We start from the raw sequence: 72,089 nt of genomic DNA on the forward strand, positions 1-72,089 counted from the left end.
GCTGTGGCCCCTTTCTTTATTTTTTTATGAATTTCTGAAGATAACACTACAGGTAATACACTGGGACAGGTGGGTCATCTTCATGGCTCAATAGCATTTCAAATACAGCACCCACACTGCTGAAACCAAGTTTTTTACACACCAGACAGGCCCCCTAACTTTATATAACCTTGCTGTGGCTGTGGCCCCTTTCTTTAATTTTTTATGATTTTTTGAAGATAACACTACAGGTAATACACTGGGACAGGTGGGTCATCTTCATGGCTCAATAGCATTTCAAATACAGCACCCACACTGCTGAAACTAAGTGTTTTACACACCAGACAGCCCCCAGAACCTTATACAACCTTGCTGTGGTTGTGGCCCCTTTCTTTATTTTTTTATGAGTTTTTCAATATGGCACCATTAGACAGGCGGTACATGGGGATAGTACATCTTGCTCTTCACGAGTCAATAGCTCTTCAAGCACAACAGCCACAGTGCTGCAACCAGGTGTTTTACACACCAGACAGCTCCCCTAACCTTATACAACCTCGCTTTGAGTTGTTTAACATTTCTTTCAAATCACTTGGGTTCATCAATCATTTGATCATTTTTCAGCGTGGAATAAACCTATTACTTGTTCCTTGGAGATTACCATCTGCTGATAAGATATGATCGCTATATTGACCATATACAATTTCTTGCATAAGGAATTCATATTTTGCATACACCGATCCCCCCGGAGTCCCAAGTGATTCTGGTTTTGGAAAGCTAAAGAACAATGAGCTTCACGATACCAGGGGGACAGTGGGTGGTCAAGTCTCCCCTAAACAATGGATCTTGTCAGATTATGATGTCAGTGCATTTAATAATGTTGTTGAACTCTCTTTAGCCCAAATACAGAGGAGCCCAGACCCAGAATGTTACACATACTGACAGAGAGTGATCTCATTATGTGTGTTTGGATTTTAACAACTATTTTTATTGTTTGCTAGAACCAAAACAATCTATGTTAGACATTTTCATCTTCAGCCAAAAATACAAACCTGTGTACGTAGTGTGGTGCATGTTCTTGTCCCATCCTGCTCTTGGTCCAGGTTGGAGGGTTGCACCGATTCTGAGTCTTGTTAGCTGGTATGGATGGGTTTGGGGGTGTTGATACCAGAGTGGTCCAGGAGGGGGATTCAGGTGTCTCGGGGGCATTCTTGTTTTTCTATGAGTTCAGGATGATTCTGTTGGTTCTGTCATTAATCTCCCTCACGCAGGCAAGCGCTCCCGCATTCCCTCAAGCTCTCCCCATACCAAATGTGCACATGTCAATCAGTCCTCTACTTAAACCCTCATCTGTCCCCCGGTCATTGCTCACGATTGAGATTCTCTCCCGGAGCTTACCTACTAACTACACCTTTGCCTTACTATGACTTCTCCCCTGGACCTCGACCCCGCTTTTCCGACAACCGCTTTAGCCACTCGATTTTGTACCTTCGCCTATTTTACGCTTTCTCGGATCCTGACCCCAGCCTGTCTCTTCGTTTACGCCTCTGCCTACCGACGCAACTTCTACGCCTTCCGACCCCTGCCAGTCCCTCGACTACGCCTTCGCCTGTCGATTCTGTGCCTACGCCTGTACTACGCCTTCCCGGACTCGGGCCCCTGCCTGTTTACTCCGACTACGCCTGCGTCTCGCGGCAACCCTACCAAGGGCACCGCATTGGATCCCTATCCTCAGCAGTCAGCCCCTGCGTGACAGGTTCTGAGTGTCTTGGTTACATCCGTTTGTGTGTATAGATGAAAAAGCTATTGAAGAGCACCCCCACACCCCCCACCCATCTCGGTGGAAGTTGCCATGTTAAAAAAATCCTAAAAAGATAATTAAAGTTGCACACAACAAAGCATGACTGTGAAAGGTCAGGAGGCCTGCCTAGCGAGCACAACACTTGATTACAGTCAAAAAAAAACATTAAAAAATAAAGAAATGTTCCACAACTCAAAGCGAGGTTGTATAAGGTGAGGGGAAATGTTTGGTGTAAAACACCTGGTTGCAGCACTGTGGCTGTTGTGCTTGAAGAGCTATTGACTCATGAATAGCACCCCCCAATCCCCATGTACCGCCTGTCTAATGGTGCCATATTGAAAAACTAAAATTCTTATTAAAAAAATAAATAAAGGGGCCACAACCACAGAAAGGTTGTATAAAGTTAGGGGGCCTGTCTGGTGTGTAAAACACTTGGTTTCAGCAGTGTGGGTGCTGTATTTGAAATGCTATTGAGCCATGAAGTCGACCCACCTATGGCACTATATTACCTGTAGTGTTATCTTCAAAAAATCATAAAAAATATAAAGAAAGGTTCCACAACCCAAAACAAAGCTGGGGAAAGTCAGAGGACCTGCTTAGTGTGCAAAACACTTACTTGCAGCATTGTGGGTGCTGTGGTTTAAATGCTATTGGTTTGTGAACAGAATACCCCTATCCCAGTGCATTGTGCCACATTAAATAAAAGCATGAGAAAAAGAGATTCAGAACACAAAGCTGTGTCAGTGTTCTGTGTAAAACGTCGGTTTGAACATCATGGGAGCTGTTTTTAATAAGCTGCTGAGAAAAGAATATTTTAATCTTCCTGCTGTCAGTAGTATTGTGAATATAGTTGACCCTTACCTGAATGAAAACAGGATGTAAAGGAAGGGTTTCAGAAATCAAACAAAGCTTTATTCCCGTGCTTACAGTCTGGGTAATGGGAGACTGCGCTGTTCTGCTTCCTATGGCCATATACGGTTTTTTCGCACGAAGCCGTATTGAACAGTATTTCTCGCGTTGTGAACGTGTGCACACAGCGGTCCCCCGGGTTCCAGTTCGTGCGTAATTACGCATCGATGAAAAACTGGAGGTTTAAAAAAAGATAATTAGCTCACTGATAGTTTGATGTAAAGGCTGTGGAAATATCCACAAGTCGTGGTCTTTAAAATGCTTTTGGTTTGAAGGCGTTCTGTGCTTCCATTGCGGAGATATGGACAAAAGAATATTCGTGCATGGTCAAAAAAATTTCATAAAACCGAAAAAGTAAAGGCTGAGAAATCATCCACAATGTATTTTAAACACAAAGCTAGTGTTTTTGTAACTCTAAGAGATTTCGTGAAAGCGCTACAGGCGTGCCAAAATCGTTTTCGAACTTCAAGCTAACTTTACCCCGGTGCTCTCCCCTGCGCATAACAGGGATGCTGGCCGCCGGGACTAAAGAAAGTGTTCTTTAGCTCAGCTGGCAAGACCTGGGTTCGAAACAATGCAGTGAGGCACGAACTAGAGTGGGAGCAGCGAAGGTACAAATCCTAGAACCCGAATCCGTCACAATAATGAAGTGACAGACAATTAATTATGGGTTATTTTAAAGTTGCAAATGTGAGATATAAAGTCGGAGTTGTGAGTTACTAAGTCGCAATTCTGAGTTACTTAGTCGCAATTCTGCGATACCATAGCACGTTTTTTTGTAACTCCCTGGCGGAAACGGGCTTTCATACATTTCAATTAGTCTGATCAGTGCAGGACAAGTTAATGTAGAATCATTACTATGTTTGTCTCTTGTTTGTATATAAATGAATGACTTTGACAACTTAATGTTAGCTTTTAATTTAGTTTTACGATGTAGGTCATGCGTTAACATATACACGAGCATACGAAATGTCTCCCTCCTGATTCAGCTCATTCCCCCTGCTTCTCGTACAATCATATCAGAACAGAAGCCCGTGTCACCCAGCTCTGATTCAAGAGCGACTCGCATCTTCAGCCCTTTTTTTTGTTCGTGATCATTATTTTCTTTAGTTATGATCAATATTGAACTTTAAAAAAAATAAAACGACAAAAATGAAACGCAGGCAGATTTTGTAAAAGTGTTAGGAGTTGACAGGGTGCCCCTTTGGAATAGTTGTCAGAAAATGTGAGAAAAGGAAAGTTACGTAAGCTCTCACACACAGCATTAGAGATTGGAATCTGATTGTTAAAAAAACTACCCGTCTCCCCAGCATTTAACGGTGCTGTTGTTTTTATTTTACATATTGTTAGCATTTTAATGAATTGTTAAAAGATTGATACACAAATCGCAAAATACGAAACGTAAAAAACCCAACTGTAAGCAATTGACCATTCATATTCTTGAATTTTAAATCAGTGTTTATCTGTGTCCATGTGCCTGGTGCAGCTATTTTTAAAAGCAGAGTCTATGATTTATTGCGGAAGCGCATTGTTGCCACCAAGGAAAAAAATCCTGAATTCTCCTAATTAAGAAATACCAAATTATCATCTAATTACGAGATAGCAACGATATCATACGTCTGTATGAACAACCTGTTATATTTGCAGTGGCAGTACCTACAGACTATCGAAAGGTTTGCTGGCACTGTGGGTTTAGTGTTCCTGACAATGTGCACGCTGAGAAATGCGCACGGACTGACTTTCTTCTCGCAATGAAAATGTTACCGCTTGTACCTCATGTAAACATAGTTTTAACCATTAGCACATTCATATATATCCTGAATCAAGAACGAATGTGACCTGGAATCCATTGTACCGCTTCAAACTGAAAGTCAGATATTTAGTCTCAAAACTACATAACTCAGTGACTCCAAAAAGTGACTCCTGTTTAATTTTCTTTTCGCTTGCTCGATTTGTAGTACGCTCCTCAATCCTTACAACCGATAAACAAAACGGATTCATGTGCCACAGCATTCTGCTGCAGGTACGGTTTGCACCGTGTATTAGGCGAACCCGAATGAAATATTTCAAATATGTGAAGAATTTCATGAAACTTGAAAAAAGAAGATCACAGCCAATGTCAACAATTCGGAGCCTGTAGGTAGCTTCAACAGAACAAAACGATCTGAAGCCGCAATTCTTTCATAGAGTGTATTGTGACACTCTACGCTGTTGCTATTACTGTTACATCTGCTGCCGTTGCTTAAAACTCTACTCACCGGGCAAGTAAAGTTGTACAAGGAATAGGCTACTTTGAGCCGTCCAAATTCCATTATGTGAATTTAAGCTTTTTTTTTAATTAATAATAGCATTAGTAATACAATGCGTGCTCAGAAACCTTACTTATTAGCTTATGAAGCAACAGTGTTTCGACAATTTGCTTTCTTCAAAAGTATAAAAAAGTTTTTATACTTCCTTGTGAGCAGATCACCTTTGATTTAGAAAAGGAAAACTCACTCCCCTGTTGCTTTCATTGCAATATCTGAATCGAGACCCAAGCGCTAAGAAAGCTGAATAACGCAAAAGACATATTGTCGATTTTAATTGAGGTACACATTTTCTAATGCAGCTTTCATTACAAGACAGTCTATTTCTCGAAAGCGTGTTATGTAAAAAAGAGAAAAACGAAAATATATGGATGACAATATTTAAAAGATTAAGATTTTACTTTTGAGAGATTGTCATTTTATGTATCTAGACGCTTTTCAACCGCTGGTTTTAGAACTTTGCTGTGCTTCCTGAATCATTTTCAGTGTTATAAACTGGGTGTAGAGGGAGCGATCACTGTTGAACAGTTGATACTGTAGGTTGGAGCTGTTCAGACTACTGTTGTTATTCCTCAAATGCTTCCATAATTTTTCTTTCAGGCTAGGACGCGAGTGTATACATGTGTTTGGTTTTCGTTTCACTGATTCTCATTGAAGATTTGGGTTGTCCAAGATGGTAGTTTCTGCACAAAAAGACAGGAAGAAAGTCACAGCTGGGATGTGGAGCCAGGATCTCCAGTTAACGAGACAGGTACTTAAACCGACTCAGCCACAGTGCCGGCAGAATTCTCCTCTTTTACAGCAGCTTGGACACACCGCTCTGAGCCATTTGCGTTCAGTAAGCCCTGAGTCTGCCGGCTGAGCAAGCTGCCTCCTTTACACGGAACAGGAGCCCTGACCGTAAGAGAAATGGCTTTTATTGGGCACTTTTCATGTCCAATGCGCTTGACATCTCCCAAGGGCGACAGAGTTCATTTATGACACTTTTCCTTTCTTTCTTCTTTCTGTACTCTTTGATGAAACTAAATGAGAAATCATCTAAGGGAAAATGTATTTTTTCATGGAGAAAACATGCACCAGGAAATGTTGTGTTTAGAAGAAGTGAGTTAACATGAAAAGTTACCTAATTTACCAGAGCAAATGCTCACCTAGCAAGATAAGCTTTACTACTAGAGAGAAGTAGAGTGAAAGACGTGATCATTTCACGCCGTTGTGGAAGAAAACGCTTTTTTCTTGGAATTCTAAATCAATTAGAAATTCAGAGCGACACATAAAGGCTTTGTCTGCTTAAAAGTACTGATTTTTTAAAACTGATAAAAATGTAGAAAACACGGTTCTCACTTAGAAATTTAAGATGGGGGTGGGGTATTACTAGTAGCGGCGCTGAACTCACCATGGTGAAATTCATTTACGTGACGGGCTAGTGGTTTAATGGATAACGCGGCTGATTTCGGTTTATAAGATTGTCGATTCGACTTCTACAGGGGTTGTGTGATTTAAATCAGGCTCCTCAGAAATAGATGTCCGTTATGTAAATGAACCGCACCTGAAAGCAAACGTTGGGTCTGGGTTCCTTTCTTTCCTGCATGAAATAGCAAATCGTTACAAAAAAAAACACCAACTAATGTCCAATAGTCCAATAGTTAGTAATTTAAGTAAACATGAATATACTGTAAGGTCTTGGTACATGGGAGTGGATTTCAACCACAATTAAAAAAGGGCAAATTATAATTACAGGCTTCAGACACTTTTTCATACAAAAGTGACCAAACACTCCCTAACTTTCAGGTTTGCTTGAACCTGTTACAAAAAAAAACTTCCATTCTCTGATGTCACTGTCTCTAAAGTCAGACGTGATGTTTCGCGGACATGCAGTGTGCCTTTTCTCTTGTCGTGTTCAAGATGAAATGCTGCATAAGCTCCTGACTGGGTGTTCTGTACTGCTATGTTATTTTGTTCAGATTACCTAGGTGGTGTACAGCTAAAACCCAACTGCGTGGTGTAAATTCCGGGTTCAGCAAAAGCAACCACATCAGCTGACCTCGACATGATTTGAACACGCAACCTTTTGATCAGGAGTCAGATACGCTACCATTGTGCCACGAGGTCACTCATGGCTAGTGTTTTTAATTCACCCAAAGAGAAAAATCAGCGTCCCTGAAAAAGATTGTTTTCATTCTCTCCTGTGAGGAGCGCCGCTCTTCCAACGAGGGTCTCTTCTTCCCAGACCACAGATTATTCTTCCCGCCCGGCTCTCTCACGGAGAGCAGACAAACCGTCTCCACTAATGTGTTTACTACATCTACATACCCGACCACCACTGCATCACACAGCTGCCAGGGCACCTCACCGTGTCAGGCCACCACTGCGTCACACATACTGTATTTCAGCGCCATATATTTCATGGATATTATGGAATATAATGGATGGATATCTTAGTTATCTTTCTAGTTCACAGGTTTGCATGCATAATTTAATTTTGAAAGCCACTGAGACATCAGGTACTACTATTTATGAAAAAGAAACAAAACAAAAAACATACTAACAACTGTGCCATCCTACTCCTTAGTTAATACATTTTATTATTCATAAACAGTTAACATTGTTAGTAAAATATTTAGAATTCTATTTAACCCTATTTTTTCTTTAGTTTTGTATTTAACTTATTATATAATAGTCAGACTTAATGTATATTTGAACAATGAAAATATATTTTTACAAGATTTTACATTAAGCACTTAAAATTAATATGGTTAATAATAGTAAACTGTAACATGCTGTAACAAGATCGGTTAAACTGCGAAGAAAATGCTTTCAGAGAAAATGTTTCAGGTGTGAAGAACATAGATCTCCAATGCAATTTCAACCAAACCTGTTCCCACACACCCTGCCCCCACTACCATTAGAATATACACAAACATTTTAGGGTTTCATTCTGAGCAGATGACCCTCACACCTGAAGAGTGCTGGCTGTGATGAATTAAACCGGTTTTACAGGTTTCAATCACAGACCATGTGACATGGGACTCAGTAAACTAACAGTGCCACTGGATTTGATAATACCTAACCAAAATCCGCAATATGGAAACAGAACCTGTGTGATTGTTGATAGATGATGTACTCGTAACATTTTTTCAAGACGAACTACAACATTTAAAAAATGACTTGTATGTACTTGATATCTCTAATCAATCCACGGGTCCCAGCACAAAACGAAAGTAAAACGCATACCGTTTCGCGCTTCTTATTAGTTGCTCAGAAGAATTTGACCGTATGAAATGCATAATATAAACCTAGAAACATATACGTGAGCAGTACTTAAGCACTGTAGTATCGGTGTTAAGACATACCTCTCAAATACTGTAAATGAAGTTCAAAATATCTCAAGACCGATTCTGGTCGTAATGAAACCATGTTTCGTGTATGTTTTCTTTTTCATCTTGAAATAACTCATTTCTAAATACCTTTTTCACTGTTAACATCTTGCAGCAACTTTGCGACAAAATATACACTCTGACAGTTCATCCTGCTACCAACATTAAATAAAACAAATCTTAAGATTTCTATATTTATGTCTTTATTTAGTGGTTTCATTAGTGACAAAGGCTAAACTTTCTTGGAAAAATGTATTTTATGTGTTGCAGAAAAAACTGACTTGCTTTAACAAAATATGTTTACAAATCCTTTCACCTGGCATTTTCGTAGTTAGAAATTATGGAACGCTCTGTTAAAAGCAAGGGAGTTTTTATGTCCGTTGCAGTTCTTTTGCAACATGAATATAATTATATCGTTATTAATTTCTTGAGATATGCGATTCCATATTATATTCCCTTTTAATCAAATTCTAAAAGTATGCTTGTTGACTCCGGTATCGCGTTAGTTAAAGACTTCGAAGCTTACAATGTTTAGGGAGAAATGGAATACTGGTGTGTATTTTTTTCTTTAAAGTACCGAGACCAGCCATATACTGTATGTTTATGTTAAGATTTCCCTTCAGTGGTAAAATTAGATATGAATATTCAATACTTAAACGGGCACAGTTAAGACATTAAATATACATATACATATTGTATACAGTACAGTTTGCATACGGTAATATGTTTATGTTACGCGATTAAAAAATAAATAAATAAAACTGGAAGGTCCAGCACCAGCTGGATTCAAACACACAACCTGCCAGTTGGTAGTCACGCACCTAGACCAGTAGGCTTCAAGACAGCTCACATGAGCAGGCAGGCGAAACAGCCCTACATAGCCCTGCCGCAGTACACGGATATAATCATACCGTTATTAAATTCTTGAGATACGCGATTCCATATTATATTCCCTTTTAATCAAATTCTAAAAGTATGCTTGTTGACTCCGGTATCACGTTAGTTAAAGACTTCGAAGCTTACAATGTTTAGGGAGAAATGGAATACCGGTGTGTATTTTTCCTTGTGATATTTTAAGCTCTAGTTGAATGATAGGTGTCGCATTTTAAATCATTTTCGTAGCTAGAAATTATGAAACGCCCTGTTAAAAGCAAGGAAGTATTTATGCCCGTTGAAGTAAAACAAAATGCCTGACAAAGTATGGCTTGGACAGATTCCAAGTGCTTGTACAAATGTGCTAAAGAAATTATACTTTGAGTATACAGCTTGTCCAAAGTCATCCATTATTAATACTATTAGTAATATCTTCAGTAAAGGGTTTGATGCATAAATATTTCTGATAAAGGTAGGTTGTGTACTTTTGTCCAACTGAGCAATCTTACTTTCATAAAATATACCAACATTTTAATGACTGATGATTAACATGCTGTAATACACAGTTCAAAATTAAAGGCTCAAATGCTGTACATGAGAGGTTAAGCTCCCCCTGGCGGTTTTACAAGGCGACGCCGGATAGTTAGTCACGTGACACACGTGAACCGCGTGATACCCCGGTGGGCGTGTCGCGGTATGCCGCGAAATACCTCACCCATTTTGAATGGCTGCATCTGTATGTTTAAGTTCCAAAATTAATATCGTTTATGGACTTCACACGCGTTGCAGTATGCTCTTATTCTTTTTATGCTCAGGCACTAAGTAAAAGGAGATGCTTCATATTGCTTGACTAATTTTAAAAACTAAGTTAGAAATGCAGACGCTCCATCAGTGCGCTGCTCTGGTGCGCCGGCTCTTTCACAGTGCCTGTCTGCCGTAAGCGTTACAATATACATACCCAACACTGCTTGTACCCATCTGTCATGCAAATAAAACACCTTCAATTGAATTGAATTGAGGGGAGAGGGGGGGAATACTAAAGCCAATAATGGCTCAATACCCTCAATGGGCTTTGACATGCTAATGCGTTGGTTTAACAGTCCGGGTGTGGCAGGCTTCTAATGTCAACTGGACTCGATTGGAAGACAATGAACGTATTTTGTGATATTTAGAAATATTAATTTGTTTGGTGCGAGTGAGGTTTTATTTAATCTCTGACCAAGGGAAACGTTTCATTTTTTCAAAGAAATGTTTGTTAAAAAATAAAGTCATAGTTCCATGGGATTCAATCACAGACCATGTGACATGGGAGTCAGGAAACTAACACACAGCGCCACCAGATTTAATAACGCAATAAAAACGCTATAAAATAATATGACTAGGCACAGAAAAAGTTTACAGCACAGTACAATAATAAATGCTGACCATGACTTTAGAAGCATAAATTATCTTACACTCAATTTAAACACAAGCTGTCTTTCTGTTTTAACCTCTAAGCTGGTTCATACAGAAAATGTAGAAATGCATTAGCCTGATTATGATTAAAAAACACATAATTAAACACGCATTTGCGATTTAAATCAGAACACGATTTAAATCAATATAAATGTTTATATTGTAAAGCATACTGTCCAGCCTCCATTTCTCTATAAAAATTTACTCTGTTGCACACACACACAATAGAAGCAGGAACCGCTGTCAGAAGGGAAGATATGTTCAAAATATTGCAAATATCGATCATATTGCGATATTTTGAAATATAAAAGTCAATTGATTGTCCATAATATCGCTATTCTATTTTTTCGAAGAAATGTTTGTTAAAAGAAAAGTCCAGCACCACAGCCCTACACAGCCCTGTCGCAGTACACGGATATAATCATACCGTTATTAAATTCTTTAGATACGCGATTCCATATTATATTCCCTTTTAATCAAATTCTAAAAGTATGCTTGTTGACTCCGGTATCACGTTAGTTAAAGACTTCGATGCTTAAAATATTTAGGGAGAAATGGAATACTGGTGTGTATTTTTTTCTTTAAAGTACCAAGACCAGCTATATACTGTATGTTTATGTTCCAAAATTAATATCGTTTATGACCTTCAGATGCGTTATGCTCCTCTTCTTTTTATGCTCAGCTACTAAAATTTCCCTTTAGTGGTAAAATTCCATATAAATATTCAAAACTAAGCGGATTGAAATGTGCACAGTAAAGACATTAAATGATTAAATCTTTTCACTACCAACCAATGCACTACGAGTGCCCCTGTCGGTCATTTTGGCCAGCCAATCACTGTTATTCCTTTCAGATTACCTATGTGGTGTACAAATAAAACCCAACCGCATGGTGTAATTTCCAGGTTCGGCACCAGCAGCACCTGCAAACACATCAGCTGACCTCAACATGACTTGAACTCACAACTTTCTGATCTGGAGTCAGACATGCTACCATTGCACCACGAGGTCACACGTTAATTCCCCCAAAGAGAAAAATCAGCGTCCCTGAAAAATATTTTTTTCATTCTCTCCCGTGAGGAGCGCCGCTCTTCCAATGGGGGTCTCTTCTTCCCAGACCACAGATTATTCTTTCCGCCCGTCTCTCTCACAGAGAGCAGACACACTGTCTCCACTGATGTGTTTACTACATCTATAGATCTGACCCCCTACAGCCCCTTTATACAGCCCCGATATTCGATATTCCCCGATAAAGAACAAAAAATATTCCTGGATAGGATATTTACCACCAGCCTCGTGAACATCTCATCTTGACCTCTTCCAGGAGGAGCACAATTAACACAGAATCCTCTCTCCATTTAGCAAATAACACAAAACACTGTTTACCTGTCAAGACAGAAAACCAGGCTGCTCCAGGTGAGGCTTAAACTCACAACCTCGGCATGACTCCACTGATCATGTCATTTTACATGGCCTGAACCAGGAAAGAGTTTGGAAGTCAAGAAGTTATGGTGTTGTTTTAATTCTTGCCTACTCATTTAATTTTTCGGTCAAATCTTTTATTTGGGAGTACTTTCAATTGATGTTAATCCTTGTCCCGATGCACGATTCTGGGCCATGGTGCGTCTTGAATAATGTTCTTATAGGCTTCAGTTTGGAAAAGTGCGCTCTTCAGAAGCTACCGAAACCGGTAATTGTTTCGTAACACTTAATGCAAAAGCAACGTTCGGGTTTGAAAAAGAATATTACTTGCTATGAATACAAACACTGTTACAGGAGGCGTGATAGGGCTATTTTAACTTAGATCATCAATTCATCTTACATTTCTTCTCCATCAATATCAACAGCGTAATCGCTACTGAGCGCTAAAGGCAGGTCCTGGCAATACAGTCTTCTTTAGAAAACATTTTTAAAACTATTTCCACTACCATCTGTAAAGTAAAAGATACCGATTGCACACAACTAATAAAATATTTTTTCAAGGGACGTTGTAGCTAGATGCAAATTACAATCAAAAATGCATCAGCTTTAAAATTTTCTTTTGGATCCAGAGGACGATCAGCATGAGCCATCAAGGAGCCTGTAGCCACAAGAAGGTTAAAAGCACACAAGTGATCTGTCTTTGGTCAAAGGAATTGCTGGAGTAGTAGGACGCAGAGCAATATCTAGCAGCTGTAGACGATGTTCGGAGAAGAGATAATTCTGTTTTCAGCACAGGGAGTGAGAATGAGCTCAGTCCGGCCTCCAGGAGAATCCATTCTGGTTCGGTTACTGTCAGACTGTGCGTCTGAGGCTCTTTGGATCACAACGTGAAAAAAAACAAACAAAAACAATTGCTCACATCGTGTGATTTCCACTAGAGGAAGAGAAGATATCACCTTTAAAAGAATTAGAACTTAATATTTGGATCCGAGAGCACTTGGTGGTGGTGGAGGGGAGACCCCATTACCTGTAATGCGCTTTGAGTGGAGTGTCCAGAAAAGCGCTATATAAGTGTAAGCAATTATTATTATTATTATTATAAATTATTAAAATATCAGATTCTGTTTCTGTAACATTTCGTGCACAGTACGCCATATTTAACAAGAGAACAACAGTCTCAACGAGGCCTTTACACACAGTCTGGGGTATTTTCCCCCTTTATATTTTTGCCACTTTATATCGAACCTATTATACTCCCAAAAGTGCACAGTAGATTTTACTTTAAAAAATGCACAATCCACCGCTGGTATAAACAGATGTGTGCCATGTTTGCCTTTGTCAGCATTTGTTTCAAAAATAAGTTCACGATACGTTAAAAACACAAGAAGCACAAACCTAATAACACAACGATACAAAATCAAAACCAAATCATAAAGCCAATTAAGTACCTATCCTTTGAAAACAGAGAACACCTTTATATCTACAAAAAAACCGTGACATTTGTATCTACATTTGAATTACAAAGCAGACCAAGTAGTCGCTGAATTCAAAGTTCAGATCTTGGCCAAAACAAGAAAATCAGACGTGAGCTGAATTCGTAACAAAAGCCTCTGCTTCGCCGTTTACTGAGCTTTTGATCAACGTCTGAGTGAAAAAGCCACTCTCTGGCACATACTGCCCAATGTAGCCTAATGTTTCGGGTGATCTAAATCCCAGTTCGACATCAAGTTTCCAACTCGTTTCCTTAGTCTTGTTTACCCACGAACCAGGATTCTACTGTATGAACTTCCGGGAATATTACAAAATGTTTGATGGGGCATCAATCATTCCAGGCGGAAATTGACTCTTTTTTTTTTCTCGAGGGATCATATTAAACATTTCATTCATATCGAGAGGAGGATCACCATGAGACACAAAACAAACAGTTTAATTCTGTCTTTTTTAGAAAGTAGCGTTTGTGATACATTAATAATATTTTCATGGAAATATAGAAGTTGTAAATTTTTAAATTTATATTTGAATCGAAATGTGGTTTTGAGTCAAATATTAGCGTGTTCATTTAATTAGTTTGTGTTTGTCATTACTATATATATATATTGCCATGTTACTAGAATTTGTAACTAAAGTTTACTAGTTGTGTTTTTTTATGATGATTAGCCATTTGTTGATTACAATTTAAAAGGTATGGGTTTAATAGTCGTATATTCTACATCTTTTTCCCACTGGGATGTGCCGGTTTTAATTGAACAAAGCTAGATACACATTTTCTAATGCAGCCTTCATTACAAGACAGTTTATTTCTCGAAAGCGTGATATGTAAAAAAGAGAAAAACGAAAATATATGGATGACTATTTCAAAGATGAAGATATTACTTTTGAGAAATTGTCATTTTATGTATCAAGACGCTTTTCAACCACTGGTTTTAGACCTTCGCTATGCTTCCTGAATCATTTTCAGTGTTATAAACTGGGTGTGGAGGTAGCGATCACTTTGTAGAACAGTTGACAGGCTGGAGCTGTTCAGACTACTCTTGTTATTTCTCAAATGCTTCCATCTTTTTTCTTTCACGCTAGGACGCGAGTGTGTACATGTGTTTGGTTTTCATTTCACTGATTCTCATTGAAGATTTGGGAATTAACGACGAAAGAATCAGTTGCCTTGGAAAGCAGAAGCTTTGGTTCACAACGATCTTGAAGACACGCCCATGTAGTGCAGCGTGTGATATTTGTACTATAAAAGACCAAGTGCTCAAAGTGACGTCTGCGTTTACCGTTTAGACTTTTCATCTCGGGCGCACTTTTAGAAAGCAAAGATAGAGCAGTTGTGTTGAATCACGCTATGACAGCTGTCAGCAGAGTGGTGCAGCGGAAGCGTGCTGGGCTCATAACCCAGAGGTCGATGGATCGAAACCATCCTCTGCTATGCACACCGTCAGTTTAATGAAGTGAATTAAAACTGATTTTTTTCTCTCGTGTGTGTGCAAACTTCACACTTACTGTATTCGTTAATCTTTACCAATAGCAGATGCCCAAATGTATCTTTGGTTGTTCTGAGATCCTTGATAGTTTCCTCAAATCCTTCAAATGAACATCCATATCAAAGCACAGTGTACGAAGTTAATTTATTATATTTTTTACTATATTTATTATACACGTGTAAATTAATTACTTTTTCGCAGTAATTAATGTATTATATTTATTACTATATTTATTATACACGTGTAAATTAATTACTGCGAAAATAATTTACTCCGTACACTGTGCAGAGTGCCGTATACTCCTCGTTGCGGCACACACGATACATACAGTAAAAAGCCTCAGGCACTGTGTTAGATGTGTTTTCGACGTTATATATGCGTTTATTCATGTCGTCGATTTTACGGTTGCAATTCGATGTTGATTATACGTCGAGGCGACGTATATATACGTATAGCCGTATTTTCGCCGTAAATATACGTATATTCGACGAATCAATGCCCACAGCTTGGCATACAAGGGTTTTGCTGAGGGGGTTTTGCCACCTGCCTGAAAAAAAACAGTAAAACGTTTGAGTGCCTATAGAGTTTCTATTTTTATTTTCTTGACAAAAGTTGATACCATTTCCTGGACACCCCGTCCCCCATCAGTGCGCGGTGCCCGGGGAAAAAGCTGTAGGGGGGCGTCTGAAATTCTGAGGGTGGGGGTGATATTTCAGTTGAAACGGAGCTGTATGGTGCAGCTACCCAAATGAAATCTCGCAGCAAAATACAAATCTCACGGTTTGTATTGCCTGGAGCGAAAAAGTACCATAAGCGTTCATTTTTGCAGCTACATAGATGTTCTGAATCGTTAAGAAAAAAAATGTTGTAAAACCAACAGAAAGCACAGACTGCTATAACTAGTCCTAATTATATAACGATTTTAAGTATAATGATAAACTACTGCAAGGAATCGGTCCACCTGAGCAAACAGGATCGTAATGTTGACACTCAATAACGACACTGATATGTGCAGTTCCTGGATGGATAGCCCTCCTGCCCATCAAACAGACTGAGTGACTGTTCGTGTCATTTAGTGTTGTCTGACCATTGACAAAGTACAACTATTTTTTTAGGGCGCAAATTAAGTTAGGTAAATCTTTTTGCCCAAAACTGAAGGGGCGACATTCCTCCCTCCCCCCGTGATGCCAGGCCTGTCCCCATCCTTTTCCATAATGTCATTATATATAATACCATACAACAGTACGATCCTTACTAACTGTATGCGTTATAATTGCACATCAGCTCATAGCAGGGGGCACATAGCCGCGATGTATTATCAATGTTAAATTTCAACCATAATATCAACAACATTAATAAACGCATACGTTGAGAAAATATCGAACCCAGCATATTTTCCGGTTATATACCACAATGCATTGCTAGTATTCGTTGGTCACCATTTTGGACACGTTTTTCAAACGTAGAAGTATATCCGCAAATATCTCAGCAATCCTCTTTTGACGAGTAAGTATGAACAATAATAATACTATCTGAATACATACAGATCTTTCTTAATATTATTTTGATTAAAATAGTACGTGAATAAGCAAAAAATGGCACATAAAAATAGTGTGAATGGGGAAGATGACACAAAATCGTTTTGCCATTTCTCTATTCTTATTCTATGTTGTACTTTCAAACTTTGGGTACTCTTTAATTAGGACAGACTTTATTGCTCAACTGCTATGATGCAAGCCAAATTTTATACATTTATTTCAGCTTTGAGCTTAGTAAACCGTTCATTTTTTAGATTATACTGAAGAAAGATGTGAAGACGGGGGTTTGAATTTAATCTTTTCTGTAGACTTAGACTTCTAAGTCACAAGCTGGGGTTTATGGCAGGAAAGGGGGTTAACTGATAAGGATTGCAGATGCAAGCTAGGAACCCCCCTGGGTGTAATGTTAAACTGACCATTTGCCCAGAACATCGTAAACTGGCCAAATACCATGAACCCCCCTCTTTACCATCAGACCGAGTGACGTCAGAAACGGAGAAGAAAACACTATATAACCCAAAAGTTTGTAACAGTACGGGGAACAATACTTCGGTTTTGTTGTTTCTTGCGGGAAACAAGACTTCGGCTTTATTGTTCCTTGCATGCAATAAACTCATCTGTTTTACTTCATCTCGGGATCAAGAACCTTATTTCTTCTGTTACAACAATACTAAAGAAGATATTAATCATCATTTATTTGGGAAGTAATATTATATCATTTTCTCCTAGCTGCGGTGCTGAAGTCCCACCCTACATCAACAGAAAAAGAAATAAAGGAGCACGCAATGCGTTACTTGAAGAATGCATATGCAAGGCACGGGGCCAGGAGATCTGGACACTGAAAATGATAGGTTTTTGGTTCTAACTGTTAGGACAATTAGACAGGGTTTGCAAATAGTGGACAAAAATCGTCTTAACTTCCATTGTAATATTTTTTTTTTCTTGGAAATATAGAAGTTGTACATTTTAAAATGTATATTTGAATCAAAATGTGGTTTTGAGTTAGTGTGTTAATGTAATTAGTTTGTTTGTCATTACTTTACTGTATATTGCCATGTTACCAGAATTTGTAGCTGAAGTTTAAGACTAGTTGTGTTTTTTATGATTATTGCCCATATGTGGATTGTTGATTGATTGTATACAATGTATAATTTGAAATACATATGTTTCAGGTGTGAATGTGTATTTTCAGAATACATTTCTAAACCTACTCATTGGCTTGGTTTACTTGTTTCTACACCTATAAAACCTATCTTTGATGTATAATAGACCTCTAATGTTATCCGTATAATAGACCTCTAACCATATACGTATAATAGACCTCTAACCATATACGTATAATAGTCCTCTAAAGTTATCCGTATAATAGACCTCTAAAGTTATCCGGAACTCCAACCATATATGTATAATAGTCCTCTAAATTTATCCGTATAATAGAACTCCAACCATTTATGTATAATGAACGTCTAAACATAGACGTATAATTGACGTATAACTTTAGACGTATATTAGAATTTCATTCTAGACGAATTGCAGACCACATTTAGACGTCTAAGGTATGCATTTAACAGACGTATATTATACGTCTTTTGCCCACTGGGTCTGCTTCGTGGTTTATTAAGCTTTTGATCAACGTCTGAGTGAAAAAGATTTGCTATTTTATCTCTTTGATTAAAGTTCACAAAAAGCACATTCCTTCGAGCCGGAATCGAACCAGCAACCTAAGGATGCCTTACTATTTCCCCTACAGTCCTCCGCTATACCAACTGAGCTATCAAAGGGGTGTAGGGAGCATTGTTTCCCTTGAATTTAAGCCACGAAGCAGGTTTCTACAGTATGAACTTCCGGGGAAATTTCAAAATGTTTGATGGGGCATCAATCGTTCAAGGTGGATATCGACACTTTTTTTTTCTCGAGGGATCATATTAAACATTTCATCAGTATCGAGAGGAGGATCACCATGAGACACAGAACAGTTTAATTCTGTCTTTATTAGAAAGTAGTGTTTGTGCAACATTAAAAATATTTTCGTGGAAATATAGAAGTTGTGATTTTTAAAACTTATATTTGAATCGAAATGTGGTTTTGAGTTAAATATTAGCGTGTTAATGTAATTAGTTTGTGTTTGTCATTACTATATATATATATTCCCATGTTACTATAATTTGTAGCTGAAGTTTACTAGTTGCGTTTTTTATGATATATTGTAATAAACAATATTGTAATAAACATTATCATGTTTATTACAATATTGTATAAAATGCATAATTTGAACTACATATTTTTCAGGTGTGAATAATTGTATATTTTCAGAATAAATTTCTAAACCAAATCATTGGCTTGATTTACTTGTTTCTACACCTATAAGACCTATCTTTGATGTATAATAGACCTTTAACTATATAGGTATAATAGTCCTCTAAATGTATCCGTATAATAGAACTTCAACCATTTATGTATTTATGACTTATAACGATATACGTATATTAGAATTTAATTCTAGTCCCATTAAGGGACATTTTGAGCCAGTGCAGTCAGGCCAGTTCCACTTCAACTGCGCCCAACAACGGAGGTCGTTTTGAAAACAACGAGAGTAAAGGGACACTGCATGTCTGCAGAACATCACGTCCGAGTTTCAGGACAGTAACATCAGAGATTGGAAGCTAGGGAGTTTCAGGTCTGTTTTTTAGTATAGGTTCATGAAAGTCTAAATACCTTTGCAAGAAGTATTTCAGAATCCCAGTCAAATCCAGTACAATTGCTGCACAGATCTGCATTCTACAATAAGAAAACTGTCCGTTTAATCAAACACGCCTCATAAAGCATTTTTAAAACAGGAATGCATCTTTCTATAAAAATAAAATGACTTGAAGGGTGCTATAAGCTAAGGTGTGAAAGCCTGCTCTACAGAAGAAGTATATCCAGAGGTGCCAAAGAAGTCGAGGTTTCACCTCGTGAGAGAAAGCATCTCAGAAAACGAAGTTGCAGTCGCTTCCATGCGTCATAACACCACTAGATCAGACAACAAGAGCTGAAGAGCCGCTGTCGAGAGTAACGCGGCCGAGCGCTCTAAGGAGCTGGATTAAAGCTCCAGTCTCTTCGGGGGCATCTTTTGGGATTACACCACTGCTGCGTATCTCCTTGTTAAAAATCCCTATTTTTTGTTGTTGCTGCCTCCAGGCGATGTAAACAAGATTCAGAAAAAAATAATTTAACCACCCTTGAAGGTGTGGTGGCCAAGTGGTAAGGCGTTGGTCTCGTAAACCAAAGATTGTGGGTTCAAGCCCCACCTGTGCCTGTTTCATTTGTTACCACTTTCCTTTAGTTTCAAAGTCTTTAAAAAATTTGCAATGTAGGAGTTTCTATAGTAAGAAGAACATAACTGTCGCCAGTGATTATTGCTCTTGCATATCCTGCCCTGTTTTTTAGTCGACAAAGCCTGTCTCTCTTCACACTCATCTTCCGAATGATCGCCTCAGCATTGGGAAGGAACGTGCATTTGGTACAGCCCCCACTCCACAGTCTGATCACAAACAGATCGAGTGAGCTGTCAGTCTAGGTTGGAAGTAAGGTTCGAAAGCACTTAAAATCTGACTTAGGAACGAGAAGACCGTGTTTTTTTTTTAAACGAGTAAACGATAAAATTATATAAGTAGTGGGACAAAACATTGTCTGTCTGCAAGACTATGTCATGCTAAACGCCACAAATTGTCTTCTTCCAGTTGTGTCAATTGTCCTAAAGTTACGGAAAATCGGATGCAACCGGTGCATTCAGCATACATTTCTTCAGGATAGTCGATTGGTTTAAAATAACGATTTCATAGATTTGTGTCTTTTAAGCTTTGTGTTCAGCTCTCCAAATAGAGGCGCGGGTTCAAATCCCACTCCTGACAGTAAGCCGTTTTACCCCGTCTTACACTGTTCCAGTCTTGTTGTGCTCGCTGACAATCACAATAGGAGGAAAATGGAGAAACTGCTTCGCAAGAACATAACGGACAGAAAAAAGCTTCGTAAACACGTGAATGTGATTAGCAGCAGTAAGGTATGCATTCAAATGTTTAAGGCAGATTTATAAAAGCAGCAGAAGAAAGGTGCAGCACAAGGCAATTTGTGAGAATTCATGGGTTTTTATGTGGCTTGGACTTCTTTCAAGCCTATGAAGGTGACCCCCTTTTCATTTTCATTTTCAAACTTCAGAACCGAATAACAAAAAGGTTTCATGTAAGAACGTTGGATTGGTTTCATGATGTATTCGGTGAACCTGAATGAAATATTTTAGTGCGTGCTCAAATGCGAAGAATTAAAAAAAAACCTGGAAAATCAACTCTTGCAGTAAATGTCATAAATTTAAAGCGTGTAGTCTGCATGAACAGAGCAACGCAGCAGTCTGTAAAAACGAAGCCATAAGTCCTCTTTTATCTCGGGCAGTGCATTCCAATAAGATGGCTCTGCAGAAGACATGAGAAATGCCGAACTCATTGTTGCCATTATTGCTACTCTTGCTACTGTAGTTTTAAGCTCTAATCAGCGGGCATGTACAGTTGTACAGGAGGTAGACTATTTTGCGCCATCAAAATTCCATTATGTGAATTTAAGGTTTTATTAATAACAGCATTAACTATACAATGCCCGCTCAAAAACCGCTACCCATTAGCTTAAGAAGCAGCCGTGTTTTAACAAAGTGTGGTATTCGAACAGTAAATGCTGAAGTATTTAATACTTGTGAGCAGATCTTCCTCGAGTCAGACACACTCTTGCTCGCCCGATGCTTTCAGAGCAATATCTGAATCGAGGCTCAAAATGGAAAGAAAGCTGAATCAGGCAATGGTCATAAGGCACTCGGGGTCACTGTACCCTATAACGTCCTGCTTGCACTGTCCTACTAAAAGCTTAGAGGGATCAGAAAGGACACAAACAACCCTTGAATCCACAATCTTGAACTTAAGGGTCGCCAGCTCTACTGGCTGCGCCTCTTTTGCTGCTCTATTACAACAGTAATATAACTAGCGTTGATTCAACATAGTATAGTAGGCTGAGACTTTGAATGCAATGGGATGGTGGCCAAGAGCTAAGTTGTCGGTCTTCTAAACTTACTGTGCCTTCCTTATTCACCGCCATGTTATTTTATCTAGATTGTCAAGTAACTTGCAAAACGTCTCTACTTGTTACTCTGTCTCAAAATTGTAGAGAAAAGTTATCTGTTATAGCCTTAACAGAATGCAGAAACCAAATATATGGGATTTGTTAAGAACTTTATTGTCTTTTCACAAATTACTACAGAATAATACAAAGAAGACATTTTATAGTCTTATATTGAAACCATGAAACCTATGCACACATTCACAAGAGATTACAATAGAAAAACGCATTTGTTCCGGAAAATTAGATCACGTATGATGTTAAATAATTTCTTAAAATTACACTAAATTGCAATCTTGAAACCAAAATTAGAAATATTGAAAACAACCTTTGTTCCCCAGGAAGAAAAGCTGTATATTTGATTGTTAATATACTAATAACAAAATTATTGCACCATGTTCGAAAAATGTATATCAAGACTAGTAAGAAGACAAGATTTTACAGAAATATTAAAAAACGATGCAAGCATAAAAAGTAGATAAATTAAAATCAATTCAGTTTTTTTTTTTGTGTCACGATTATAGTCCCCCCTCCTTAAGGGTGCTCCAGCCCTTTCACTTTAGACTTAATTCTGTGCACCTGATCCCTTTTCCCAGCCCACCTTAAAAGCCAGGCGCCGACGCTCATCCTGGCTCTGCATCTGGTTTCCGCACCGTGCGAGTCCGGGACCTGGAAGCGCCTGGTCCCGTTAAGGTTTTAATCTCTGTTCCCGTTCCTTGTCCGCCGGTTCCGACCCGGTTCGTGTTTTTAATTCCTGTTTGGATGGATCACCTGGCTATGGACTTATTCTTGTGTTTTGGATTCCCTGTATGGATTACTTTTGGATTGTTTGCCTCGGCCACACCTTCCCCGTGCACCAGCGCACTTTGGACACGCCCCCCTGTTTTCAGCCACGTATTCCTGCATGACCTTTTCCTAGTGTTTCCCACTTCTTCGGATTGTGTCGTCCGCATAGGGTCCGGAAAGAACTGTTAGTTACATTTTGTTTTTGAGAAATGGGCGTGCACACATCGGAAGACAATAACGTTTATCTTCGTCAGAGTGTGTGTATAACAGTTTAACACAAAAGGTTTTTAATTGTGATTTTGTTTAAATTCAATAAATCATCTATCAAGAAATAAAGAAATTGTTTTATTTCGTAAACTATAAACCATGAAGAGATTTACAGGTCATGTCCTTCGCTTTGTAGGTAAACAATCAGTCTTTTAACTTAAGTGTTCAGCATTCAAGTGGATGGTTGTGTTTCTTGAATCTCTTGTGATCTTCAAAAGTCATTGTTTTGTCCTTCATGTTTTTGAATTGTACCATGGATATTTTACACGTTCTCTTTATCATTTTTCTTCCCATATGGAACACGTTCAAGGTGTTCTTGTCGCTGTGCTGCATGTAGATAATCTACACAAGAGCACATGTAACAGTACAGGACACGCAGTGAGGAGCTCACGCAGTTTTCAGCTCAGTGCGGAGTTCAGAGGGAGGACTCGCTTGCTGAACGAGCTCTCAAGAAATCCCGGCTGAGATTAAACAGGTGCTTCTTTAACAGCCAAGACAAATCGGAAGACCTTCTTGTGGATAATGGCTCTCACTGTGGTTCGCTGGAGTCCCAAAGCTTTAGAAATGGCTTTATAACCTTTTCCAGACTGATAAATCTCAATTACTCTGTTGCTCATTTGTTCCTGAATTTCTTTGGATCGCAGCATGATGTCTAGCTTTTGAGGATCTTTTGGTCTACTTCACTTTGTCAGGCAGGTCCTATTTAAGTGATTTCTTGATTGAGAACAGGTGTGGCAGTAATCATGCCTGGGTCTGGCTAGAGAAATTGAACTCAGCTTTCCAAAGATGTGATAAACCACAGTTGATTTATGTTTTAACAGGGGGCGGGGGCAATCACTTTTTCACACAGGGCCATGTAGGTTTGGATTTTTTTTTCCCTTAATAATAAAAACCTTCATTTAATAACTGCATTTTGTGTTTTCTTGTGTTATCTTTGTCTAATATTTCAATTTGTTTGATCTGAAACATTTCAGTGTGACAAACATGCAAAAAAATAAGAAATCAGGAAGGGGGCAAACACTTTTTCATACCACTGTATAGACAGTGGAAGACTCCCTTTTTTGAAGCATTTGATGGATGACGATGAATTTTTCTTGGGTATGTACATTCGTCTTATTGAAAGTGAAATTACAGCGTTGCTAGCGAGAGCGTGTCTCATGCATCCATATCGTTTCCATTACATGCAGCAGATATACACCTGACGCAGGCGACAGGCTCAACAGGGAATAAATCTGTGGTGTTGAGTCGTCAGAACTCTCCGGCATCAGTGGGTAAGAATTACAACCGTGTACATCTGTATTGTGGACAGTGTCAGAGTCTGGGTATAAGCCAATGGCTGTAGCGAACATAAATGGCGTTACAAGGGTCAGCTACAGAGAACTTAACACCATTGCTCAAGAGAGCATGTACCTATTAATTTCCATTAGATGCTTCTGTTACACAACTGCTGCAGGCAGCAGGCTCGACGGGGAATTAACGTGCGGAAGAGAAGCAGAGCATTTCTAAATAATCTTTGACAAATGGTGTGTATTACTTAAGAGATGTCTGTGATGCATTATAAAACACACTTTTATCAATCACATTTAAAGGGGAATTTAACTAATTTAAAAAATGTCCTGCTTACGTAAAGACACTGCTCCGGCTTCAAATAATGCTAGTGGAGCCCAAAACATAAGGCACAGCACAACCATGAAAAAAGGTTAGTATTATTTAGGCGGTGGCAAGTTGTATTTTAAAACACCTCTTTCATCAGTTACAATTAAAAGGTTACCCCAAAACAAACATGAACTTGGTTCCATATCACTTAAACAGTTACTTCTTTTGGAGGAATGTTAACATAATTAAAAGTTCCTAGTTAACTCAGTTTTCTGTTTTTAATATATTCAGCATTGCTGACTAATCCTTAATACCTATTTCTTAATCACACAGATGTGGCATTTTTGAGAGTGGAAAAAGATGTGGGAGAAATGGGGGAGCAGACGCTAGGCCCAGTGGAGAGCATTTCTTCATGGAAGGCCGTAGTTAACAAAACACTGTCCGGATTAAAAACGTGCCAGACCTTTGGATAGAACTAGTAGTGCGTTTAGAGAGTTGCCAAATGGTAATTTTTTAAAGTGTATGAGCTGCATAGCTCAGTTACTAGCTATGGTGAGCACTAATGAAATGGGTAAAAAGAGAGAATCTGAGCACCTAAAATCTGTTTATGCAGATGTACAACCGATCTACCAAAAAAAGTCCAGTCGTTTCCCACTTTCCTTTTTGACATAACTTCTACAGAGAATGCAGCTCTATAGGCAGCATTTCACGACCTGGCAATGGTGTTTTATGGTACAAATGCACTGAATGCTGATGGATGTAAATGACTAAACATGCGGTTTTAAAAGTGGTTTAAAGACCGACCCCTTACCAACATCAAGCGTCAGTATGTTAATAAAAGAATTTAGCTTGCAAAAGCATTTTTGTTGAGACACAAAGGATTCAAAGACACAACATTCCACATGACCAACCCGATCCACACAATGAGAATGCTGGGGCAGAAAATAATTTAATGGTCAGGTGTACTGTAGTAGAACCTGATAACGATAACTTTGAAAACCGAGAGCTGGTTATGATTAACAATGAGAATCAGGATAGTGGTGGTGGCAATGTGAATAGACACCCCTCACTTTTCCTGGAACTTGTGCGACATTATGATAGGACGTATAATTTAATAATAATTAGTAATTAATCATTTTAAAGCAACAGGGCACTATGAAGAATTTTGTTTTGTTAATCTTGACAGAATAGACTCATGTACAGGCTATAAATGCTGTGCATGGAACAGTCCAAAGAATATTGGATGAATGTTTGCCAAGTGTAGGTCCTTATGACTTTGTATGCATTTGTCTTCCGGCAGCTATAATAACCTGCTTTTCTCGCTCAGAAGGCAGCCCGGAGAATAAATGCTGCTGATTTTTTTTAATTACATCTCAGGCCTTTTACAGAGCCACACAGAAGTTCTTACAGATGACACAGTGGTCACAGTGGTATGGAATATGGAGGGCGGTGACCGCAGAAGGTTTAAATCCGTTTTGTACAGTAGGGTAATTGAATGGAAACAAGCACATCTTATCGCCTTACGTCATCTGGACAGGAATCTGTTTTGCAGGTTGTGCGTACGGCTTGGTGAATACTGGTAGTAGCAATAAGGAAAAGTTACAAGGGGCTGAGCAATTACACTGCAATTTGGGTTTTTCAGAGAATCAGAAAATTAGCTTGTCAGATGTTGCAGCTTTTGAAATGCATTTAAAGGTGCTCATTTAAATTTTGTACCATGATCAGGGCCAGTGGAAATATTTTACATAGGGTCCCACGCCGCTTAATCTAAAATACTTTTTGATAAATAAATAAATGAAAAGGTTGTCTTTATCTATTTTAATGACTTAGATGAAGATCTGATCACATTTTAGGTCAAATGTATGCAGAAATTCAGACATTTTAAAGGTTTCACAAACCTTCTAGTACCACTGTAGTTATTTTATTTTTATTTTGTTGTGTCCATTGTCCCCTGGCTCTTGACCTGTGAATGCACACAGGAGACTTTCAGGCAGGGGGCTTGTTCTGAGCCTCTGTGAAAGACCCACATGCTCTCATGAATAACTGCTCCAGTAGCACATCACCGTACAACTACAGCTTAAAGAGGACCTCCACCTCAGTGTCCTCTACAACTGAAGGGACATCACCACCTCAGAGACAATCTCAGTTTCTTCCATCTCCAGCTGGCTTCCACAGACTGCCAGAGGAGGAAGAGCCCCAGCTGACAGAGGACAGCAGCAGCATAAGAATTCTGCCTTAAGCCAGCTGTGCTGACAGTACTAGTGTCAGTAACCTGAGCCCCTGGGTCCCTATGCTGACAGGAGTGACCAATAATTTAGATGCAGAGGTGCACTGTGAGAGGCCTGTGTATTCAACAAACGAGAGCCCATTCAACATCCTGGCTACAGATGACGATGGGGTGAGCTGTGAGACACTGCAAGAGCAGGGCAACAGCTCTTAGGCCTGCTCTGTCATTTTAGAGTGTGCTACAGCAGGGACAGGTTTTCCTTGCATCAGAGCACCGCATATATGCCTCTTCAAGAATACACTTCTGTCTGCAGCACTGACAACCTGTCTGTCTCACCATATACACCGGTCTGCATCAGTGATGCAGACACATGCAGGGTTGCACAGCCTCTCCACTGAAGCTCTGCAAGGGAAAGCCAGGACTAGACTTCATCCCTGAACGATCCCCCTCACTGCAGCAGGAGCAGAGACTAAACACTGAATCCATCTTTTCTCCAGAAAGCAACGGCCTCACTGCCATTTCTCCCAATCCAAACAACAAGTTACAATAGCACCATTTTCAACTCATCTGGGAGTTCACACTGCAGTACCGACATGAGCAAGTGGATACCGATTTGGGCCAGAACAGCATCGCTCCTTGTAACCCAGTGCTGCTTCAGAAAACCAGGCCTGCTCTTGTGCTGGGCAGATCACAGTCACCTGTGGTGATTTGACTTCACATGAGGCCTGTTGAAAAGCACCAACCAGTGACTGGCTTGATACCCCAGAAAGAAAGAAACCGAACTGATCTCAGGTTCTGTTTTATGTGATTCCAATAGGAAAGATGTTACATACCAGTTCTTTTGTTATGTTTTAAAAGCTTCTATGTTTTCTTTTCTGTCATAACGTTATTGTTTTTGTTTTGCTTATAGTGTGATGTACTGCAGTTCTGTTGTTGTTGTTTTGTTTCAGTTTTAACATAGGAATTGTTTTATCATTTTTTTCATCTTCCATGTTCCAGTTGAACAGGTTTTCTTAAACCATTAGATCTCAGTTTTGGAATATTCCCGAATGCTGCACTATACAACACTAGCAGGAAAAAAAATAATCCAAAATAAAATTTACAGATAGGAGAATATTCTCACTCGTCCAAAAGTTCCCTTTGGACCCCACAATCCAGGTCTGAGTGTAAAAAATGTCTCAGTACAACCTTTTACAGATCATCATGGTGGTTCAGTGGTAAAATTCTTGCCTGTCATGGGGGAGGCCTGGGTTTGATTCTCAGCCAATTAAACATTTTTTGCAGCTACATTACCTTGCAACTCACAACTGAAAATGCACTGAAACTGTGCAGCTTTGAACCTGGTCAGTACCTGGATGGGGGAGACTTCCTGGGAAAAACTAAGTTTGCTGCTAGAAGTGGTGTAAAGAGACTCTTTGGATCTTCCAATGTCTAATAGCATTAGTTTCCTTCAAGGTTGTCCAAGAGTGTACCTTTCACTGATGCACAAATATTAATCATGGGGGTGTACCCTCAAGGTGCCTTACAACTGATCAGAGACGTATCATAGCGTATGATCATTTCCACACACTCCTTGTGTTGGAATAGTAGGATGAAGTAAAATACTGCTTTGACATGTAATGGCATTATATTCAACTGCAGGACTTCAGGGGTGTTTTTTTCATCTCATTTGTAAGAGCTTAAATCAAAGACAATTCCTTCATCTAAAACGCATAAAAAAGCTATTCAAACTGCAGTGTGGTGCAGCTTCTAAAATCCTTGTACACATTTCTCTGTTATTGATGTTTTTTTAACAAAGTTCCATTTTCATGTCCGAACTTGGAGACTTTATAATTCTAACTTTAAGTCACCCTTTAATCCTCTGAGGCCTATCTGTCTGCTAGCATGTATTTTGTATTTTTTTTTTGTTTTTAAACAGAGATCAAATATGAAAAAGGTTTCAGATGCCACCTTGCACTCCATGTTGGATTGTAGCAAGAATGCAGCGTTGGGAGTGGGGGCACTCTCTGTAGTTGTGGCAGAGTGGTTAAAATGATGCCTATGTGTTTGATAATTGTTTTTCCCAAAAAAAGTTCATTATTGATCATAATCTCCAGCAAACAAAAAAAGTGCCGAACATGCGAGTCATTCTTGAATCAGAGCCAGGCTACACGGGTATCTGTTCTGTGGTGGTCAGGATATATTTGTACGAGAAACAGGAGGAATTGCTCCACTCCTATTAAGCATAAATTGAAACAGGATAAGAAAGGGGCATTTTGTGTGTTTGTGCATATGTCAACGTATTATCTACATCATAGTGCCTTTCTCATTTGAACGATACTAGAAGGACCACAGAGCAAGCTTTGTCAAGAGTGGGATTCAAACCCGTACCTCTAGAGTGACACCAGTATTTAAAACTTTGAACAAATGTGTCAGCTTTTATAATCCATCTTATTTGTGGAGTGGATGTGTATCTAAGAGTAAAGCAAAGATGCTCACTAAGGTGGGGATGACAGGTTCTGCGGGAACTGCAAATCATATTGCTACGAGATTATCAGGAAATAATATTTAATTGCATTTTGTTTATGTGGTTGGTAAAGTGTATATATATATATATTGCTTGTCCTGTCCAGATTAAACAAAAAAAAAATAGTTGCATTGAAAAAAACAAAACTTACTTATAATTCCATATTTTTATGTTAATGCTGACAAAATAGATTTTCATATTAGGACAGATTCATACAATATCTCTTGATTCTTTATTATTTCCCCTTCAGTTCAGATATATTTATTGTATTTAATTTTTATCCTCTATGGGTATAAACACATTTTAGATTGTGCAACAAAGACTTTGAGGTTTTTGGTAGAATTTAATGAGATTTGTTTTTTTTTTCTCTTAAGTGTGATACTTTAGGATCCTATTCTGTTCTATACGTTTCATGCTTAAAAGTTGTTACACAATTACGAGCCTATCCAAAGAGAACAGTCTTAACTGTAAATTAAACAGGATTAAACTTAACATCCCAAGACAAAGAAATAAAGAATTAATTCAATTTAGACTTGATTCAATTTAAAATCGAATAAAACGAAAACTTATTTTATTATACACATAAATTGTACTGCATGACTAGAACTTGTTCTATTATACATATATTATGTTTTAGTTAGCCATAAGTAAGGGTACAAAATCAAAAGTGGATGACTACAAAGTGACTATGACTAATAGACATTTTAGGAACAAGTAAAGGTTTATTCCATGCTGAAAAGAGAAGAGAGGAAACATAATGTTTCGAATGTGAAGCCTTCTGAGGGTGTTACATGCTGACTCATCTACCTACTTGAACTAATAAGACATTTTAGACATAAGACATGATTAAATCAAAAACTGGTGACTAATTTGGTGTGTTTTTAAGTCAACTGACTGAATAAAATTCCTCCCAAAGTGACTGTAGCTAAATGATCTCTCTTCTGAATGACTGCACTGGTGGACTCTGAAGGTCTCTTGTGTGACTGTGCTGGTGGGCTCTTAAGTTACCTGAATCATTAAAACTCTTCCCACACTGACTGCAACTAAATGGCGGGCTGACTGGTCGCTCTCCTGTGTGAATGCGCTGGTGGTCTCTTAAGGTCCTTAAGTAACTAAAACTCTTCCCACACTGATTGCAGCTGAATGGTCTCTCTCCTGTGTGAATGCGCTGGTGAGCTCTTAAGGTCCTGGAATCACTAAATCTCTTCCCACATTGAATGCAGCTGAATGGTCTCTCTCCTGTGTGTATGTGCTGGTGTGCTCTTAAAGTATTTGACTGACTAAAACTCTTTCCACACTGACTGCATCTGAATGGTCTCTCTCCTGTGTGAATGTGCTGGTGGCATTTTAAGTTGGTTAACTGACTAAAACTTTTCCCACACTGACTGCAGCTGAAGGGTCTCTCTCCAGTGTGAGTGCGCTGGTGGGCTCTTAAGGAACTTGAATCTTTAAAACTCTTCTCACACTGACTGCAGCTGAATGGTCTCTCTCCTGTGTGAATGCGCTGGTGGGTTCTTAAGGTATTTGACCGACTAAAACTCTTTCCACACTGACTGCAGCTAAATGGTTTCTCTCCTGTGTGAATGTGCTGGTGTCTTTTTAAGTTGCTTAACTGACTAAAACTTTTCCCACACTGACTGCAGCTGAAGGGTCTCTCTCCTGTGTGAATGCGCTGGTGGGCTCTTAAGGCACTTGAGTCACTAAAACTCTTCCCACACTGAATGCAGCTGAATGGTCTCTCTCCTGTGTGAATACGCTGGTGGGTTCTGACATTAGATAAGGCTCTAAATCTCTTCCCACACTGACTGCAACTAAACGGTCTCTTTTCTGTGTGAATGTGCTGGTGTCTTTTTAAGAGACTTGACTGACTAAAACTCTTCCCACACTGACTGCAGCTGAAAGGTCTCTCTCCTGTGTGAAGGTGCTGATAGGGTTTTGAAATGCTAGACTGACAGAAATGCTATCTTTGCCGTAATGGCAGTTTGTCCACTCCTTCTGAGCAAGGCCTTGAATGATTCTTCCTCATCCTCTGATTGTGTTGTGTTCTCTTATTCTGCAAATGCTCCATGGAATGGTCTTGCTCTGTGTGCTGAAACTGAGATTTGTTTTCTCCATCGTGTCCCTCAGTGTGCTGCTCAGGAGTGTGAATCACCTGGGGCTCCTTCTCCAGCTCCCTAAGACTAAAAACAGCCAGTTCATTCAGTTGTTCGTCTCTGTGCCCAAGAACAGACACAGACTGCAGTTCATTAAATTCAATAATTTTCTTAGAAACCAGATTATTAAACCTGTGTGTAAAGTCATCAGATACAAAGGGATCATATGACTGTTTAAAATACCTCTGCAATGACAGTCTCTCCACTTTAACAGAACAAGGCCTAATTATTATCAAGCCCTGTTGGAGCGGTTGTTGTTCCTCCCTGTCCTGACTCTCCTCTCGGTGCTGTAACTCAGTACTGATCTCTTCACCAGGTACATCAGTCGTCTGCTCTGCAAGGTCAATCAACTGCGGCTCCATGTCCTGCTCTTTAATATTAACAACATCCAGTTCTTCACTGTACTCTTGTACAGAGACACAGCCCAGTTCATTACAACCTTGCGTAATATTGTTTGTGTCCGGATTGGTAAGCTTCTCTATAAAATCATCAGATAGTAGGAATCCAGGTGTCTCACTCTCAGGCTCTGTCTTCATCATGGGCACAGCAGAGTCCAGATCCTCCACACTCTGTCTACTCTCTGTGTGCTGCTCACTGAGTTTCTCTCTCCCTTCTGCAGCAGTGAGCTCTGTCTCCTGCCTCAGACTGGAGCCCAACTCCTCCTCACTGTGCTGCTGTTCAAGACGAGCCCTTTCCCCAGCATCAGGGAGAGCACTGGCCTCTGAGCCTGCAAATACAGGACAAAAGGACAAGACCTTTAATATGGGCTGACAGTAGAATTTAAAATGCAAATAACACCATGGAGATACAAGAAAACAAACTTTAAGATATAAGGATTTTTAGCATCTACACAGACCACCACAGAATACTAAAATATCCCAATGTTCACTTTATCCTTTTATAGTACACATTTAGTCGAAAGTGTTAATTTAGTTGACAAAAAATAGTATGAAAGGTTTTGTCAGCAACCCGTTTTTCATTTTAGTGAAAGAAAATTAAACACAAATATAATCCACAATGATAATGACAAAGACTTGATTGCTTTGTATTTCTATTTCAGTGCACTAAGATGAGACAAACTGGAGTAAAACTCATATTGAAATTAATTTTGCAACATGAGATTCACCATTTGTGTATTAACTTTGTGTCTGGCAAATAGCAGGCTGGCTGTAACGGGTACAATCCTTAATCTGAGGCTGTATGTGGACTGTGCGGTGCCTAATGGCTACGAATGTGTAAGAATCGCAGTTATCAGGATGTGCCATTTTCCATCTTCTTCTGTGTTCTAGCCGTCTCCCATTTTTGGATGGTCTTTTCAACACCTCATGTCATGAATTCTTATTATGTGTTAATTGACTGGTACAATGAGATGTATACACTCAGCTAACCAGATTAAAGAAAAAAAAGCTGCAGAGAAAAAAGACATGCTTGTGGTTCTCCATGCTTTCAGCTGGAAGAAAAAGATCTGGAGTCGGACAGTATTTCATTAATAATCAAAGAATTCTTGTACAACATTACTGAACTCAGCCACATTATGAGTTGAAATCTACAATAAATCTGAAGCGCCATCTGAGCTGCAGCACCCAGACACTGCATTAAGATACATTTACATTGCCGCTAGTCAACACATTAACTAGAAAGCTAAGCAGGAATAAACAGTTTTAAAGCTTGTATATTAGGAAATTACAATCTTCCTGTCTTGGATCGAGATTATTGTGCAAGAGATAAGTTACGCTTTTAAAATGTATGTCGAATGCGCTATATGTGCTGCATTTCAGCTTCATAATGGTGCTCTGTCAGAAATGTGATTTTTGGTCATATTTTATTTTCATAAGTTTACAGTGACAGTAAAATGTTTTTTGTGTACTGTACATTTCACAGCATGTAATAAAAAGTAGAAAAGAATGTTATTTAATCACATGTAGTTTGTGTATGTGGCTGGGTATTTAGCTAACGAGACAATATTTTGTAACAACATATTATAGCATGTGCACGCATTTTCTACTAATTTCTTAAGAAGAGTGTGTGTGGAGTATAATTGTGCTTGCCAACATTCAAGGTCAGAATTCTTCTATAAAGCCCTGGCCAAATATGAAGACGGTACATACCGTTAAAATTCAAACTGAATTAAAAACTACACATTCCTGTTAACGTGGCAGTGCATGTGATCCTTGCTTTTAGCCAATGAAACAGGGCAAAAAATCAGTACATGATGTTGGGGCTGAGTTTTGAAAACTTAACTTATCAGCAACAAAGCATAATTTACACGATAGGCTACCTTAAATTGTCAGTTACACAACTCTGTATGTCGCATAAGCCACTCCTATTTGGCTTTTTAGTAATGGAGTCAGGATGATGACTCCCCCCACCCCCTTAACTGTTCCGTGTCTGAATCGCAGAGGGTGAGAGAGAGTAGGGATAGACAGACAGAAAAAAGGGAATCACAACTACAATACAAATATATTTTTATGGTAAGGGGGAGCAAAACATCAGTATTTAGTACAAAATATATAGTTCACATCTGAGCCTAAATATAAAGTTAAAATCTCGACAAACAAAGCAATGTAGGAAATCCACAATTTTTCTGGAGAAGAAATACAAATAGAAAATAAATGCTTTTTGACATCTCAAATCGGTTTGATCAAAACGAACAAGAAAAATAGTATTTTCAGAGAGCAATTACTTTGTGTTTACATTTACATAGAAATTGGAGCAATCTAATCTAAAATTAAGATCACACCAGAGACAGCAGTAGCTCTGCTTGTCATAGACGTTCAGCAAAGGAATAAGCCATGTCAAGTGCAATAATTCAGTGCAGTAATCATAGTTTAAAATGTGCATAGAGTAATGTAAAAATGCTGGGAACTTCACAATTAAGAAGCTCAGTAGTACAAGAAACAAAAGGAGGATAAAACTTGAACTTTTTAAGGCTGAAACTATATTTCAGTCTAAAAAATTAAGGCAAATAAAAATTTAGAATGTTGGTGTTAGAGATGTAAATAAATGAAAAAATATAAAAATGTAAATGAGCAAAAGGCTTATAAATGGAACAGGTGTTACCTTGAAATAAGCAATCAGAAATAATTAGATATAATAAGAAGAGGGATGCAGGAACACTTGCAAAAGCTCAGGCATACAAATAAAAATAATAGAAAGCTGTGTGTTAGAAAAGAACATGTAAACCTGAAGCAGATTTGGCAGAAAGCGAGGACTTGAATACTCGGGTGCATGTTTGGCAGTATGAAGGTTTGATAGGCTAGAGAGCCAGAAAATCAGCTCACATGACAAACAGAGCACTTCGTCAGAGAGCCCTGTATGAATTAATAGCAAACATGGTTTCATGAAAGGCTTCTCAATCGGTTGGGCATTCAGGTAGATTGCCAGTGTAAAGGATTTATAAATATATTTTGTTAAAGCAAGTCAGTTTTTTTTTGCAACACATAAAACATTTTTCCAAGCAACACAAAGACATTTTTCCAAGAAAGTAATTTAGCTTTTGTCACTAATGGAACCACTAGATAAAGACATAAATATAGAAAACTAAAGATTTTTAATTCAATGCTGGTAGCAAGATAAACTTGGACTCAACAGCTGTCAGGTTGAGGTCAGTGTATATTTTATCGCTGAGATAGTGCAAGATGTTAACAGTGAAATCAGGTACTTAGAAGTGTCTCATTTCAGGAAGGAGATTTTCATAATAATTACAAATCTAGCAGGATAGAGAAAGCACAGGATAAAGGCAGTTAGATTAGTATCAGATTAGTATGCAAAGCCATTTAGCAAAGAGAGAAAAACCAGCATAGATTAGATCTTTATTTCTGAACCATGGAAAACCTGATCATGTTTCTCTATAATAATAAAGTTTTTTATTATTTTATATAGCACCTTTAAAATTAGCATCTCAAAGCAATACAATAGGTGTAAAAACAGTTATAAGGACCACAAATTACAAAGTACATACACTGAAAACAAAGGTTTTGAGTTTAAATTTAAATGCACTCAGGGTAGGTGATTCTGATATCACTAGGGATATAAATTCAGAGCTCTGAGGTGTAGCTAGAGAAGGCCCCGTTAACCACAGAATGTAGATAATCTTGAAGACCAGAGTCAGTTGAACAGGTTGCAAGGTGCGGAGTAGATGGATAATAAGCCAGATAGGTACTGAATGAGGATGAGAGTGTTGAAGTTGACTCAGAACCTCGTAGGAAGACAGTGCAAGGACTTGAAGACAGGTGTAAGGTGATTGCTTGCTAGCGACCCGGTCAGGATTCTGGGTGTAAAATGCTGAACAGATTTGGAGATAGCTCAGTGTGGATTTAATTACCCCAGTGAACAGGATGTGCACTCACTAATTCTAGGAGAAAAAAAAACTCTCAGTTTCTCTAGTGCCCTTTAAAGGCAAGGGAATCAGTGTGATATTCCACAATGCAGAGTGCTACATGGCCAGTATTTACATATGATATTTGTTAAACAAATTAATACAAGCAGTTTTTGAGGATTTAAGTATAGGCTGAGTCATTGCAGGATGCAAAACTAGAGACGTAGGTATGAAAAAGATAATTTTGGGAAAGCTGAAGAATGCACTGGTAACAAGAACACTTCCTAAAAGGGCTAGACATACATTTGACAAATTGACAGGAGATGTTGTAGACTGCACCAGTGGCCATATCACCCTGCAGCTCTCAACTAGTTATTCACTGAAGCTAAGCAGGATTGAGCCTGGACAGTACCTGGATGAGCGACTAACTGGGAAGCTAAGGTTGCCTCTGGAAGTGGTGTTAATGGGACCAGCAGGGGGTGCCCCACCCTGCAGTCTGTATGGGTCCTAAGTCCCACTGTAATGGCAGGGACACTGTATAATTGGCTTGCTCTTGCCCCGCAGTGGACTAGCGCTCCATCTAGGGTGTACCCTGCCTTGCCCTTGTTGCTTGCTGTTGCTAGGCTCCAGCTCTTCCCACAACCCTGAATGGAATAATGTGGTTAGGAGAATGGATAGATGGATGTTACAGACTGCAGAAGAAGATGATCAAATTAATGGACTGAATACTTACACAGCTACTGAAAAAACATACAAAAAGCATGCTAACACCTGTCTTCCTATTCCTTAGTTAATACATTTGATTTTTATAAACAGTTAACATTGATTATTCATTCACTCATAAGGAAGAACAATAAGCTTCTGCAAAAATAAATCTAAATGGTGAGAAATTAGGGACTTAGAAGACAAAGAAAATTTACACTGTTTAATTTTAAATACTAAGTTATAAATGCAGAACCAATGGGTGCCATTCACATCTTGCGCTATAGAACACTCATTCTGTATTGCTGAGCTCCGCACCTCCTCTCTCTGAGAGAGCGCAGAGGGCAGTGTGCTATTTTTCCAGCCTCCAATTGGGAAACAAAAACCTGATCTGCTTCACACCAGAGGAAGAAAGGAGAATGTGATTTTTCCTGTAAGAAATGTGTGTTGCATTTATGAAATTCAACTATTTAAAAGATTTACTTAAAAAGTAAAAAACCTACAGCAAACACAAATTTTCTAAGCTGTTCCTAAGAAAAATCGCCCACTTTTTGCGCTTACAAAGTGTTCTTTAACTAAACCCATTTTTTATAGCTTTTAAAGTCATGCAATGTTTAAGTTAGGCTGGAACACATCATTGTATCTTATTTATATTTAAAAAATCATTTGTACAGCTTTTTAAAAAGCACTGTGATAGACTGAAACACAGGCCTGTTATAATACTTATACTTAATATAATACTAGCAAAACATGATTAACACTATCACTACAGCAGTTTTTCAGATGAATTATTATGGCATCAAAAGACCTATTTATTAATAATATCAGTGAAATAAAGAACATTTATGTTACTTTTTCTGTTCTGTGGTAATAGTTTAAGTAATTCATGCAGTAATTACTCTATAGTTATTACAAATTCAGTATTGGTGGAAGCCTCTACTAAATAAACTGAAAATAATGTTGTTTTCAAACTTTGAAAACACTTCCTTTGAAAACATAATTTCAAAACAAAACATATAGAAAAGTACAGAATTATTAACAGTGCCAAAACAGATGTTCTTATTAGGAAAAATTCATACAATGTCCCTCTATAAGATTATTTATTATTAATCAAAAATAAATTATTTATTGTATTGATATTTGACATTTCGGGGGATCAAAACTCTTTAAACTGTGCAAGAAAAAATGTACTTTTTGACAATATCTTATAAAATGTTGTAAATATTTTCTAAGACATACATTTTATTATTTATTACAATATTTAGTATTTATGATACTTTTTATCATATTTTTTTAGTATTTATGATACATTTTATTATACAAATAAATTAAATACTTTAACTGTGACTAAAACTAATTTTGTTTTAATCAGTTTAATTAAGTTAATTAAGAATACATATGGTGAAAATTGAGTTGACTGGACTAAATTAAAAATGGATGACTAAATTAACACTGCAAACAACTTATCTAAACACACATTACATTTGTTGGTATCATATACCCCTAGTTACAGCAACAATCAACACTGACCAGCAAAGTCTTTTAATAACCATGTCAAGGATTAAATGTGAAAACAGTGTAGTGACTGGTCAAAGCCCAAGCACAGTCCTCAGTGTGCTGTTTAAGGTTGAACTCTAGAAGCCACGAATGGCTTAGACAGTGAATTCGGAGAGGGAGAGAGATGAACCAGGCAGGAAGGGAGACAGTCTGATACAGAACTGTTTAATTACAGAGAGGCTCCCAGCTGAAACAGAAAGAGGCAAGCTGGTGATCCAGAAAATAAACCAAAGAGGGGAAAAAAGGCAAAAAGGCACAGAGATAACCAGTGGGAGAAAATGAGACCGGAGATGATTTTCCACTGGGTTATCATTACTTATCATTACTTGATATGATAAGGGGGGGAAAGGGTTGTTCTGAATATACTTTACTGAAGATAACGCTAACACGAGTGAGTGACACTTATTAACAACAGCGGATTGAATCATAATAATAAATAGAAAACTTTATTTTATATAACACCTTTAAAAGGGGCTTCTCAAAGCTCTTTACAGAGGAAAAAAGCCACACAGTGGGAGGAGGCAGCAGAATTAAACAGGTACAGTGAGGGTTTGAAAGGGGCAATAAGGAGTTTGATTAAACTGATTGAGATCTAGATTGAGATTCTCATTGAAAAACGGGCAGTCTGAGTGAAAGGTGTCCCAATCTGTTTGGATGGCAGGGTAAGAATGTGAGAGCTCTCATGTTGCCCCTGGCAACCGTAGGACATGGGTCGGACCCAGTCCAGGCATGACAATACAAATTCGAGACCCCCCAAAAAAGCAAAGATCCAAACACACAAATGATCTGAACCTGATTCATTAGAAAGTGGAGGGCACAGATTCTAAAAAAACCACAAATATCAAATGTGATAAAATAATATTATGAGGTGAATCTAGATACAACAGGTAACTCCTGGTTATTGTCAACATTTCAAGCTTCACAGCAAAGGGGATGCTCGCTGGGACGTGGAAGCCCCAGATTCAGTGATCAAAGCAATTGTAATATTTACCTTGGTTTAAATTAGTTAATGAAATCCTTGGTAAATGATTAAGTGTTAATAAACAGTCCAGAAAGACAGCCTAAAAGAAAGGGACAGAGATAAGAACAGAAGAGACAAGAGAACATGAAGGCGAGAGCTCCTTGTCTCAGATCAACTGAAAGACCAGACTGTAGCTAAGTATTTGAACCTTGTTAAGATAGCCTGTTATTCTGTAATTTTTAGAGATCTCTGATTGCCAGAGTAAAGGATGCCTTGGTTAAAAACACCTTCTCCTTATTAGTGGGTGGATTTTGAGAATAAGCAGGTAAATATTGCCATTAATTTGGTAACATCAGGGTTAAGAGGGGAAGAGAGATTTAACTGCACGTAACATTGTTTTTAGTTTGGAAGGCAGTTGATCTCTTCTGCTGGTCTTTGTAGGAGCTATTTAAGAGTTGAATACTTAGCAACAGTCAGGTTTTTCTGGGTAAATAGGAGGTTGGCCTGTGGGTCACCTTATTTATAAATTGCATAACTTGCATTTTGTATGTTTATTGTGTGTGTAGTTTAGTGTGTGTATTGTCACTGTTAATAAATATTTGTTAGCCCAGTGTGTCTTACTTCTGACTCTTTTCTGTCGGAGCACAAAGAAATCAAGTGCTTGTCAATCTAATTATTTCTATATATGGGTGATATAGATATATAATTTAATTGTTGATTTACCCTCTGGGCCATTTCAGGCTGTTCCTCTAATTTCAAAACTCCCCATTTGTAATCATTGGTGTCAACAATATTCTCTGATGGTATCCTATGCATGGTGTATCCCAAACTGTGCCACTTGCATGCTGGGATAGGCTCCGACTCTACTGTGACCCTGTACTGGATAGAGTAGTGAATTCAACTGAGAGGAAACGACTCTCTCTAGAAGACTCATACACATTCTACTCTGTGCCTAATCCAAAGAGGTCAGGAAGAAAACAGTGCTGGTACTCAACTGATCAATAAAAGCAGACAACACTGGCCAGACATTGTAGCACAGAAACACAAAGAAAAAAACCCTGGGAACAGAGATTCCTCCAAAATCCAGGACACTCCTCCAAGATCAATGAATACAGCAGAATCCCCAAACTTAAAACACCCCAATATGCTGCAGCCCACCAGAGACAATCCAATATTCACTTGCTCCTGCACCTCAAACTCCTGACCCATAGAAAACATAAGATTGCATATATCTATCAACTGATTGACCATTTTTATCCTGTTTAAAATGTCACATTTACTTCCAGATTTTATTTGCTTTTGTAAAACCTAAATCACTGAAAAAACGTTTGGCCAAGATTATATTAAAAATAAGTTAAATACATAAAACACATATCAAACATAATTCCAAAGATAAAAAACACTAAACAAGCAAGATACCAATGTATTCTGAAACAATGATGTAAATGCAGTAGCTCATCATTTTTTACTCCAGTTACTGACTAATATAGGCTAAACAACGTCTAAACAATGTGTTCTCGGCCTTGTTACTGAAATACAGATGAGGGGATGAGGAGAATGAGGGGTTAATACAGACACAATAACTGCACACTCCAGTACATGAACACTGCACTGAGAGAGAGGGGGGTTAATACAGACACACTGACTGGACACTCCAGTACATTAACACTTCACTGAGAGAAAAAGGTTAATAAAAACACGAATATTCCGAATATTCCTGACAGAATATTCTAGAGGAATTACTACAGACAGACCCTGGTGGACTGGAATGTTAAACAAATATAAAAGCTAAACAAATACTGTATTTGTATTATAATAATTGTGTATACTGTATATATATTATATACTGTATATATATTTCCTAATAACATCGGATTACACACCGATTTAGAGAAACAGATGCTGAATCTGCTGAGATGCTGAGTTGTCTTTAGCATCATAACCGGATTATAACAATTTCAGTTTCCAGTAAAGCATCCTGTCGCTATATCACACAAGTCTTTCCACTTCACTTTGTATCTCTCCACTATATTCTCACCAGTGAGGAAGTTAAGGACACTGTTTTTAAACTCACACACACACTGACTTCATACAAGTCACCACACTGACCTGCCAGCTCCAGTTTCGTGTCCATTTCTTCTTTTATTTCTGCAGTGACTTCACAGAGAAGCGTGTGTCCAACGCGATCTGTCTGTTCCTGATCTCCTCCTGCTCCCGACTCCTTCTCCCTCAGCTGTAATCTCCACTTCAGGCTCTCGTTCTCCTTCTTCAGCTGCGCCATTTCACTCCCGACACTGTGCTCCACACACTGTGTGATTTTAAACACCGCCCGTCTAACCAGGATCTGGGAGACGCTGCGGAGTTTGTCTTGAAACTCGTCCTCAGAATCAGACATCCTGTTTCTGAAAACGTCTGAAACTTCATACACGATCGATTTGAGCAAAACCTGCATGAAAGAGTGAAGCTCAGTTTGCAGATTCAACAAACACTCCGCCATCCTTCTTCAGAGTCGGTCAGAAACAAAGGCTAAATTGTGGAGTTTAAACGCAAAAACGTTCTTATTTTATTCTTCACAGATCCTGCATTCAGGCCTGTATTCCGTTCAAGCATTCCGTTCAACACAGCTGACAAATCGTAGCATAGTAAAAAAACAAAATAACTTTCTTCTTGATTATTTAGCTAAAACAACTGACTCAATCACTGTCTCGTGGGTGAAATATCTGTTGTGTTAAGTCGCGCAGCTTGATGACGTCATTCTTTAGGGCTGCCGCAGCTTCAAAACAACTGAGGAGAGGAATTTTGAGATGTATGTCTGTATTTCTGTACCCCCTGCAAGAGATATAAACCTCACCACACCTGCTAGCGCCATCTAGTCAGGACGAGTGAATCACCTGCGAGTGAATTTTGTGAAACAGAAAATGTATTTCCACGTTTTACTTGCAGGACACTATAATGTACATTATCAGCGCAGGATTTCATGTAAAGCTATTTTTAAATCGAAGCACACATCACTTATCACCTGCTCTGCTCAGTTTTGTGATATAATATTAAATGCAATCTCTGAATAAGTCACTGAACTTGGCCAGACCAACTGAAAGGACGGAATGCAGACAATAACTTAACAGGTTTAAATTTTATTCTTCTATTGCCCCTCCACAACCCACTCTAATTCATATTATCTAATTAATACATTTTTCCTTCCTTTCATTATCTTTATACACCTCTCTTTCCCTTCCTTACTATTTTTTCCCAATCTTTTTTATCTCTCACATCTCTCCATACTTATAGCTTTGTTTATCTTAGATGAAATATGTCTCAACAAGGCCACATACTTGTTTAAATTGATTTATTTTTCCTTTCAAGCTATAAACAGTGTTTTCATCTTCAGTCTGTCCAACAGGTTGATTGGCCCCATATTGTTCATCTGTTTCTACAGAACAGCTCTTCCTCCAAAATGTAAGCGTAGCCAGTGTTGCAGAAAAGAAATATGCCTATTGTAATAATTCTAAGAATTTTTCTAGTGCAAGAGCTTAACCAAAACTGTACCTGTATTTCTAGGTGTTATACCAGTTCAGTCATATATACATTTTGTGATCAGTCACCTTGGAGTCTGCTTAACCAGTAGAAATCAAATACAACTGAAGTTTTTCTTGTTGAGACTTAAACTGTTAATCTTCCATATCAGGTAAGTGTATAAAAAGTCAGCTGTAACTCTTCTTGTCAGAACTACTCTCCTGACTGTAAGGAGGATACTTCTTTTTGGTCATGTATTCAATAAACTCCTCTTCTACTTAACAAAAAACGTCTCAAGTGGATTTTTGTTCTACATCTCCATTCGCAGGTTTTTGGTAAAAAAAAAATCGCCAGGATTTTTTGTTAGCTGGCAGAATTCCTTCTGCACTAATGAGCAAGATTTGTATTTCATCTTTCATAAGTTATATGCAATTTTTGAAAAACAAGTTGTCCAAAAAGAAAATGAATACTTGCATTGAACCAAATCAAGCCATATTTGATCTTCAATAATTATGAAACATTCTATAGGACAAAACAAGAAGAAAGATACCGCAGGATTTCAGAAACAGGATTTCCTGGTTATTGAGAGAAGCTTTTACCATCCAGGAATTTTCGTGTCCAAGGACTTCAATGTGCTTTCCATATACAGCTGCCACTGAAGCACAGCACAGACTCAGAAACTTGACATCTCCCAAGGAATATGTTGAAATTGTAGGTGGAAGAGGAAAATGACCCTCAAGTACAAGGAAAAGATGATCATCTTGATCTCGCCACCTCATGACTAGTCTAGTGGCAGTGCCCTGACAAGGTGGCTGAGTGGTTAAGGTGATGATTGCTAATCCATTGTGCTCTGCACGCATGGGTTAGAATCCTATCGTTGTTGTGTTGTGTTCACTGTTCCTATTTGAAACTGTTTAATAAGTGTTCTTTGTCATTGGTGTTCCTTTACGAGAACAGTAGCCAAAGAGCTTCCTCTATATTTATTTGAGTGAAGGGGGGGAAACCATGTATGTGCAGAAAATAATCATCGAATTGAAGTGCTGCCACACATAAGTAATGTCTGAACTTATTGTTGGTAACCTGGAGAGCAGACCAACCTCTTCAGTGATGTAAAGCACAGGACCTGCAGTATGTAACATACACTAAATATGATATTTCAGTCTTCTGTGGAGCAACTCATACGAAACTCTAAATCCCAGGGTTGTGAATTCAAGCTCCATGCTGGTGTAATGGCAAGGCTTATTAATAATACAGGAATTAAGTTTTCTGCTCCCTTGCCTTGCTCTCCCTCATCCTAGTGGTGCTGGACACAGAGAGGCCATTCCATTTGGTTCAGATTTAAGATGTTTTTCTATCTGAGTTTTTTCTATGTTTTTTCTGATAAGGAACAACTCCCAAGTCTGAGGTTCTCCAGCCACCCTAATAAATGGTCATCTCTGGCGCCTTACTGTCTGGGAGATTCCAAGGGAGAGTCTCATCCCAGGTTTTTTACAACCCTAATGTCAGAGAGCATAGTTATTCATCCTCCACCTTGATCAGCTAATCAGGAACTGGTAGGCCAGGGTAACCCCACATGGGTCTCGAATGCCCACGGAACATTCAAGCAATGAACGACCGTAGTTCCTCCAGATAAAACAGGCAGCACAGGGCCCAGAAGATGCCCCTCCAGGACATTCTCAGACTCAGCTCGGACAATCACGTGATGGAGTCGAGAACGGAGAACGTTCGCATGTAACCAAAGGATCCGCCCGAGGTTAGCCCTGTAGCAAGCCTCATGAACCCACCGCAAACACTCGCCTGATCAACGAGTGAACTAAGGTCGGAACTGTCAATAGCTGGATCTTATTATTCAGGGCTAGCACTACACTGGGAACGAAACTGTCTTCTTCCCATTGAAAGAGTGGACCCACAGTCACTTTTCATGTCCACAGTCTCTGCTAGTGGAGCCAGGACTAACTCCCCTCCTTCTCCCACTCATTACGCCGGACCAGGACTACCTGGCGCTGGTCCAGAGGATGCCGATTGGATGCAGCAACAGCCTGTCACTGCTCTCTTGTGTCCGTTGGAGATCTGAATCCACACAGATTGGATGAGTATTCAACATTCTGCATTACAGCTCGAGAATTCAAATGTTACCTCAACCTCAGTTGATATCAATTTAATGCCTATTAAATTGTGATGTACTTCACTTTGAGTATCTAGTGTAGAAGTTGTCATCAAAGTTCATTTACGAAACAGTATAAATGAATGGTATACTGAATGTATGTCCCTCATGGTTTGTGACTCTTCGTTATTGAATATACAGTATAAGGTCAGCAGGCTTGGGGAATTGAACTTTAAGGTGAAGACTGCGGGTTCAGTAGCAGCAGAACCTGATCAGTATCAGTTGACTCCGATATACTTTGAAAACTTAACTTCTGGATTTAGAGTCAGACATTCTACCGTTGCACAATGGGGTACTTAATTAAAAAATAGAAAAACAATCAGTGTTCCTGGATCTGTTATCGAGAACAACACCTGCACAAGAGCTGCACAGGAAGAATGAAATGTGGTCTGGGATGAAGAGACTCTCTTCGGAAGAGCGGTGCTCTTCACAGGATAATTTTTTTGGGACACTGATTTGTCTCCTTTGGGGAATTCAAAAGTGCTGCAGCTGTGACCTCGTGGTGCAACGGTAGTGCGTCTGACTCCAGATCAAAAGGCTGCGTGTTCAAATCACATTGAGGTCAGCTGTTAGTTTTTCAGGTTCTGCTGGTCCTGAACACGGAATTCACACCATGCAGTTGAGTTCTATCTGTACACCACATAGATAATCTAAACAAAATAGAGCAGTACAGGACACGCAGTGCGGAGCTCACACAGCGAATAGCCTTGAACACAAGAGAAAAGGCACAGTTCACATCTGCCAAACATCATGTCCGACTTTAGAGACAGCTACATCAGAGAATGGAATCCCGGAAGTTTCAGATAATTTTTTTTTAAATACAGGTTCAAGAAAACCTGAAAGTTAGGGAGTTTCGGACACTTTTCTTTTATTAAATAGTGTCTGAAGCCTGAAAATGTAATTTGAAAAAAAAAAACGCTATTGGACATTAGCAGGTGCTTTTTGTAACGATTTGCTATTTCATGCTGGAAAACAAAGGAAACAGACCCAACGTTTGCTTTCAGGTACGGTTCATTACATAATATACATCTATTACTGAGGAGCTTGAATAAAATTTACACGAGCCAGGCAGAAGTCGAACCTACAATCTTATGATCCGAAATCAGACGCGTTGTTTATTAAACTGCTGGCATTTCACATGACCTGAATTTCCCCATAGTGTGCTCAGCGCCGCTACTAGTAATGCACCGCTCCGTCTAAAATTTCAAAGTGAGAAACATGTGTTTTCTGATTTTTTATGAGTTTTAAAATATAATCTCTTTAAATCAGACAAGGGCTTTATGTTTCGCACTGAAATTCCAATTGACTGAGAATTCAAAGAAAGACTGTTTTCTTCCACAACACCGTATAATTATCACATCCACCAGACTCTTCAACTTCTCCAGACCTTGCTGGGTGAGCATTTGCTCCTATAAATCAGGTCACGTATCATGTTAAATCACTTCTTCTCAACACAACATTTCCCGGTCCACGTTTTCTCTATGAAAAAAAGACATTTTTTCCTTGCACGATTTCTCGTTTTTTTATCAAAGCGTACAGAAATAAAAAAGAAGAAGAAATAGTGTTGCAAAAGAACTCTGTCGCCCTTGGGAGATGTCAAACCCATTGGACATGAAAAATGTCAGATAAAAGCCAGTTCTCTTCGTTTCTCAGTGTCGGGGCTGCTACTGTATGTAAAAGAGGCAATTTGCTCTGAGAGCAGGTTCAGCGCTTACTGAACACAGATGTCTCAGAGTGGTGTGTCCAAGTGGCTGTAAAAGGGGACAGGTGTCCTGTCACCATCGGTTAGTTGGTTAAAGTGCCTTTCTATTAAACAAAAGAACCTAGGTTCAAATCCCAGCTGTGTATTTCTTCCTATCTTGAAGTACAGAACGTACCATTTTGGTCACTCACAAAGGGCTTGATTTCGTTAAATGCAAAATGCAGGTGTTCATTTCCTTTCTGGAAAACTTGCTTTTGATGAAATTCACACAGCTTGCGAAACATGAAATTCAATTCTTGGTTATCAGTGCAGAAGAAATATTACCGGCTGGCATAAAGAATGGTAAGAGATTTTTTTTTAACCGGAAACTTGTGATTCAAGAACCCAGTAGTCAGTCTCTGTGGTGCAATCGGTTAGTGTGTTTGGCTGTTAACCGAAAGGTTGGTGTTTTGAGTCCACCCAGGGATGGGTTTCTTTTGCGATGTAAACATTGTCTTCGCATAGGTAGATTGGATCTCTCAGCGAAACCATAGCCATTTTAATATTTACAGGAAATGCGAGTGTTCAACACGTGTCAAAAATGTCCAATAATGCCCAACATCGCAACTCCCCAGAAAACCATATTCACCCAAGAAAAATGATCGTCGAATCATCATTTATACTCCCGTCACATCCTCTGCTGAAATATTTTAAAAATACAATGCAGATTTGTTTGAGAACTTGACAAGCATTGTTATGTTAGCACTGTGCAGTTGGATTTTGATATTTTGACATATTTACCTTAATTTTAAACATAAATACAATCTATTGTAATTGTGTTGTAATATTAAAATATGTTAGCTGAGGATGCAAAGGGGTGAAAGGGAAAGGTCAGAGGGTACAGTAACAACAAGGTTAGGATTGGTGGAGGTGGTAGGGGTGTTGATGGTTTTTCTCTGTAGAGGACGATTGAGTTTTTTATCTGTCTCTGAAGTGAGAAACTGGAAGAGCTGGGAGTTGAGAGATCTGATTAGGTTAGATATAAAAGGAAGATGATGTTGAGCTGTTAGCGGTAAAAATTACTTAATGTCTTTGATGTAAGCAAAGATAAAAAGAAAATTATCCTTGCTTACTGCCCTGTCTTTCTCACACCTGAAGAAGGCTTCACGGCCAACAAGTTGTGTTTCCTTTCTTGTCTTTTCAACATGGAACAACCCTTTACTTGTTCCTTTGCAGCCTACGCATGCTGACACAGCTACTCACCTGATATTTAACATTTCTATAATCACAACTATGAATGTCCACTGTGGGTATCTTTTCCATGATTATTTATTCTGTCATTGAAGCATATTTTATGTCATACCGAAGTGTCATAATCACTGATTTTTTTTTTCATTTAGAAAGTAAGAAAATGATAAATCACTATGAATTGCATTTAGCCTGTTGAGATATAGATTTTCTATGTACTTTAACATGCAATGTTCACAATGTCACAACTCAGAAATGCAACAGTGAAGTGTTGTAATTACAAATGTACATAGTGTTGGAACATTGAGATGTTTTGGTAATGAGGAAGGAGGGACATGCCATGTTCAAATGGTACAGTAAAATTTCTTGTATTTCGGGATTAAGAGAGCCTGTTACATTGTGTCTCACACCTCAGTGTCAGAATTTTGAGATGTTTTTATAACCAGGGGGTAGGTTTATAGCAATAAGCAGAAAGTGCCATCACCCTTTGCTCATCCTCGGTTAACCGTATATTCTCATATGCCATGTTCTAAATGTCCCATTTATATTAAAAGTTCTTGTAAAATGCAAGATTTTAAGACTTTTTATGATCAGAAGGCAAGGTTGTGGTAAATATGCAGAAAGTGCCTGTGAACTTATGTTTTGCCTTTGTCTTATTTACTTATTGTGTTTGTGTTATTGTGAGTTTTGAAAATTGGTTTACAATTTTCTGAAATGTGTTTCACACAAAAATGCTATTTGGATAGTCACTACTTACATATTCCCCTTTACTGAGGATAAGTACAGTAATCCATCCTGATTAGTACTTTTAAAAATTACTTTAGAGAGCCATCTACAGGCGGAAGCCGGCATAACATCACAGCAGCAGCATTTAAGGCAGAAGAAGCTGGCGAATAAGAAGCCAGCTTCAGCCTTGTTAATGCAATATCATTGGGTGAGGTGGAAAAATATTTCTTGCTCTGAATCCTAACATTTTTATAGGAGGTGTTCTAGTACTTCTTGCCTCAGATAAAACTGCCAATACATCACTTATTTCTATTCCATCAATAGCAGCGGTGTTATCGGTACTGATTCCTAAATGTACGTCCTGTCATCATATAAAACGTTGAAAGTTTTGACTGCATTCAACTGATCAAATTTCTCTTCGATGACAGTTATAATTTTATCCAAAATACATCTGAAACAAACTTGCACTGTTTTTTTATCCAGAAAAGCATCATCAAGAGACTCAAAACATACCTGTTTTTTTTTCTTCTTTCCAGGAGGAAGGATTGTTCAGATGCAAACATTGGTCCAAAATCAATGTACTCTCCTATCGCTGTTGCTTCTTCAAATCCTTCATTTGAACGTCGATATTGAGGGATGATATCGTACAAATTCTTTTAAAGCAAATTTTCTTAAAATATAAGCCTCTGTTATATTTGTCTTGGAAGTTTCGCAAGGTATAATAGACCACCTTGTGCCCTCCGCTAAAATATGATAAAATACAACAACATTTATTTACATAGAACGGCATTTATTGTTACATGTATATTAAAATTAAGATAAATATACAAAACAATTAAAATACAAATGTAAAGTCCTAACATAATCATGCTGTTGAACTGTCTTTTTTGCTTGTCAAGTTCTCCAACAAATCTGTGTTGTAATTTTAAATATTCTAACTAAGGGTGCAACGAGAGCATAAATGAATTCTCCTTCCAGCCATTCCCAGTGATATTGACTTACGTACTTAATTGTTTAACAAAAAAAATCACATTTCCTGCAAATATGAAGTGGGTTAAGGTTTTGCTAAGAAATCCAAATAAGTAGAGATGAGGTTTACATCACAATAATGAGAAGTACATTTCTGGGTGGGCTCAAACCACTAACCTTTCAATTAACAGAGACTCACGTGTGTCCCTTTTCTCCATTTGCAAGCTTCAGATTAAAAAAAAGAAAATAATGCTTCTTTCTTGCCAGCCTGCGATATACAAGGCAAGACTTGTATTTAATCTATCGCAAGCTGTATGAATTTCATGAAAAGCAAGTTGTTCCAGAAAGAAAATGAAAACTTGCATTAAACAAAATCAAGCCACATGTACAGATGCAGCCAAAAAAAAAGCGGGCGATACTGCATTATTCTGTGTTGCGTTTGACGCAGTTTACCGCAAGTTACAGTATTAATAACTCTAAATTCTCACATAGTGCCACATGATACCACGTGGTACCGCAAGTAACATAATAGATCCGGAATTTCCGCAAGGTGGATGTCACGCCCTCTGCAGCTAGAGGGCGCTCCTTCTCTGTCCTGTCCCTAGTTTCCGGTCTGCTGTCCTTCCTGTCCCTCTCTTTCCCTTGGGCTATATATTTCCGGGTCTTGCACTCTGTCCTCGCTCAGCATTGAGGTTCGGATGTCCTGAGACCCGCCTAGCACCAGGGCGCCCCACGTCCGCTCCCTGAGGGCATAGGTTTCTATACGGCATTCCTGAACTCTTTGCACTATGAGCCCGGGCCTTTTTCCCGTCTCGCCGCTACGCATATGGGTCTTTTTCCGCTCTCCTGCTCCCCACGGTTAGTCCCTTTGGACGTCCGTGACAGAGGAGCTAATAAAGCCCAACCTCTCATGTTTGAGCTGTCGCCATCAGTCTTTAACGAAGATATTACTAATAGTATTAATAATGAATGAACTTGGACAAGCTGTAAACTCAAAGTATTGCCCTGGTCCATGTTCTTTTTTTCATTGACCGTCTTTGTAAAAGTAACAGCACAGCATTTCGCAATCACACATTTGTTTCCAATCATGCAAAGTACAGTAATTTTTGAGAATCTCCGATTCACCATGCCTTTCACATGCTCATAAAAGATATTGATTTAGGAACATAAACATATTACTGTATGCAAACTGTACTGTATACAGTATGTATATGTAAATTTAATGTCTTTACTGTGCCCGTTTAAGTATTATATATTTATATGGAATTTTACCACTGAAGGGAAATCTTAGTAGCTGTGCATAAAAAGAATAGGAGCATACTGTAACGCGTGTGAAGGCCATGAACAATATTAATTTTGGAACATAAACATACAGTATATGGCTGGTCTCCGTACTTTAAAGAAAAAATTCACACCAGTATTCCATTTCTCCCTAAACATTTTAAGCATCAAAGTCTTTAACTAACATGTGAAATAGTGTGTATAAAAAGTGGTAGTTTTAAGCTTTTCTGCTAATATAATATGGAATCACATATCTAAAGAAATTAATAACGATATAATTATATTTGTGTACTGCAACACAGTAATACACGCTGTACAATGTCTGTTGATTGTGTATGTGTAGGGCTGTTACACCTGGCTTCATGTGACTGTTCTGGGAGGTTTTGTGGTCTAGGTTTCTGACTTCTGAGCCCAAGGTTGTGTGTTCAAATCCAGCTGGTGCCATGACTTTTCTCTTAACAAACATTTCTTCTGCTTCTTGCTTCTAGTGTGTGTGTGTGATCCCTTTACATCTCCCTTCAGATTTAAAAGGTTATTAATCATATGTTCTGTGTTGCATCTTCCCAGTGTAGCCGATCTTTTGCTGCCTGGGTAAACTATCACAAAGCTTTACAGAACTTAACATTTCTATTATCAGCAAATTGTAAATACGACATTAACATAATTTTTCACTTGAGTGTATGGAGGATTGTCAGCTGTCACTGAGAGTAGACCCCCCCTCTTAGGCTGCACAAACAATCTTTTAATTTTTTTTTAGAGAAATGGAGGCTGTACAGTATGCGTTGCAATATAAGCATTTATATTGATTTAAATCGCGTTTTGATTTAAATCGCAAACGCGTGTTTAATTATATGTAGTTTTTGATTCACAATCAGACAAATGCAACATAAATTGTTATCTTTGTCTTCTAAGTATCTTAATAAACTTTCAGCATAGCTTTCTCCCCGTTTAGATTTATTTTTCTTGGGATTTTGGGATCAAACGTTGAAAGATTAGATTGTAATCGTTTTTATTTTTTAAATACATTTTAGAAAAGTGTAATTTATACTAAAAAGATGTATTTATTTAATACCACTCTATACTTATATTAATGGAGTTTGACACCTGAAGAAGGCTCCACAGCCGAAAAGTTGTGTCCTCTTTCTTCTTTTTTTCAGCATGGAATAAACCTATTACTTGTTCCTTAATGGAGTGTAGCGGCGAGGCTTATTAATAAGAAAGAATTACGTTTCTGAGCCTTCCCAAATGAGGCCCCATTTCTCTGTTCATCTCTGTGGTGCAGCCACAGAGAGACTATTCATGCAGGGTGATTTAAGATGTTTTCTCCTGATAAGGACAGCTCCCAAAGGGGGATGCACTTAGCTAAGCCTGGCTATCATGATCAATGGTCATCCGTTGGCGCCTATCTGTCTAGGGAGTGCCAGATGGACATCTGGACTGGATTCCTAGGTGTCAGGAGTAAATGACTCATATCTCACCTTGATCAACCAATCAGGGACTGGTAGGGCCGAGTAACCCACGTGGGACTCTGATGCCCATGGAACTTTCAGCCAATCAACGAACTGAAGTTCCTCCAGGTAAAAACAGGCAACACAGAGAGCCTGTAGTAAGATTCAGGAGAATTCTGTGGACTATTCTAAAGGGAATTCAAAGGAGAATTCCAGGGCAGGACGGCCCAGGAGCAGAAGGCTCCCAAGGGCAGGACATTCTCACAGCGCGCCTCCTGACCATCCTGAGACTCAGCCCGGACAACCACGGAACGGCCAGTGTGTCCGAGTGCCAGAACTTTCCTTTGTTCTAAGAGTCTAGAGCGGAGGTTGCCAGAGAGTAACCAGAGGATCCACCCGAGCAGGCCTCGTGAACAGGTCGGAACTGTGGACAGCTGAATCACTATTCAGAACTAGCTCTTCATCAGGAACGAACCGGTCTTCTTCCTGACTTGCTGGGACCCACAGTCATCTTTTCTCCTGTGCACAAACTGTGCTAGTTAAAGCCAACACTAACTAGCCGGTCAGTGAGCATCAGCAGCGCACCGTCGCAAGCCGCACAGCACAGCCTGGCACCGAGCCAGAGAGCGCGGATTGGACAGCAACAGCCTGCAACTGTTTCTTTGAGTCCGCAGGAGATCTGAATCCCCAGAGATTGGATGAGTATTCAACTTCACTGCATTACTGCTCGAGAATTCAATTGTTATCCCAACCAGTTGATATCAATTTAATTCCTAAGAGTTATGTACTTGTTTTGAGTATCTAATGTAGAAGTTGTAACCAAGTTCATTTACGAAACGGTCTAAATGAATGATATATTGAACGTATGTCCTTTTGATATGTGTAACACTTTGTAACTGACTGAATATATACCTTTTGTATTCTGATAACCCTCTTGATAAGATCTGTTAGGTTTATATGCATATTCTATGTATTAATAAATGTATCCTCGTGTATTAGTACCTGTGTGTGTGCGTTGTTTGAGTTATGTCGCATGGTTGGATTCTAAAGCCATCAAAAGAATCAATTTTGTGATTTACTGCTACAATTAATAATTGTCCCAGTAAATGCCCAAACCCCACAGAACTGGTGCCTTCAGAGAGCACACTACAGTGTGATTGCATATTTTTGTGTATTTTCATATGTCAATATTTAATTCACTCACATTCCTGTATGCTTGGAAGGAAGGCAGATTGGATTTGGCACAGGACGCCTGCTCATATATGTTGATCTTTGTTGGGCTGGAAAAACAATGATAAAAATTGTATGAAAAAAGCTCTCCCCAACATTTCCCTTCTCTTGGCCATGGTTACACTGCCCTTTCTTTCCGTCTTTTGTCCTTCTACAAAGATTCCAGGGCTCTTTATCCACCATAATATCAGAAGCCAAAAATAACCATCTAATGTGTAAACAGCATTTGTAATGTTGGTAGCTGGAAGAGGTTAAGTATGTTTGCAAGACCTAGTTGATTACACCACAGACTTACCTTGTTTTTTTTTTCTCTTTTAAAGGCTGTGCTGGACTGTACCACTATCATAGAAGATTTTTTTCAAGAAACATCGCAGTTCCATAGTAGAATTATCAATAGTAGAATTCCATAGGACATTATTTATCAACATCTAACATTACCCAGTGTGAGACTCTGCCAGTAAACCTCAGAGCATTGAGTTCTCCACTGGTGAAGATGGCTTTCTGAAGTCATGAAATCCACTGCTCGGATGCCTGAGAGACAGTGATTGAATCCTGGCTGGAATTAGGCTCTCTGATAGTGTTGATCTGTGGGAATTATGTGGTAAAAAGGGAAAACTCCTTTACTTTAGTCACTTTGAAAGTTCAAATGTACAGATCTTCAGAAACCCCAGTCTGAAGGATGAAGCAGGTTCTGCTCAAGGAGTTGCCTATGTTTTGCTCCATTCAATCCAAGCAGATAGTCCAACATTTGCCTTCTCTTGGCCATGATTACACTGCCCTTTCTTTCATCTTTGTACTTATACAAAGATTTCAGGACTCTTAATCCACCATAATATCAGAAGCCAAAATTAACCTTCTAACATGTACAAATCATTTGCAATGAAAGGAGGTGGAAGGGTTTAAGAATGTTTGTAAGACCTGGTTGATTACCACACATAGACATACTTTGTTGTCAGTTTTTTTTCTCTTTGAAAGGCTATAGGAGGGGTGTGATGGACTGTACCACTATCATAGAAGATGTTTTTCTTCTAAGGACACTTCTGTAGCAAGGCGTATTTAAAATACAGGAATTAAGTTTGCTGCTCCCTTGCCAATCCCTCTCTCCCTCATCTCAGTGCAGCTGGATACAGAGAGGCCATTCCATCTGGTTCACATTTAAGGTGTTTTTCTAGCTGATAGAGCTTCCTGATAAGGAACAGCTCCCAAGGCTGAGATTCACCAGCCACCCTAATAAGTGGTCACCTCTGGCGCCTTACTGTCTGGGAGATTCCATGGGAGAGGCTCATCCCAAGGTTTACAACCCTAAGGTCAGAGGTCACTGTTACTCATCCTCCACCTCAATCAGCCAATCAGGAACTGGTAGGGCAGGGTAACCCCACGTGGGTCTCGAATGCCCACGGAACTTTAAGCCACTGAACTACCGTAGTTCCTCCAGATAAAACAGGCAGCACGATGCCCAGAAGGTGCCCCTCCAGGACGTTCTCAGACTCAGCTCAGACAATCACGTGACGGCCAGTGTGTCCGAGTGCCAGGACTTAACTTTGTTTTAAGAGTCGAGAACGGAGGTTGCCCACGCATAACCGAAGGATCCGCCCGAGGTTAGCCCAGCAGCAAGCCCCGTGAACCGCCGGTACTCCACCGTCAAAGCTCGCCTGATCAACGAGTGAACTATGGTTGGAACGGTGCCCCTCACGCCTCACAACAGAATAACAAACGGCTTCATGTGCCACAGCATTCCCCTGTAGATTCGGTTTGCACTATGAATTAGACGACCCCGAATGAAATATTTTAGTGTTGGCTCAAATGTGAGGAATTTCATGAACCCTCAAAACGGAACGCTTGCAGAAAATGCCAGCAATTCAAAGCGTGTAGGCAGCATGAACAGACCAATTCTGCAATTTCTGTTATCGCGGGTGGTGCTTTCCGAGTCGATGGCTCAGCATTAGAAATGAGAAGTGCTGAACTCTAAACACGTTCTTGCCATTACTGCTACTCCTGCTGCTACTCCTTCGTCCTCGAAAAAAGAAAAGACAGGCATGTTTTGACTCTCAAAATGATCTTCTGGATCCACAAGAATTTGATTGATTCCACAGTATTTTGGATGTACTGTACTTATAACTTCCAACGAAGAGAGACTTCATCAGTTGCATGAAATTGAAACTTCCGACTTTTTGTCTGGTATTGAAAATAAGTTAAAAAAAACATAAACAATTTTCTAACAAACAACTCATGAATTATTGCCAGGATCTATATTTAGCATTCGGTAGTGATAACACTGCTGATATTGATTGAGTAGAAATCTATGATGTATTGACAGCTTTGTCTGAAGCGAGAAGTCCTAGAACACCATCTATGAAGTTTTACGATTCATACCAAGAAATGCCTTTTGTTTCCCATCCCAACTGCTGCTTTTGCATTACACATTATGTGAACATTACCAGTTTTGGTAGCTTCTGGGCATGATTTTCCTAAACTGAAACTTATTACAAAATTCTTTAAGATGAACCATGTCCAAAAATTGTAAATCAGGACTAATTTTAATATCAAATGAAATTACTACAGAAGAAAAGGTTTAACTGAAATATGAATAAGACTATGCAAGCCTAAAAAGTAGAACAATTCAATTTATATAACTTATTTTTTTTATTTTTTGAGAGATGGGCTCACACACCGGAAGACACTAACGTTTCTCTTTGTTAGAGTATGTGAATAACAGTTTAACCCAAAATGTTTGCAATTGTGATTCTGTTAAAATTCTATAAATCGTCTATCAATAGTAAGAAATTATTAAGAAAGTAAGAAATTGTTTTATTTCATAAACTATAAGACAATGAAGAGAGTTTACTTCACTTTTGTTCTTTTGACTTAAGCGTTCAGGATCCGAACCCATCTGCGGACGGTTGTGTTTCTTGAATCTCTTGTAATCATCAAAAGTCGTTGTTTTGTGCTTCAGTTTTTTCTCGAGTTGTACCATGGATATTTTATGTGATCGATACTTTACATGCTCTTTTGCATTTTCCTTCACATACAGAAAAAGTTCAAGGTGTTCATGTCACTGTGCTGCACATTTACGCTGGACCACCTGTAACAGTACAGGACACACAGTGAGGAATTCGTGCAGCTTTCAGCTCAGTGCCGAGTCCAGAGGGAGGACTCGCTCGCTGAATGATCTCTCAGGAAATCCCGGGTGAGATTCAAAAGGTAAACCTGGCTCTCTATGAACACGAGCAAAGAGTTCTCACACAACAGAAGATTACGATGTGAGTACAGTAATATAAAACACCTGAAGATGCCAGGGATTGAACCCCGGACCTGTGGAGCAGTAAGTGACTTGTAGCGTTGACATAAGAGAGACTTACATAAAGTGCTTTTACTGACCATATTACAAATCACAGGAAGTAAGGTCTTAAAACATTAGGCAGTAGTGGGATTTAAACCAACGCCCCTGAGAGAGTGGAGCCTAAAATCCAGCATATTAGACAATTCAGCCACACTACCTCTGGCCCCTTCTCCTTTCCTCTCATTGCTGAGTATAGGTGCCTTCATGCAATTGAGGCAGGTTTGAATCCCAGCCAATGCATCTCCAAATCTTTTCAAATGAATTTGTGATCTTGTAGCACATCCTCTGAAACCAGCAATCGAAATTGGAAACGTCTTCTTCAACACTGAAAAGCTCAATTCGGACTAAGCAGTTGTACACAGGACAGCAGTACCATATGTGTTCTTGATTGATTCAGACTCGTTCTCAGTGGTACTTGCTCACCAAATAACTTAAAATCTGAGGAAGAATGCTACGAAAAATACTAATCAAAATACAAACTAATAATCATTATTAACCAGAAACAGTAGAAAAACTGGTCACAATAGTGATTATGTCGCTTCTCTGCTTCAGCAATGAAGAAAGATGTGAAGACGGGGGTTTGAATTTAATCCTTTCTGTAGGGGGTTTAGACTTCTAAGTCACAAGCTGGGGTTTATGGCAGGAAAGGGGGTTAACTGATAAGGATTGCAGATGCAAGCTAGGAACCCCCCTGGGTGTAATCTTAAACTGACCATTTGTCCAGAACATCGTAAACTGGCCAAATACCATGAACCCCCCTCTTTACCATCAGACCGAGTGACGTCAGAAACGGAGAAGAAAACACTATATAACCCAAAAGTTTGTACCAGTACGTTGAACAATACTTCGGTTTTGTTGTTTCTTGCGGGAAACAAGACTTCGGCTTTATTGTTCCTTGCATGCAATAAACTCATCTGTTTTACTTCATCTCGGGATCAAGAACCTTATTTCTTCTGTTACAACAGGAGTATAACAGGTTCGATATAAAATCGCAAAAATGTAAAGGGGAAAATACCCCAGACTGCGTGTGAATCCCTCCTTGAGGTAGGCTGTTGTTCTATTGTTAGATAAATATGACGTACTGTGCACAAAATGCTGCATAAAACAACCTGATATTTTAATAATTATTATTTTAGAATTTGATAAGTGTGAGGCCCCGGATTCAGTTCACGTTATCTTCAGTCCTAATTTTTTTTAAACATGAGATCTTCCCTTCCTCTAGTTGAAGTCACACGATGAGAGCGATTTTTTTTTCCATGTTGCGATCCAAACAGTCTGACAGTGACCAAACCAGGACGGATTCTGCTGGGAGCCGGACTGAGGTCATTCTCACTCCCTGTGCTGGTACACCTTATCTAATTTTCACAATTGCGATAGACTTCTTTAAAAAAAGTAGATATAGCCCTGAAAAAAAGCCTTAGCTTTATCAGTTTTTACATTAATCGATTTTGAATCTAAGATCGAATTTTTAATAGGTTCAATTTATATTTAAATTGAAATATAGCGTGCATACCTAATCCACCAACGGGCAGAGCAATATTTTATGGTGGATTTGTATGGGCATCTGTATGATACCACTACAGCACTGGCGCAGGTGCAAAATCCACTTTCACACGACTTTTTCAGTGCCTTCTCTCTCACATGATCCGGAGCGCAGGAGCTTATATCGTTCAAATGTTATTGATTGCTGATCGTTCAGCGGGGGTCTGGATGTGTCTGTGCGGCTGAAACCGGACGGCACCGTCCCAGTGGGCAGTGATTCATCGAATATATGTATATATCACAGCGAAAATACGGCTATACTTATATATATATGTTGCCGCGACGTATAATCAACGTCGAATTGCAACCGTAAAATCGACGACATTAATAAATGCATATATAACGTCGAAAACACATCTTACACAGTCCCTGAGGCTTTTTACTGTTAATGTCTTGTGTGCCGCAACTAGGAGTATACAGCAATCTGCATAGTGTGCGAAGTAAATTATTTTTGCAGTAATTACTTTATTTACACGTGTATACTAAATATAGTAATAAATATAGTCCCACCCTACATCGACATTAAAAGAAATTAAGGAGCACAAAATGCATTACTTGAAGAATGCATATGCAAGGCAGGGGGCCAGGAGATCTGGACACTGAAAATAATAGGTTTCTGGTTCTAATTGTTAGGACAATTAGACAGGGTTTGCAAATGGTGGACAAAAATCGTCTTAATTTCCATTGTAATATTTTTCTTCTTGGAAATGTAGAAGTTGTGCATTTTAAAATTTATATTTGAATCAAAATGTGTTTTTGTTTTAGTGCGTTAATGTAATTAGTTTGTGTTTGTCATTACTATACTGTATATTGCCATGTTACCAGAATTTGTAGCTGAAGTTTAAGACTAGTTGTGTTTTTTATGATTATTGCCCATATGTTGATTGTTGATCGATTGTATACAATGTATAATTTGAAATACATATTGTGTGAATGTGTATTTTCTGAATACATTTCTAAACCAAATCATTGGCTTGATTTACTAGTTTCTACACCTGTAAAACCTATCTTTGATGTATAATAGACCTCTACTCATAAACGTATAATAGACCTCTAACCATATACGTATAATAGACCTCTAACCATATACGTATAATAGTCCTCTAAAGTTATCCGTATAATAGACCTCTAACCATATACGTATAATAGTCCTCTAAAGTTATCCGTATAATAGACCTCTAAATTTATCCATATAATAGAACTCCAACCATTTATGTATAATGAACATCTAATCATAGACGTATAATTGACGTATAACAATAGACGTATATTAGAATTTCATTCTAGACGAATTGCAGACCACATTTATACGTCTAAGGTATGCGTTTAATAGACATATATTATACGTCTTTTGGCCACTGGGGTGTATCAGGCTCCGCTGCACAGCAGTGTAAGTATAAGTGTATAGATGAAACCTTTAATGTATTGTTCGGTTTCAATCAAAATGCTTTACTACTACAAGAGAGAAGTATAGTAAGAAGGATGGAACAAAATGTATGATTTATTGGAAGAAAACGTTTTTTATTTATAAGCTCGTGTCATCCAGCTCTAATACAAAAGCGACTCGCATCTTCAGCCCTTTTTTTTGTTTGTGATCATTAATTTATTTAGTAATAATCAACATTGAACTTTTTAAAAAATTAAACGACAATAATCAAACACGCAGACAGATTTTTTGAAAGTATTAGGAGTTGACAGGGTGCCCCTTCGGAATAGTCGTCAGAAAATGTGAGAAAAGGAAAGTTACGTACAGTAAGCTCTCATACACAGTATTCGACATTGGAATCTGATTACAAAAAAACTACCTGTCTCCCCAGCATTTATCGGTGCTGTTGTTCTCTGAGTTCTCTTAAGAAATTCCAAATTATCTCCTAATTGCGACTTGCTCGCTGAATGATCTCTCAAGAAATCCCGAGTGAGATTCAACAGGTGTTTCCTGCAACAGCCACGACAAGTGTGAAGACGTTCTCTGGATTTCCCGAATATGACGTTAAATTAGTTCAAATCATTTACCAGGCTTCCCACGTACAAAAAGGCCCAAGGACTCCAGCAGTCTTACAACCACTGTCCTGTTTGTCTCACCAGACACGATCTCTATTCTGTTGTAATCCACGATGACCCCGTTCTTCAGGTGATTTATCATGTCCTTCCTCGCCTGTTGAGAGGCCATCCTGATCTCCTCTACTGTGGCGTGCTTCATACACACCCTCTTCATGTGAGCAGGAAGCTGATCAAAAGTATTCAGGCACATCTTGCACACCAGGGGAATCCTTACGGGTTTCCTTTGAAAATAAATAATACCATCTGTGTATAGAAACAAGCTAAGACTGATTTCTTAAATTATCCTTAATTTTCTCTCTCATAGTTTGAGCATAATGATTTTATTGTATTTATATCAGACTTGCTCATTGCTCCAAACGAAATAATGGCTTAATATAAAAAAGTGTACTCTTACTTGGTCTCAGTCACATACTTTCCAATAGGAGCCATTGTGGAGTTCAAAAACTGCTGGTCCTAGAAGTGGGGAAGGAATTTTATAAGATAAATTGAATTACAACAGAAGGACTGGCTGAGGGAACACTGGAATATATACAAATTCCAACTAGTGAGGAGTCCATATAGACACAGCTACCTTTCATATTCAGTATAAGATAGAGAGATGAATTGGCCCTGAAAATTCACTGCAATGAGAGACTGCTCCTGCCACTGTATATTAACAAACATACATGCTCATCTATATTCATTTGCAGTTACATTATTGCAATGAATCTGTATCCAAAAAAGGATGTGCTCCATCTCGTCAGTAGATTGGATTCCAAAACTGATTTGGGTCAATATACATTGCCTTAGAAGATAAGGTACAGTCTACTGTAGGGAACCATCAATTTAGAAAGCATTGGCCTTCCCTGGGGGGCAGGTAGGTGCAAAAGCTTATCATGTTGCCATAGTAGACAAAGTTCTATAAAATGTTAAATAACTTTAAAAAAAGCATCTTGGTCTTTCAATACTGTACAAGGTGAATTAAACTGTCCCTGGTAATGCAAGTAATGAGAAGCATCCCAGAAACTTTATCTCTAGAAACATTATCTGTTTCATATCATGTAATTTAGTGTGATGTTGTCAGAATTCAAGGACATTATCACACACAGAAATTGGTTCAGTTGAATCTAAAAAACACAGCTAAACATGGGTTTAAATGTAAAATAGAAGTCTTACCTCTTGTCAAAAGATTTAATTCAAGAAGTGAACCTCAGATCCTTCTTTGAAAAAAGTAAGTTAAAATGAAAATGATTGTTAAAAACTGGGCTTTCAATAAATGACAAGTTTAATCTAATACTGCTCTGATCATAGTAGCAGGAAGGTGTGTAAATTACTCTGTACCTTCTCCCCAGGTGTCTAAAAGACTGACCATTTCCAGAGATGGCCGTTGAAAGCCACTTTCTACTAAAGTTAAAGTTCTACTAAATAATCCATGTAATCCATGTTACACCTCATTCACCTTGTTTTTTTTTTTTATTTTAACCCTGAGATTATAGAGGTTTAATACCTATGGTACCCATATTCACCCTTTATTTAATACACCATAAATTTAATATTTATTCTTAAATACTAGAAAGAGCTCTCAATAAATTAAATGCCCCATTGAACTGGCCCTGATTATACAATGCAAGGAGAAGTCTTCTAAGCCAATACTTGTAACCAGAAAGAGGCTTTATTTCAATTGTACAATATACAAAACAATACCATTTAACACAAAAGATATATTCCACACCGTGGCATGCACATGATGAGATTCTTGATATTAGATTAGAAAAAAAAATATCAATGCACTGAGAGACGCTTAAGAATAAAGATGCATCTGCCTGACTGCATATTAGTTTTAAAAGGTTATCAGCAAATGCATTTAAAAGTAAAAATGTCAAGTCTTACCTCTTGATCGTAGTGGTGATTCAATATCCAGGACCTTAGTCAAGTCTCAGAGTTACTGTACCTCCTGTCTCGATTGCAGGTGTAAAATGTATTGCACTATATTGCAGTTACCCCGAGCAAAGTCTCCACCCCTCCCAGAAAACAGCACTCCCCTTTGGCAAAGCAGTGGGTGGAGGAAGCCTTTGCTACCATTATCAAACACAAAAATCGTAATAATTTAATTTTAAAAACATGGCTAAGCATGGGTTTAAAGTATATTCAACAGTGCAGGTGCATCCAAAGAAATAGAGTTTCCCAAGCCCTCAGAAAGAATTACCATTTCCAAAGATGTCTGTTGTAATTTACACACCTTGCCCCAAGGTCCAGTCAGTCAAAAGCATCTTTATTAATAAGCCTCAGTGCCTTGGTATTTTTTACTAATCTAATATCAAGAATCTCACCATGTGCATGCTGAGCTGTGGAATATATGTATTGTTTTATATACTTTAAAATCGAAATACCACCTCTTTCTGGTTACTTATCCTTTATTGCATAATCAGGGCCAAATAAAACTAAATCAGTGTCACCTGCTAGGCTCAAAATGCCTTCAGGGGACACCAAATAGGAGGCACTGGACTATAAATACCCATCCATGTTATAACACACTTACCAAGGGTTTTTTAGTTTACTCTGAGCTTTGAGAGATTTAATACCTATGGTACCCATATTCATCCTTTATTTAAGGGAAGTACACATCCTAGACACACAGGAAACCCTCTTGCCCCAAGGGAAGACCGATACTTTGGATGGTAATGATTGAACCTGGCTTACAACAGACATCTTTGGAAATGGTAATTCTTTCAGATGGCTTGGCAAACTATCTGCCCCAGCTAAGACGGGTACTTTGGATGTTAATGCTTGAAACTAGACATCTTTGGAAATGGTAATTCTTTCCGAGGGCTTGGGAAAATCTATTTCTTTGGATGCACCTGCACTGTTGAATATACTTTAAACCCATGCTTAACCATGTTTTTAAATTAAATTATAACAAGACAGGAGGTACAGTAACTCTGAGACTTGACTAAGGTCCTGGTTATTGAATCACCACCACGATCAAGAGGTAAGACTTTACATTTTTACTTTTAAATGCATTTGCTGATAACCTTTTAAAACTAATATGCAGTCAGGCAGATGCATCTTTATTCTTAAGCGTCTCTCAGTGCATTGATATTGTTTTTACTAATCTAATATCAAGAATCTCGTCATGTGCATGCTGAGGTGTGGAATATATCTTTGTGTTAAATGGTGTTGTTTTGTATATTGTATAATTGAAATACAGCCTCTTTCTGGTTACAAGTATTGGCTTAGAAGACTTCTCCTTGCATTGTATAATCAGGGCCAGTTCAATGGGGCATTTAATTAATTGAGAGCTCTTTCTAGTAGATATGAATGCAGAATGGATACAGATTAATTGCAATAGTGTAACTGCAAATGAATATAGATGAGAATGTTCACTTTTTTATGAAACCATTATTTTTTTTGGAGCAATGAGCAATACAATAAAATCATTATGCTCAAACTATGAGAGAGAAAATTAAGGATAATTTAAGAAATCAGTCTTAGCTTGTTTCTATACACAAATTATATTATTTATTTTCAAAGGAAACCCCACGAGGATTCTCCTGGTGTGCAAGATGTGCCTGAATACTTTTGATCAGCTTCCTGCTCACTTGAAGAGGGCGTGTATGAAGCACGCCACGGCAGAGTAGATCACGATGGCCTCTCAACAGGCGAGAAAGGACATGATGAATCACCTGAAGAACGGGGTCATCGTGGATTACAACAGAATAGAGATCGTGTCTGGTGAGGCAAACAGGACAGCGGTTGTAAGACTGCTAGAGTCCTTGGGCCTTTTTGTACGTGGGAAGCCTGAAGACACATTGGCAAGGTGAGATATTTTTAATTTGTAAGGCTTCTGTAGTTTCTTTTTGAAATCATTGTTACAACATATTATGTAAAAGCATTTTGAAAAGAATCTACCTGTATTCCAGTGGCCCTGAGCAAGAGGCCACTGTCCAGGAGGAAGAGATGCCAGAGGCTGCTCCAGAAACTGAAGCAGAAGCGGAGGAGGAAGGGGAAGATGGGGAACAGTAAGACTCTCTGCTCAATAGGGTTTCTAGTGCTTTATTTTTTATTTGCACGTTGTATGTATAAAAATTGATTTTGTTTCACAGAGGCAAGAAAAAATGTAGCCTTAATTGGGATGTCAGTTAATTGGTAGATATACATATTCACACGGGGCCACATCTAAAGCCATTTTCTCCCAGAAGCCAACTAAGAAAACGGAAACACTTATAATACATGTAATTGTCCATGTGTCTTATATCTACAGGGTGTCAGTTAAAGGTAATCTAAAAGCTCCCCGAAAAAGAGTTGCCCTGGCTGGACTTTACAGAAAACACTCTCTTGATTCTCCTCTCCTGGCTGGCTTTAAACAATACCTTATCCAGGGCCTGGGAATGGTAAACTGCTCCAAGGAGGTAGGTATTTGGTACATGGTTTTACTCGGCTTAAACTTCACATACCACGGATGTTGGTCATAAAAATAATGACTTTCTCTATATATGTTTTTCAGGTTGAAAATGTCTCCAGGTTCCTGTTTTTTATGCATCCATCAGAAGTTTCCTTAAGTTTTCTGAAGGACATATCCAAAATGCAGACATTTGTTTCCCAGTTGAAGATGACTGGGCTGTCTCACCAGACCATTGCAGGTTATATCATTAATATCAGCAGATTCCTGCTCTTCATCCTAAAAAACACTAACCTGCAAGTGGAGGATCCCAGTCTAGCTAAGAGTTTATTAGACTTCCAGAGCAATCTAAAGGATATAAAAAAAGAGAAACAACAAGAGTGTCAGACAGGAAATAACCAGAAAGAGGTACTTTTCTTATTAAATGTTGGTTCAACTTGTACTTGCTTTTCTATTCAAACACATGAATGTTGCCTTTTGGAGGCTGATAGTTGTAGTAGTTTGATGGGTTTACTGAGACAATTATTAATTGTAGCAGTAATCACGAGGTTGTTCGTTGGGGCTTTTAGAAAATCAATCGTCAGAACAACTAACAACGCACACACACGGGTTCAATACACGGGATAAATTAATTTAATATAAACTGTGCACCAAACATATACTAGTCTGCCTGGATACGAGCTGCAGACCTTACTGTGAGGGTTGTCAATATACAAGTTATATAATCTCGAAGAGATGCAAACACAAAGAGATACACAACAGAGAATATATGTCAATATATATTGTTCGTTTACCAAATCGCTAATCAGTGTTATTACCCACTGTTACTCTAAACTCGTAAGTAAATACATAACTTATGAATTAAATTGATAACAACTTGTGTTGAGATACAATTGAATTCTCGAGATGCAATGTAGAACATGGGGTTTACTTATCCACTGTGTTTGGATTTGGAATTTCCCGGCACGAACACCAAACCAGCTGACAGGCTCTGTTGCAGCCTCTGTTCCAGCGGTTGTCCAATGGGCGTTGTGTCGGCGTCCTCTGGCTACCGGCCAACCAGTCGAGGTGCAGCTCGGAGTAGGACGGGCGGAGGAATCTAACTGCGGCGCGCAGGGCAGTCGTTGCTCCGAGGGGATCTACCAGCAGTCCGGCTGGCTAGTAGAAAGTCTCTATGCACAGAGTGTGACTGCGAGTCCTCACAAGTCACTCTTTTGCCTGGGAAGAAACTGGTTAGTTCCCTGTCCAGCGCTACTTCTGAATAAGCTATTCAGGTTGTCGACGAGGGTCCAACTGTAGGCTGCCGTTGATCAAGCGGAGCATTCACGTTGGTAGAATTCTGAGTACGTATGGGATCCTCGGCCTCGCTCTTAGAACAAAATCCAAGTCCTTTTGCAGACAACAGCAGTTGTCACGTGATTGTCTCTGAGGATGCGCGAAAATGGCCAAGGAGAGCCCAGAACTGAGCTTGCGCTCCATTTTTGATCAAGACCCAGATGTGTGCTGATTGGTTGAGAGTTTGGTGGGCATTGGAGACCACGTGGTATTACCACGCCCTGCCAGTCCCTGATTGGTTGGTCAAGGTGAGATATAAGTCACTTACTCTTGACACTTAGGAATGCAGTCCAGATGTCCATTCGGCACTCCCTAGACTGATAGGCGCCAATGGATGACCATTGATCATGATAGCCAGGCTTAGCTAATTGGATCCCCGTCTGGGAGCTTGTTTCTTATCAAAAGAAAACATCTTAAATCAGCTTGCATGAATAGTTTCTCTGTGGCTGCACCACAGAGATGAACAGAGAGATGAGGCCTCATTTGGGAAGGCTCAGAACACTTAATTCTTTCTTATTAATAAGCCTCGCCACTACATAGTATTGCTCTCTCTCCCCCAGACAAACACAGCTGCAGAGTCCTCCACCTAAACTAAGCGATTGCTTGAAGGTGTTGAGTGTTGCAAAGAAAGATGTGCAGCAGATACTGGGCAAGACACACACCTCTGCAGACATCACCACAAGTGAGCGGATTGTTGTGATGCTTTACCTGCAGGCCATTCTCTAGCTGAAGCACCTTCAGCGCCCAGGGGTGGTAAAGAATATGACAGTAAGCATCCCTTCATACAACCGAGAATTTTGATTATAGATGTTCTTTTCGAGAAATTGAATTTAATTAATATTTGTATTAAAAAATCTTCTGAATTCAGGTCCTGGATTGGATACAGCGAAAAATTGTTGTGAATAAAAGTGGGTAAAAACAGGGTAATAATCTCTGTCAAAGAGCTCATGGCTGCAACTCAGCGACTAGCTTCCTTTGCACTAAATGAAGAAGAGGAAAAGGTGAGTTGAAGGTTTTATTGATATTTCATTGCTAAAAACTGTCTTTTTGCATTCAATGGTATGTGAAGAATACTGCATTTAAACTGCATTTTTATTTTTTATTTTATCAGATGTTTCACTGCTACTTCATTAAGTTACGCTGTGATGCAAACTGCAGAATGGAAATAGAACATTTTTTGCGTATGCAGGAGGAGAACCAGTTCACAATCCTACCTATGATCTGCGAAGACTGCATGAGAAGTAAATTGAAATATATAATTATTTTGATGTATTTTCTTTTTACTTTTCTGTGGCTTGAAAACAACTTTTTTATATATGTTTGTTTTGCAGGTACCACCTACCACTGATTACTTGCTATGTTGCAAGAAGGGCATTTGAAATGGAAATAAAGACGTTACCTATTGATCAGAAAACGGTCCTGAATGATTATTTAGGTGTTTCAAATGGAACTGTTGAAAACCTAGCCAGAAGGCTGACAGATGAGGATATGTGCTCAGCCAGGGAACTAATTCATGGCATTGTAGAAGCAGGATCTCTGTAAGTGTCACAGTGATATCAAAATTCAGTATTTGAAAGTCAATATTTAAGATAAACATAAATTTCTCATATTTTTTTAAACTTCAGTTCAGGATCAGGAGAGCAATCTTTAGGCTATGGACAAAAACGTACAGCTGCTATACGGTAAGTTTTAATTCAATATCCCTCTTTCAGTTACCTTTTAGCCACTCTGTCTTAGATCTGAGATATTTAAGTTTTCTTTTTACAAATAGGTCCACTGTGGCAGCTGCTGCATATAGATGGTTGATGCTGCAGCCTTCCAGAAGCTGATACAGATGTTTCCTGTGACATTAGATGGCCAGCCTCCCAGAAAGAAAGAGCGCCTGAGAGTGACCGGCGTTCACGATCGCCACTGTTCCAATAGATGGAGAACTGAGCAGAGGAAAAGGAAGCAATAGAACATATTCGGTAAGAAAAGGATTTCTTCCCTTTTTAAAGAGTAATATTTCAAGAGTCTATTACTGGATATATTCTTTGGGTGGATTTCTGATTTCTCACTACAGATCAATACAATAGACGGTTACCAACAGAAAGCCAAGTGACCCATTATATAGAAAAAATGGGATGGTCAACCCATACACCAGCTGTGTCCGAGGTACTTCAGAACTGGAAGCTGCATGTAGAAGTCCAACCAAATGGCAAGGACATTGAAAATCTGGTAAAACTCTAAACCTGGAGAGGCCTGCACATCGTTGACGATCCTGTGAAAGGGAAGAAGGTTATAACTTCCAGGCGTTTCCAGAAGGGAGAGGTGGTGTGTGATTACCATGGCAAGGTTATCACAAAGACAGCTGGAGAAGCCCTAATGGCACAGACGGCAGAGGGAGACATGGGATATCTATTCTTTTTTGTTGGACCTAAACAAAAAATGTGCATTGATTCGCGTGAAGAACACTGCACCTGCCATCCGGATATGGACACAATTGGAAGGCGCATAAATCATTCAAACAAAAAAGCCAACCTCAGACCAATTAAAGAATCTTTTGTAATTGACGAAAAGACTGACATAATTCTGTTCTTGGCAAAAAGAGAGATTGCAGTGGGAGAAGAGCTCCTATGTGATTATGGTGTCTCCAGGAAGTCGTTTAATGGAAAAGGATAATCTCTGGAGTGGTTGGACGAATGATCATAAAATAAAGCTTTTATTTTAATTTGATTTGTTGATTTATTGGTACATGCCCAGGGCAATAAGCAGTCTGAGGATTTATTTCCAAACGGCATAGATCAGTGAAGTAGTGCAACACACTGGATCATTATATTATTAGAATCTATTCTACTTAAATTATTAAGTAGGTTAGGGTTAGGTGCAGGAACACTGTATTTAGGATGTGTTTGCAGTGATTCTGTGTTTCTAGCTTCAACACAGTGATATATATATATATGCTCAGTGATTTATTGGTACATGCCCAGGGCAATAATCAGAATGAGGATTTATTTCCAGACGGGCTAAAGGTAGTGTTGTGAAATACTTCAATACACTGGATCGCAGATTTAGACCCCCTGCACTCTTACTCCTTAAATAACATTTTAGAATAATACGTTTAGTATATTTAGGTCCCTAATGCTGAAAGAAATGATCATTTGTTTAACATGCACAGGTGTGTCTCAAAGGATGCAGTGCTCCTGAAGGGCTCTCAAACCCTGCATTTCAGATTCCTAGTTGTATCCCTCACATGTGGCACCTCAGAATGACTTCTAACCTTACCTGTGGTGTCTTTAATCCCTATTGCTCAATGCATGGTGAACGTACTGCATACATGTGTCTTGAGAATGAGGAATGGGCCCCTGAGACACTCATTTGCCTTTTTCACAAATGATCATATTTTACTAGAGATTCTGTTTGGGATTCGGATGTGCATTCGGACAGCAATCCCTTTAAAAAAATGATACGTTCTGGATGAGGTCAAAGGTGCAGGAACACTGTATTTAGGATGTGTTTGCAGTGATTCTGTGTCTCCTGCTTCAATGCAGTGATATATAGACATGCTCCTGTAATTTATTGGTACATGCCCAGGGCAATAAGCAGTCTGAGGATTTATTTATCAACCTTCTACAGCCCCAGTGTGTGCGGGTCTCTTCTTCGTGGAGAAGAAAGATTGGAGACTTTGACCCAGCTCTGACTATCCAGATCTCAAATGAAATAACTATTTTAAAAAAATAACATCGATAGCCCTTGCCTCAAAAAGCAGCAGCTCTCGAGTCAGTGCAGGATGCGACTGTTTTAAAAAAACTAGATCTTTGGGGGGTGTACAGTATAATCTTATTCGTATACGAGAAGACAATGAGTGGGAAAACAGCTATTAATGATAACACATGGACATTAGGAATATCTGGTTATGCCTTTTGGCCTAGTTAACGCTCCAGCAGTCTTCCAGGCTTTTATGAAATGGAGTTGATCGCGGAAGATGACAACAGCCAAGTTCAATCAGACTCGGCCGTCAGTAATTAGTCATCGCCGCTGACATCCATTCTTCTCCCAAAACACTATAAATGCCTACAATAACCCTCTCTTTTGCATCTTAACCTATGCAGCTACCCCTTGGTCACCCTGCATGGCGGTCCTGGTCTCCTTGTCCTCTGGCCGGGAGGGGAGCCCTCAGCCAAGCGGGTTAAGCCAAAATTTAGCTACATAATCCTTTTACGATGCTTTAATCTCAGGTGTTGTCATTCCTTGTGAATAATATATTCAGGGATATAATTCAAAGGTTTGTGTTGGTATATCTGGATGCTGCTATTGCTGCTGCTGAATGCAAACACTGAATACATCTATAATTCATTATCAAACTACATGGACAATTAAATATTCCTAAACAGACAGACCCATTATGCAACTCATTATGTAAAGTTTTACACATCGTCGTCATACAACTATGTCCACTGTAGAGAGAAGGCATGGTTTTCAGCAACTGGCAGCTTAGGCACTTGGCTTCTCCCCGCAAGAAAAACTCCAAAAACAGACAGACTGACCATCTGGCCCCTGGGCAAGGACTATCTCCAACAGCACATCTAACAAAGGCAAGTCGCGATTATGTCTTCCACTGGGAGCACCCCTTGTGTTTCACCAGTCCTGCTGCATGTACAGTGTAGAAAGTTCCACCTACAATATAGATACATTTTAAATGCCAGAACTGCTCAGTTCTAGTAGAGTTGGAGGACAGATTTCGCATTTTGGAGGGGCGCATTAGCACAATATTAGATATTAAACATATTTAGGGAAGGATAGATTCAGCTCAGTCAGAGCACTCGGTCAATTCAGAATTTGCTGCAGTCCCTCCCAGCCCAGCTGTCTCCAGCTTGACACTGGCACCAGCAGTGACCACACGCGAGCCCTGGGTCAAGGTCAGATGGGGGTCTAAGAGCTCAAAAACTAGACCCCCTGCACACCAGTTGTCCATCCGACTCAGCAACAGGTTCTCTGCTTTAGGCAGCATGTCCATCAATGCGGATAAGGTGCTCTGAATTGGCAGCTCGATAATCAGGAACCTTAGAACTCCTAACCGTCACAAATCTGAGGTTTCCGTAAAATGCTGACATTGAGGCGAAACTAGACATTTTCCAGCAATGAAGTCTCCACCTTGGTTGTTCATGCAAGAACTAACGAATAAAGTATCAACAATCCGAGATGTTAAAGATTAACTTCGTTTTATTGTATTTTATTGTGTCTGGTCCCTTACAAATCCTTTACAGTAACCTATAGTAAGCTATATTCTTACTAAACCACTGGTTAGAGACTTGGTGTGCATCAAATAGAATAACCTTCATCAATAAGGGAACGGCCTGGCTTTTTTTAAACAGTCTCCACCCAAACTGGAGAGGATCATTATTTCTACCCAAGTTGCCCGCCTGATTACTAAGAGCACACACACTACTGGCACACAGAAGGACATGATGGAAGGCTTAATACTCCACATGTAGTACTTTTTAGAAGTGTATAATGTTAGCATGCCCAGAGGGGTTGGGCAGCCAGTTGATCTCGAACCTCGAGAAATATTTTTTGTCCTCCTTACTAAGGAGTTTTTGGTTCCTCTCCTCCATTTTCTTCTGGTCTTTTCTGATCTGTATTCACATGTATGGTCACTTGCTTCTGGAATGGTCTAAGAACATCAAGGCCATTTACAAGAAGTGTCAGAGCCGGCTTTACTTCTTGAGGAGGCTCAGGTCCTTCAATGTACGTAGTAAGATACTACATTTGTTCTATCAGTCGGTGGTGGCGATCGCCATTTTCTACACAGTGGTATGCTGGGGCTCTGGGATTAGAGCCATGTATTCTAACAGGCTGAATAAGCTCATCAGGAGAGCAAGCTCTGTCTTTGGGTCTGGCCTGGACCCAGTGGAGGTAGTGGCTGAGAGGAGAATAGTGTCCAAACTAGAGGCCATCATGAACAATGTCTCCCATCCCCTCTATGACAGGCTTGTAGAAATGAAGAGCACGTTCAGCAATAGACTGATTTATCCACAGTGCGACAGAGAGCGCTACAGGAGGTCATTATTGCCTTCTGCCATAAGACTGTACAACACATCCACCTTGCGTCTGGGCAGAGGCAACATTGACAGTGACCTGTTTCTGGACTGAACAGTAAACTGATACATCTGTTCTTTTTCTTTTCCCGTTTACAACCATTTTTGTGCAATATATGCCAGGGACCTGTGCAGTATATTTATATTCAAATTGTGCAATACGACTTTTTTGTCTACTGTTCTTTTCTGGTTTGTTCTCTGTGTGTTCTGAACTGTGAGTAACTCTTCTTAGTGCACTTCTCAATGTACTGAT

General features: G+C 39.0%; 1 protein-coding gene, 3 non-coding genes and 1 pseudogene across 5 annotated transcripts; 2 read left to right on the forward strand and 3 right to left on the reverse strand.

Annotated features, from left to right (window-relative positions):
• Window positions 1-7,029: 7,029 nt before the first annotated feature.
• trnar-ccu (transfer RNA arginine (anticodon CCU)) lies at window positions 7,030-7,101 on the reverse strand. Its single transcript has one exon. It is a non-coding gene; the product is annotated as a tRNA-Arg (tRNA).
• An 11,223-nt stretch (window positions 7,102-18,324) lies between these two features.
• trnay-gua (transfer RNA tyrosine (anticodon GUA)) lies at window positions 18,325-18,412 on the reverse strand. The gene is given in 2 exon segments: window positions 18,325-18,360; window positions 18,376-18,412. It is a non-coding gene; the product is annotated as a tRNA-Tyr (tRNA).
• Window positions 18,413-19,857: 1,445 nt separating this feature from the next.
• Window positions 19,858-19,929, forward strand: trnat-cgu (transfer RNA threonine (anticodon CGU)). Its single transcript has one exon. It is a non-coding gene; the product is annotated as a tRNA-Thr (tRNA).
• Window positions 19,930-29,482: 9,553 nt separating this feature from the next.
• On the reverse strand, window positions 29,483-41,582 carry LOC148669283 (uncharacterized). Of its 2 annotated transcripts, XM_088632511.1 has the most exons (3): window positions 40,953-41,582; window positions 31,489-32,032; window positions 29,483-31,332 (listed from the first exon to the last, which is right to left on the reverse strand). In XM_088632511.1, the coding sequence occupies exons 1-3, from the start codon at window positions 41,338-41,340 to the stop codon at window positions 31,113-31,115; spliced, it is 1,152 nt and encodes a 383-aa protein (XP_088488637.1). In that variant the 5' UTR covers window positions 41,341-41,582; the 3' UTR covers window positions 29,483-31,112. The 2 variants fall into 2 exon arrangements, with proteins under 2 accessions (XP_088488637.1, XP_088488636.1); XM_088632510.1 differs by having other exon boundaries at window positions 29,483-32,032.
• Window positions 41,583-64,034: 22,452 nt separating this feature from the next.
• Window positions 64,035-68,420, forward strand: LOC148669284 (uncharacterized; annotated as a pseudogene).
• The last annotated feature ends 3,669 nt before the right edge of the window (window positions 68,421-72,089 follow it).

Source organism: Lepisosteus platostomus, chromosome 5, assembly GCF_059453375.1.
Source record: "Lepisosteus platostomus isolate fLepPlt1 chromosome 5, fLepPlt1.hap1, whole genome shotgun sequence".
In the NCBI taxonomy this organism is placed as follows: domain Eukaryota; kingdom Metazoa; phylum Chordata; class Actinopteri; order Semionotiformes; family Lepisosteidae; genus Lepisosteus; species Lepisosteus platostomus.

Bases quoted from the DNA above. Each gene is read 5' to 3' on its own strand.
- LOC148669283 (XM_088632510.1), bottom strand. From the start codon at position 41,340: ATGGCGGAGTGTTTGTTGAATCTGCAAACTGAGCTTCACTCTTTCATG. The intron at 32,033-40,952 runs GTCAGTGTGGTG...CTGTATTTGCAG, and splicing joins CACGAAACTGGAGCTGGCAG to GCTCAGAGGCCAGTGCTCTC.